This window comes from Antechinus flavipes, chromosome 2, assembly GCF_016432865.1.
Source record: "Antechinus flavipes isolate AdamAnt ecotype Samford, QLD, Australia chromosome 2, AdamAnt_v2, whole genome shotgun sequence".
Lineage (NCBI taxonomy): Eukaryota > Metazoa > Chordata > Mammalia > Dasyuromorphia > Dasyuridae > Antechinus > Antechinus flavipes.
Genome location: NC_067399.1, coordinates 499,673,928 through 499,734,875, shown reverse-complemented (window position 1 = coordinate 499,734,875; position 60,948 = coordinate 499,673,928). Strand labels below are relative to the sequence as shown.

Here is a 60,948-nt window from a genome sequence, read left to right as displayed (position 1 = left end):
ATTATGTAATGATCAGCTGCAATAAACTTGGTTCATGAGCTAACTTGGGGTGGAAAATGCCGTCCACAGACAGAAACTATGGAGAAGCATAGCATTTTCACCCATATGCTTGTTTGTTTTTTCTTTCTTGTGGTTCTTTTTCCTTTTGGTCTGATTTCTTTTGAATAACATAACAAATAAAGAAATAGATTTAAAAGGATTGCACTGATTTAACCTATATCAAATTGCTGTCTTGGGGAAGGCGGAACCAAAGGAAGAAGGGAGAAAAATTTAGAAGTTTTATAAAAATGTATGCTGAAAATGATCTAGGCACTTGAAGAAAGCAAGTCTCAAGGCCAGATTCAAAACCTGCCTCTGACACTTACTGGCTATGTAACCTAGATAAATAATTTAAATTTATCTCCAAGACACAAGAGTCTAAGAGACCAACTCACAACATAGAGTGGGTTTCTTCATGTGAGAGTTTTCTAAAACAATATTACAGATTCTACTCGTCTTCCCTGCTTTATCACTAAACATCTCCTTCACCCTCAAGTAGATTCCTTCTCTTTTAACAAAATGTACAATGAACAAATGAACAAAATATAACAGGATGGCTTTCTCTGAGCCTGGCTGAATTTGTCATTCTGTTCCCTTAGTCCAGAGGTATCAAACATATAACCTACAAAATATCTGCAGCTAATATTTCTAGAGTGCCTACTGTGTACCAGGCACTGTGCTAAGCAAATGTTACTTCACTTGATTCTCACAACAATCCTGGGAAGCCCATGCTATTAATTATCATACCCATTTTGTAGATGTGGAAACCGAGGTTAAATGACTTACTCAGGGTCATACAGCTAGTGCCTGAAACCAAATTTGAAATCAGGCCTTCCTGATTTCAGCCTGGCACTCTATCTACTCAGCCACCTAGCCACCATATGAAGTCCAAAACACTACCAAGTGAGTCCTCCCTACCCCTTGCCAACCAAATTAAAATATAACTGGAAAATATTAACAAATTAAAACACACCAAAACACAGATAATATTAACGTGTGGTTTTCTAATTCAATCTGAGGTCTGCTTATTTCTCCATCTCTTTTGCTGGATCATCCTCCAGGTCACACCCTCTAAGTGTAGTTGTCCCTCAGGGTTCTGTTCTGGGCCCTCTCCTTTTATCCTTCTATACTAGATTACTTCATCAGCTCCCATGCATGTAATGACCATCTCTATGCTGATCATTCTCAGATCTACCCATCCTGCTTCAAACTCAGCTAATCTCTAATTGCCTTTCAGACATCTTGAGCTGGATATCCAGTAGACATCTTAAAACTTGATGTATCCAAAGTAGAACTTATATGATCTTTCCCTCTAAACCCTCCTTCCCCACTACTACCTTCCAGATTACTATAGGGGACAACACCTTCCTCCCAGTCCTTTAGGATCCCAACCAAGGAGCCATCCGGGCTCCTCCCCATCCCATATCCAAGCTATTGCAAAGACCTGTCCACTTGATCTTTGTGACATCTCTCAAACGCGTCCCCTTCTCTCTGACACTGCCAGCCTTCTAGTACAGGACCCAATGGTCCCACAAATGGATAACTGAATTAGCTTATTGGTGGGTCTGCCTGTCTTAAATCTCTCCTCACTCCAATCTATTCTCCATTCAGCCACCAAAAGGAAGATCCAATCATGTCACACCCTCTACTAAATAAACTCAAATGGCTTCCTATCCCCTGCAAAAGCAAATGCAAAATCCTCTGGTGTTCAAAACCCTTCTACCTTCTCAGTCTTAACACCTTCCTTCTCCCTACATTCTCTGATCCATTGTTGCTGGCCTCCTGGCTGTTCCACAGGACTCTATTTGAGCTCAAGGCAATCTCAGAAAAATTTTCAGAAAAAAAATCATCCCTCAGTCCTGGTAAATTTCAACCCCTTCTTCTGTGCCTTAGCAAGTAGTTTGTCCCGCATCTAAAAAGATTTATCACTAATAGAACCACCTCGTAACTATACTGCATATGCTTGAAGGATTTGTGGCTTCATCCCCACTCAGGTAATCTTCTTCCGACTTTAGCAGTCTGCCTTAATAATTGCTGTAGCTGGACGAGTTCCTCTACACCAAACTGAGTTAGCCTGGAAACAGTCACCGTCTGAATCTGACAAAACTTGCTAAAGCCTGATCCCAGATCTCCAAGCTTGCATTCTGCAGGGCAGAGGACATAATGAACTTATGTCACCAGGAAGCGGCTGGGCAGGAAATCTCCAGCAGCAGCAGCAGACGCAGCAGAACACTTTTTTTTAAATAGCTTTTTATTTACAAAACATATGCATGGGCAATTTTTCAGCATTGACAATTGCAAAACCTTCTGCTGCAAATTTTCCCCTCCTTACTTCCACCCCGTCCCCTAGATGGCAGGTAGTCCAATACTTTTACACAGTGCAAAGTCCCGTCATTGCTCGGGAGGCTGGGAGTCCTAAGACCTGGCTTCTGGTCAAGGCTCAACCACTGATTTCTTCCTGTGATCCCCGACAAGTTGTTTCCTTCCTCTGAACCTCGGCTGCCTCACTTGTGAAATGGGATGAGAATCCGGGTCCACCTCCACCGAGCTGGAATGAGGAAGAAATGAGAAAAATCTGGAAAATGGGATTTAATTCCGACCCTGCCCATAAAAACAACAGAGAGTTATTCCTAAAGGCTGATTGAGGGTGGTTTGGGGTGGGGGCACCAGCAAACGCTAGGCCTACAGCTAGACAGCTCAGGACGTGCGGAACAGCAGGGGAGCCGATCGCTCCGAAGCACGTGCTCCTCCGACCCGGGGCCATCCCTCCCTACGCTCCCCGCCCTCCGCACTCATCTCTCTAGCTCCCTGATTGGACGGCTGAAGGAAAGGGGGTGTGGCTTTAACTATACCCCGCTGATTGGCTGGGGGAAGGGCTTCCGAGGTTCCGTCTGGAAGATGGCGGAGTTCCTGGGGAAGCGGCCGCGGGCTCAGGTGTGCTGGTTGAGTTGGCTGGGTACTGGGCTTCGAGGGGCCTGACGGCCTGGGGACGAACTGCCTCTCAGAGGCGGCTCGCACTATAAGGGGTCGTTTAGCGGGCTTGCTCCCTTGAGGGCTGTAGGTCTAGGCACGTGTGGCCTTCCCGCGGTGGCAAGGAACTGTGAGGGAGTCGGGGGCGATTCGGAGTCGGGGGTCGGGGCCGGGGCAGTGCGGGACCGGGCTCAGTCCTGACTGGGTTCAGCTCGTACCGAGATCCGAATTCGCTTATGGCTGGGGTTCGGGCTTGGAACGGCCCGTATTTGCCTGAGTGGATGGATGTGTGGCATGAAAGCTGTTTTTGTTTTGCTTCCTTTCCAGGGAGAAGTACGAAAAATCGAGTGGCGGAAATTAAAGAAAGAGAGTAAGAATTTGAGGGCAGGAGTAATTTAGAGTGATGAGTTTTTAATTGATTTAAATTTGATTAAGTTTATTTAACTAATTAAATTTAGTTAATTAATGCTTTTGATTAGTTCTAGTCATAGTATCTCTCCTCATCTCTCTCTTGGCATCCTGTAGAATGTCAGAACTAAAGAACTCAGAAGAAACCTTAAAGACATCTTAGTCTTAAACTGCATTTTAGAGAAGAGAAAACCGAGATTTAGACAAGGGAAGTTTCCCAGCAGATTACAGTGGTCTTCCCAAACTGTTTCTGTGCAGCAGGCCTTTTCGTGGTCTTTGACATTTATTGTTTTTTAATTTTAATTTTTATTAATATTTATGGGTTTTACTTATGGATTTATTTATAGTAATTTTTATTGCTACCTTTTGGAATCTTCTGTTCCAATATTTCTCTTTTCCCTCCCCTTCCTTCCCTTAAGAACCATCCTTTGTAACAAAGAAAAAAGGCAGTTCAGCAAAACTAACCAACATAATCAAGTCTGATAATGTATTACATCTATAGCCTCCCACTTCTTCAATAGATGAAGAGGAAAAACATTTACTAAGAGCTCAGATTGTGCCAGGCAGTGGGCATAACAAGTAAGAAAAAGGACCCTCAAGAAGCTTCAGTCTAATTGGGAAAAACTGTACTGATACATTGGATAGAAAAGTGAACTGGCAGGAGTACTTAGATAGTTGATTAGATTACTATTTCAGTGTTAAGGAAAGAAGATGGGCAGAGTATGCTTAAAGATGCCCTGGAACCAGGCCATGATTACGTGCTAAGACTGTGTCTAGAGGGCTTATGATAAATGCTCATCAATCAGAAACCCAGGATTCCAGGGCCAGAGTTCAAAGTAGAAGTTGGAATATAGGAGTATGGCCACAGGAAGATGGTCATCTTTTATGGCTCTAGGATAGTAGCCATCTGAAAAATCTATGTAGATATATATCTGTATAGAAATATCTGTTCTTAAAGCCCAGGAAGAAAAAAATGGGAATGGAGTGAAGTTAACTTTATAGAATACCTGATTTTTTTTGTTTTCCATCTACTATAAGATGGATTAAGTAGCTGAATATTTATGAAAATTCACTAATGAGTAAATTGGATTTTTTTAATTTTATAATTTCAAAAAAACCTAAGCATTAGATAACCTGGTATTTGCTTAAGGAATCTCATGCAGGCTCCTGGCTGTTCCACAAGACACTCTATTTGCTCAAGGCTATCTCAGAAAATTTTTCAGAAAAAAAATCATTCCTCAGTCCTGGTAAATTTCAACACCTTCTTCTGTGCAAACCATCTTGGGTTTGTTTTTTTTTTTTTTATATGTGCTAAAGGTTTCAGTGATCAATATTTTTAGGTATCCTTGATTCTTTTACATTTTGCCAGCATTTTGTTTTTAAGCAATTTTGAATCTGATAGTCACTATGTTAGAGTGGGGAAACTGCTGGAGTGGCGAGTCTCCATGTTTGAGTTTGTGTCAAAAATGTCCTAGCCATGTAATAATGGAAAAGTCTATGAGTCTTTCAGAGTTTCAGTTTCCTCATCTGTTAAACAAAGATAATTGTGCTGAAGCCTTCCATCTCAAAACCAAATGATAAAACATTGTATAAAAATGAATTTCTCTATTCTACAGAATTTGCATCATTTGGAACTTGCTGTTCAGTTTTCTACATTTCCCTCAGAATTTTCTCTTAGTCCCCTGCTTTCAAAAATGCTACCCTTAGGCCAGTGCTACACTGTCCCCACTCCAAACCTATCTGATCATCCCCATCCCCCATTTGAAGATCTTCCTTACAGGGAAAGAAGAGAAGAAGAAATGGAGGGAGCTGAAGATGATAAAGAAGTTGGAGAAGCAGCGAGCTCAGGAAGAGGCAGAGAAGCAGAAAGAGGAGGCTGAAGAAACACAACAGCAAGCAAAAGGTATCCCCCAAGAACCTTTCTCCAGGAAGGAGTTGTGCCCCAGGAAGTTAGTCAGGGGCCTGGTCTTTAGCACTGTCGACTTTTTGTTGTCAGTGCTAGGCCTGTGGCCTGTGATATCTTCTTCTTTTTTTTTTTAATTTTTATTTAATAATTACTTTATATTGACAGAATCCATGCCAGGGTAATTTTTTTACAACATTATCCTTGCACTCGTTTCTGTTCCGATTTTTCCCCTCCCTCCCTCCACCCCCTCCCCTAGATGGCAAGCAGTCCTATATATGTTAGATATGTTGCAGATATCCTAGATATAATATATGTGTGCAGAACCGAACAGTTCTCTTGTTGCACAGGGAGAATTGGGTTCAGAAGGTAAAAATAACCCGGGAAGAAAAACAAAAATGCAGATAGTTCACATTCGTTTCCCAGTTTCTTTCTTTGGGTGTAGCTGCTTCTGTCCATCATTTATCAATTGAAACTCAGTTAGGTCTCTTTGTCAAAGAAATCCACTTCCATCAAAATATGTCCTTATACAATATCGTTGTCGAAGTGTATAATGATCTCCTGGTTCTGTTCATTTCACTCAGCATGTGATATCTTCTGGGGATGTGGACAGGGTTGTTCAGTGATCACAAACATGTGATGGGAGGAGCTAAGCATCATCCCCACAGAATGCACCCCATCTCCCCCGCCCTTACATTGAGTAGTCTCCAGGGTTAGATTTCACCATTAGAAAATCATAGAAGGACTACCTGTCAGAATGGCAAAGGGACATGAGCATCTAGGCCAGTACCTGCATTTTACCCTAGAGAAAACCAAGACCAAGAGAGAGAAAAGTGATTCATTGAGGTCACACAGTAAGTGAGTAGAGCCAGGAATAGAACTTGGGTTTTTGGGTTACTACGTTAAGAAATTATCCTTGCCTAAAAGTCCTTGGAGGCATTTTCAGTGATTAACACCTTTCCAGTGGCATAGCAAACTGAACGTGACCCTCAGAAAAGAGGTTTGGAGAAAGGGGCTAGAGTGGGAAGAAGGCAGCCTTGGTGCGTGTGGCCCTAGAGCCTTCATGAGGGGATGGTTCAGGAAATCTAGGTTCTCAGCCCCATTCAGGAACATTCACTGTGTCCCCTCTTTGGCTCCTCCAGGGCGAACGTACACCTTGAGTGTGGCTCTCCCGGGCTCCATTCTCAACAACGCGCAATCTCTGGAGCTTCGGACCTATCTGGCTGGCCAGATCGCCCGGGCCTGTGCCATCTTCTGCGTGGATGAGATCGTGGTGTTTGACGAAGAGGGTGAAGATGTCAAGTAAAGTGCCATCTGGGTCAGGAGGGAGGGGGCAATGTTGAGAGAAGGGTAGGGGGAAGAGAGGCTTTGCCTGCTCAGCACATATAGCTGGGGGACAGGTCCTAGAATCCCAGAATGTTCCATGAAAATGGAAGGGTAATTGAGTGCTGTGTCCTGGGCAGAAAAGGCAAGGGGTCTTCACTCTTTTCCTCCTGCCCATGGAACCAGCTGCTTCAGAAGCATTGAAGGAACTGAATATCTGAGTCAGCTAACCCTTTATTCCCTTCCAGGAGTGTTGAGGGGGAATTTGTTGGCATTGGCAAAAAAGGACAGGCTTCGGTACAGCTTGCTCGAATTCTCCAGTACCTGGAGTGCCCACAGTAAGAAGAAATTTGTGCTGGGAGTGAGGGAGAGGAGGAAATAGGAGTGGAGGGTGGAAAGCCTCTCCCCAGAAATCTCTCTCTTTACCTCCAAATCCTGCCTTTTTTGCTGGATGGAGGAAAGGTCCCAAACTCACAATGAAAGGGGAAAGGAGGATTGGAGAGAAGGCCCAGGAGGAGGGAAGGTGCTTAGGATTGGACTGGACAGGAAATTCTCCCTCTGGGAATTTATTAGAGAACTGTATTCTAGGTATCTGAGAAAAGCCTTCTTCCCCAAACACCAGGATCTGCAATTTGCAGGTAAGAACTCATCTGTGTTCCCTTATCTTCTGTGTCATCACTCCTGCTCTTTAATCTCTCCCTGCCCCTGGATTTCAAAGGACTTTTATCCTGGAGTCATGTTCCTTCCCTTTTAAGAGAAGACTCCAATCCTGCCCAAATTAGGTTCTTAGAACCTTAGTCTCCTCCACTGTAAAGTGAAGTATTTTCACAGGCTTAGGAGTAAAGTGCTTTGTAAACCTTCAAGCTTTATATAAAATGTGAGATTATTATTAGGATCCAAATGGCAGGTATAAGGTGGATTTACTAAAGGAAGATTGGGAGTGTTCACTCTACATGTTTGATCTTGGGTATATCAAAATCATGGGAGCAAATGCCATCTTCATTCATTTTTTTAATGTGAACCTCAGTTTCCACCTTGGTTAAAATGTTCAACTTGGCCTTCAGAGTTTTTTCCAGCTGTGGCAGTCTCTGGCATTTTCCCCAATCACATAACTCAAAAGTGACCAAGCAGGAACTAGAACTCAGGTCTGGTTCTCCCAGTTCCCAGGCCAGGGCCCTTTGCTCCATCCCACATTTCTCTGGGTTCTTTCCTGGTAGCCTGTGGCCACCTTCAGTTCATTTCTCTCCTTTCCTCAGGACTGCTGAATCCCCTAGACAGCCCTCACCATGTGCGGCAGGAGGAAGTTTTGGAGTACAGGGAAGGGATTGTGTTACATCGGCCTACCCGGCCTGGACGGGGTTCCTTCGTCAACTGTGGCATGAAAAAGGTACCTGGGGCTGCCAGGCTTTCACTGGCTTAGCACAATGTCTTGCACATAGTAGGAGTTTAATAAATGTTTCTTGACTCCAGTAGGCAAGACTCTCAGGGTGGGAAAGGGGGAGATTGCTTACTCAGGCCTAACTAAACCCAGCCTCTTCTTCTATAGGAGGTGCAGATAGACAAGAATCTGGAACCTGGTCTGAGAGTCACTGTGCGGCTGGACCAGCAGCAGATCCCAGGTTGACCCCCAGCCCTTCTCAAGGGACAGACAGACCCATAGACCTTGAGGGGGCCTCCTTAGGATGCAGCTGACTCTCAGCTGAAAGCAGAACCTTCCTCCTTAAATTGTTTCTTGCAATTTGTCTGGATTTCCTTTGCTTCTGTTATATTTCACCAACATACTAGACATACTGGGTCCTCCCTGTTAGACTATAAGCTCAATTTGCCGGTGCCTCTTTCATGATGGACATTTAATCATTGATTGTTGCTTTGTGCAATGATGCCTTTTCTATCCTTTTTTTCCTATCTTTTTCTATCTTCTTCAGTGATTAGTCCTCTCTATACAGGAAGCATTTAGCAAATGCTTATTGAAAAAATTGACTTTGACTGGATGCCTTTCTTAGGATTGGGCTTATAGAAGGGGCCTATGGTTCACAGTGGGAGAGGTCCCACAGTCTCCTTTCTTTCTCTCCAGAGAGCAAGAGCCTCAAGGGACGAGTTGTATCAAGCCAGGAGCCCCGCACCCACGCTGGTCTCTACTGGGGCTACAGTGTCCGCCTGGCTTCCTGTCTCAGTGAGTATTTGATCTTCCCACCTCCAGGGGCCATTGGTTAATGTGCCTGATAAGCACTGCCAAGTCTAGTCCTGGTTGTGCCCCTTGTGTTTGTGAGACCCATGACAATTCATACCCCCCACTTTGGGTCTCTATTTCCCCATTCGTAAAATTGGGGGAATGGGGTTGGAGGTGAACTGTTTGTACAGCAGAAGGAACACAGGACTGGAGTCAAGGCCGGATCTGAATCTGAATTTAGTTATTTACAAGCTGTTTGCTAGGCAAGTCAGCCTCCCTCTGTTGACCTGGGTTTCCTCATTTGTAAAATGAGAGGATTTGGCCAAGTCAGGGGTTCTTAATCCAAGTTCATCGGGTCCCTTGGCCATACTGGCAAAGTTTGTGGATTTCTTTTCAAAATAATGTTTGTTACAAAGGAAACCAGCTATATTAAAATAGTCAAAATATATTTTAAAAGTTCACAAACCTTAGATTAAGAACTCCTGGACTTATTCATTTGTTTTAGTCATGTCCAGTTCTTCCTGACTCCAGTTGGAGTTTTCTTGGCAAAGACATTGGAGTGGTTCATCATTTTCTTCAGCTCATTTTACAGATGAGGAAACTAAGGTAACAGGGTAAAGGAACTTGTCCAGGGGTCACACAGCTGGTAAGTGTCTGAGACTCGATTTGAATTCAGGTCTTCTTGACTTTAAGTCCAAAGACCTATCCGTTTTGCAACCTAGCTGCCCTTCCGCTCTAATATTTAGTGGTTGTAAGGTTTTTCTTTTTGGCACAGGATGGGCATCACCTAGGAGTGGGTCTCAGAATTAGCTGTCCTTCTCAGAGTGGGAGGGAGAAGAGGTTGCCTGACTTGAATCCCCACTCTCAGTTAAGCTGCACTTTTCTGCCCAGGTGCGGTATTTGCCGAGGGTCCCTTTAAGGATGGCTATGACCTGACCATTGGAACTTCAGAACGAGGAGAGGATCTGGCCTCGGGCCAGCTTCCCAACTTCAAGTGAGCTACCGTCAAAGACAGAAGCACCCAGGGATGGGCAGGAAACCAGGGGTCAGAGGAAGTGAGATGCTGAGGAGCCAGGAAATTGGCTGATGTCCCAGAACTCGAGTTACTTTTGTCCCCTTTTCTCCTATCCCTTTCCACTTCGTATGCAGAAAGTTTGAGTTATCTCCCTGCCCATTCTAACCATCGTCATATGACCTCCAAAGCATGGACCCAGGAGTAAGACTGACATTAGTTGTTGATTGTCAGTTCCCTGCTGTGTGTCTGGCTCTGAGATAAGCCAGAAAACATTCTCTGATGGGAATGGTGAATAACAGAACAGTTAGGAATTCTCTGAGGCCGGCTGCTCTGATACATCCCGATGTCTGGAGAACCCACAATTTATCTCTTTTGGTTTTTGTTTTTTAAAGACAACTTTGAACAACTTAAGAACTCTGATCAGAGTACCTACTAACTACTTTGCTCTGACAAGTTTTTCCTTAAAAGCCAAAGTCTGGCTTGCTATAGTTTCCATAGGAGCTTCTGGTTCTGTTCTCTAGGTCCAAAGTGAGCAGTCAGCTCTTCTTCCACCCAACAGCCCTTCAGATAGCCAAGGGCTACATTGAACTTGCCTCCAGGATGCTTCTCTTTGCCAGTGTTGAGGCTACACGTGAAGGCGGCTGTGGTCATTTGTGTGCTTTAGAAATGGAGAAGGAATGCTTAAAGGGGCTTCCTGAAGGAGGGTGGCGTGTGAGCTGGGCTGTGAAGGCTGAGTAAGATTTGAATGGACATTGGAAGTGTTGTGAATACCCCACTTCTCCTTACTCTGCTCATCTTCTTTCTCTCTCCTAGCCATGCTATTGTGGTGTTTGGGGGTCTCCAAGGATTGGAGGCCAGTGTTGAGGCTGATCCCAACCTAGAGGTCACAGATCCCAGTGTTCTCTTTGACTTCTATCTCAATACCTGTCCAGGACAAGGCAGCCGCACCATTCGTACTGAGGTAAGTGTCCTAGCGCCCTTTCTCCCAAGGCTGCCACCTTCCCAGGACACCACTTCCTTTCCCACTGGCCAGGGCCAAACCCTGAACCTGTCCTGAAAACTCTTACCCCTGAAGGACTCCTCTTGCCTCCTTTTCTTTTGGACATATGGGCCGCACTATGTCGCTCAGTACTCTTCCAAAATTTTAAGACTTTGACACTTCTAGCAGCTACTTTTGCGGGGAGGGGAGAGGAGGGAAGGGTTTGTTTCTCTTATTACCGTGCCTCTCACCTCCCCAGGTGTGCTTTGCCCATCTGAAGCTGGTGTACTTGGCTGTAGATGGAAAGATGAAGTCATAGAATACTAAATGTTAAGCTAAGGAGATCCTTTAGAAATTAGTCTGACTCCATCATTTTACAAAATTGGAAATGTGACTAAAAAAGTTAGATACAAACTAGATATCTTTCAGAAAATGCTTCCTTCTGTGTGTGGGGGGGTGGGGTGGGGGGGGTATTAGGTCCCAAGAGGATGAGATTGCCATCTCCTGAGTGTACTGTACTTTGAGGGGGGTTGTGGGAATGATGAGGGGATGATTCCTATACCGGAGATCTGGGAACTTGGCTTCTGTCTATCAGTACTGCTGGATGGTTATTTCTACTCTTCTCTTGCAGGAAGCTATCCTCATCTCCCTGGCTACCCTTCGACCTCCCATCATTGCTGCTGGGGCTCCCCGGCCTGACTGAAGGCGCCTCCAGACGCAGCACTGACTCTCCGGGTGTTGGCAGCCAGTCTGCTGGTGGAGACCTCCAGACGCGATTTGCCGTTTGCAAGATGGATGAGGAATGACCCCAAGCTTGGAACGAGTTCTTGGGGACCCAGCCTGACCTAGGGACAAGAGGGATGGAGATCCTCATAGACAATTGACCAATAAAGTGGGGCAGTGACCCTTCCTTTTCATAGCTTGCTTTTACAAACCCTTGATATTCTGGTTTCATGCTGTGACTACCAAGAACAGCCTTTTATAAAACATCTTTGTAGCCACATCTCGACAGCCATGATTAAGTGCCTGCTGTGTGCAGAGCACTGTGCCAGTTAGAACCTTCAGGTGGTCCTCATGCTCCTGCCTGTGAGGCACGGGCAGTAATTATCCCCACCTAGCAGGGGACGAGGCAGCTTTCTGCATCACCGCACTTGCCACTACGTCACACTATCTACAGAGGCGACAGAAATGCAGGAGGAAAATAGCTGCCAAAAGGAACCCCACCAGTCCCTGGTGGAGGAAATAGATGTGATGCCTCCCATGACCAGGGGTGGCAGCACAGCACAGGTGCGCTTGTCCCGACTCTCCAAGCCTGACCATAGGGTGGCAGCACCAGGCCTTTTAGTTAGTTCCACTTGGTTGTCTTTTGGGAGAATTTCACATCTTGTCCCAAGCAAGCTCCCTGCTCCCAGGACCCTAAGGATGTTAGCGCCTGATAGCGGGGAGGTGGGGAAGGGATGAGAAACCTCTGCTCCCGTCCCTGTCAATCATGCCCCCAGCCCCCAGTTTGTCTTCTGCTCGTTTCTCAGATTCCTCTCCAACCAGGGCAAGCTTTCTTCAGTTAAAAGCCCTGGGAGGGGGCCCTAAATGTCCATCATTTGTGGTTTTTGGAGAGGCAAGTTCTGGCAGATGTTGGAGACAGATCCCTTTAATCCCCCTTAAATTAAAGGGGATTAAAGGGAAGGGAGGATGCACTTCAGGAAAGATACAGGATAAGGAAGTGAGGGACAGGAGCCAGAAGAAACCAGGCATACAAGGGACTGGAATTTTCTGTTTTAAGATAAGGAAGCAGGATTTTTTAGACTAAAGGGCATGAATCAGGAAAGAATGATTGATGATGGAAACAAAGGGGCAAGGAATGGAAAGAGATGATTTTTGAGTGGGAGGGGAAAGATTAGCTTTGGGAAGATATATTTCAGTGGATTTGTGATCTCCCCAGGGTCGGTACTCTTCCCTGATGCAAGTTACAACCAAATCTGTGCCTTCCTCTTTGTCTTGGGCAATTCTTATCCATGCCCATGAGAGGTAGCATGATGTGGTAGATACATTACAAAACTTTGTCAGGAAACTCTAGATTCAAATCCCACCTTAGACACTTAAGCGTGTGACCCTGGATAACTAACTGGACAGAAATTCTGTGCCTCAGTTTACTTATGTGAAAAATGAGCGCATGTTGGACTTCCCTCAAAGATTCCTTCCAGCCTCAAATCCATGCTCTTATAAGTAACTCATAAATGACCCCTTTACAAAGTGAAATGCCCCTAAAAATTATTCAAATATTTCTCCACAGGATTTCTGTGGCACTAGGGTATCCAGTAAATCCTGGAGGGATAATTTAATGAATCCCAACCAAAACAAAAGGCAACTAATAAATTCTGGATGAGACCACCATGGTGTTACTTGGAAATGACACTGATTCCCTCAAGAGTCTTTAGGTTCTCTTCCTTTTCCTGGGCTAGGCCCATTTGCTCCAACTGAACTTGGTTCAACAGCTTGAGGCAGTTGTAATCATGGGCAGTGGCTACTTGGATTCTCACAATTCCAAGGACCGGATATGTGTTGGGTAATACACTCCACTGAAGCCCTAGGGCCCTGCACTACTGAGTTTACAATTTACCAAACACTTATGACACCACTGACTCTTAAAAGAACTTTTACTAAGTGACAAGACAAAAGCAAGACAAAGACAAAAGAAGGCAAAAGCATGCACAATCATAACATTTACCTAGTAGAAAGCAAAATAGTGTTTGCTCAATTAAAGCAGAAGCATCAATGATTATAATGTAGCAGCCCAACCATAAACTTGAGCCACACTTTCCACTGATGCATACAAAAACTATCAGGGAGGTAGATGAGTAGAGACCCATGTGTTTAGGGCAGTGCATGACTCCAGAAGGCAAGCACTGATGTCCTTGGGCTCTCTGGGGATGGTGGCATCTGCACTGTGGGGCAAAATTACCTCCTTGCTATTTGCACCCTATCTGGCCCTCACAGCCATTGAAACATTGTGCTTCTCAGCCATTGAAACATTGACGAGCTTTACAAGCTTATATCCTCAATTGTCCAGATACTAAGAAAGTGTTACATTCTTTCAGTTCCCTAATGCCTGAAATCTGCAAAGCTCTAATAGATCTGTTCTACTTTCCTCCCTCCCCTCAAACTGTAACTAGTGAGGGGGTCACAGAGCATTCTCCACCCAGCACTTCCCACAGCAGGGGATCCTGTTTTATCCAATTAATTCTGAATAAAAAGCCACATCTGACAGCAAAAAAGATGCAAAGATTGTCTTTCTTTCTCTATATCATTCCCCCCAAAAAGAGAACCCAAGAAATCTAAAAAGTTTTCCATCTTTCATGACAAAAGGAGTTATATGGCAATTTTCCCTTTCTCTGAGCGATCAGCTTTAACAAAGAATTGCTTCTCTGGCAGTAACACAGCTGCAGACCCTGCCTGCCAGTTTTGATTACTTCCGGTCAGCTATTCTTTCATTCAGTGAGTCTCCTTTCCTGGGCCATGTCCTTCCTTTTTCTTTCTCTGTTCTTATGCTTCTCAATACCTCATGTCAGAGTCTCCTTGCAAGAAACCCAACTCAAATTCCACATTTCTGTCAGGTATGACCAGCAGGCCTTATATGATCTTCCCATGATTCCCACTTATTTTACTTATAATTTATTGGCTATGTTCTTCACAACTCAGAAGTCACACACTTCTGGTAGATCACAATGTCCTGCAGCCATCACTACTTCAGTCAATGCTCTAGTTTTAAATGGTCCTTTCAGTGAATTTATCTTAAGGATCATTTCTCTCAGGTCCTCCTCAGATGGTCGGTCTCCTCAACATTTTATCCAGTCATCTGTTTAATGACTATTTAGAGATGATAAATTGAAAATTCAAGACTAGTAGGCTGGGTTGGCATTTGTTGATTTATTGATCAGGATGGACAGTGTTATTTGATAAGTGCTTCACTTGAGAAAACTTTCAGTGTAAAACTTAGCAAAATCGCTCTTTAATTACAAATACACTGCCCAGAGAAAAAGAGTTTGTGATGTTCTTTGCAACAATAAGTTGGCATCTGGAGCACTATCTTCAGTTTGAGGCAAACGTTTTAGAGCAAGTTTCATGACCCTTATTTTATTCAAATTTTTTTCCCTCAACTTTTTAAGACAATTTCAAAGAAAGACATCATACTCCACCCCAAAGCTCCCACAGAAAATAGACACTGTGGGGTTATTCTTGGATATGTGGTGCATGAAGCCTGCCAATCAGCTTTCCTAACTTTAATCATTTCTGCTAATTAGGAGCCGGACTTCTGAAAAGTCTGTTACTCCATCCTTGGTATTCTAAGTTTCTTATATTTTAAAAGGAATGTTGACATATTGAAATCTGTCTATAAGACCAAGAATAACATGCTGAGAGAACTCATTACCATGACCCCTGTGAGGAAAAGTTAAAGGAATTGGAACGCTTAACCTAGAAAAGATGTAACTATGATCAGTCTTTATCTTAAGAGTCACAAGAACAAAGTTAGCCTGTTCTATATAACTTAAAGCACAGCTAGAACTAGTGGTGGCAAATTAAAGGAAGGCAGGTTTCAGATAAATGTAATATTTCGAGCTATTCAAACACAAAATAGTCATATACAATTTTTTTACATAAGAAAAATAACTTGTCATACTATAACAAACCCCTCATCACTGGAAGTGTTCAAGATTAAAATGCCTCTTATGATTTCACGTGTACCATCCTGGGCCTGATAATTCACTAAGACCAAACACATCTTAATCTGATTCTGGAATCCTTCAAACAAATGGTAGCTGGATCTAAGTATTCAGAGGTCTCTTAGGCTTTGTACAATCAATTTCTGGAGGGGTGGAGTACTTCTATAAAATAATGGGGATAGTATTCTTCAATACTAATTAACGGGGTCTAAAAAGTTCCCCAAAATGATTCTGGAAATGGTTTTAAGAATTCTGGGAATGGTTTAAAAAAGGGAAATTCTTTACCTATTGTAAAATGGCTTTTAATCATACCATGGAAGTTCCTGGTAGATTTTGCATTTCAGACTTATAAACTTCACAACTGCTCAAGTAATCGAAGTTGTCTTTTATTTTTTATATGTGCATCATAGCTGGTTACAAATTCATCCCCTACTAACAGTGGGATGATTTCTTTTTCCCCTTAATTGTTAATACTACAATTTTTTAATTTAACCATTTATCTCCTTAGTATTGTAGCATATGGTGTAACAGGTAGGTCTACAAGTATTTGCTACCAAACTACTAACCAGTTTTCCCAGGAGAATACTGTGTTCTTTGATCATCAAAGACTAAAGGGCAGTATGGTTTTCCTTCCAAATCTTAATGACTACATTCTACTGATAAGGTTTTCTATATTTTACCCATACTAAACAGATTTGTTCATTGCTATTTTAATCATTTAAGATCTGGCAAAATCAAACTAACTTCATTCCTATTTTTTCCTAGTTAATCTGTATGTTTTGTTCCTCAAGATGTAATTCATCTGGCTCAACTATTAAGTTATCCCTTGGTGATATCCTTCACATGCATTTTTATTATTCTAATTACATAAAGTATACTATCCTAGTCTATCACTGGAGCTATAGATGTGAGAAATATGATTTTTAACACAATCAATGCTTGAACACTGTAAAATTTTTCGTATTTTCTTTTTACTGTCTTATCAACTTCCTCATTTCAAATAGGAAAATGAAGTCCAAAAAGACAAAAATAACTTTACCTAAAAACCTAAGGGTAGTGGGCAGCGGGGATGGAAACAAAATAAGTCTTTCATAGGTGATGAAGGTGCCCAATGGAAGTGGCTTGATTCCATCAAGCTGTAGAATCCTGGGAATTTTCTGAACCTCTCCTACCTAAGTACATGCCCATTCTCCACGTCTGGTAGGCCATAAATTACAACTAGCAGCAAACCCTTTCTTTCTTACAAAGCTGAAATTCTACTCCAAGGAGTACAAGGAGCATCCCCTTTAACCTATTAAAGGTGGGTCCAACAAAACACAAACCACAGCTACAGACTCTTCCCCATCATAATATGAGGTGCCTGAGAACCTCCTGAAACAATTTTTAGGGAAGACAAGACATTCCCCAACAGAGATGAAAAAGTTCCAACCTGATCTATCCTCCAGAAGCAGGACTAGGTACTCAAGGGTAAGGCCAGACTTTTAGCCTAACATCCTAAGAGATACCCAGGAATAAATAGGGAAGATTCAGGTATCCACTATCCCCAGAAATTCCGGCATTTTACGTATTGGGAAATGATTTGCTCAGTCATACAGACAGTTAAGTATCAGAGCTATTATCCTGTCCAATATTCTATCCACTGCACTGAGCTGTCCCTTATTCTGTTCTTCTTCAGGTCCCTTTGCCCTGCTTTCACTTAGCTCCAGGGGCAATGGCCTTCAGGTTGCTTGTCCGTGTAAGAATGTTGGGCACAAAGAGCAACCCAGAGGCCCGCTCAATGCTTTCAATGGGAACCAGGAAGCGCTCCAGTGGGATGTTCTCATCCACAGGAGCATTGGGCATCACATATGAACGGAGCTCGATCTGCCCCCCAGGAGCCTCCAGGATCAGCACCTTGAAGAAATGGGTGGGGACCGCTACATTGTTCTTGCCAATAACCTGGTACTTCACATACATCTTCCCATCAGCTTCTCTCCTAGGCAGAACAGAAATGACAGGAAAAAGCAGTGGATCAATAAATATTCATGCGTGTCACAACAGTGTCCCCAGTAGACCCAAGTCCTTGCCCTCAAAACTTACAATCCAGTAAAAGCTGCCAACAAGCACTTATCCGATCCTTACCATGTGCCTGGCACTGTCCCGAGTACTGGGGACACAAAATTGGGCCCCAGGAAGCTCAAGAGTGAGACAGGCAAATTAATGTGCCAGTCACTATGTATAAACAAGATATATCCCTACGGTGAATGGAGAATGATTTCAGAAGGAAAGGCACCAAGATTAAGGAGGACTGGGAAGGATTTCTTGCAGAAAGGGGCTTTAATTTGAAACCTGAAGGAAATCAGAGAAGCCAGGAGGAGGGCACAAGGAGGGCAAGATTCCAACCATGGAGGTCAGTCAGTGAACACTGAATCAGGAGATGGAGCATCGCAGGTGAAGAACAAGAGGGCCAGTGTCACTGAAAGGCAGAGGATGTGATGAGCTGGAGGGTGAGGGGAATACTGGGGATAAAGGAAGGGGACGATCTAAAAAGCCAAACACCTGGAAGAAATGGGGAGGACGAGGACAGGGCATTAATTTGAGAGCTGAGGAAAGAAAGGAAGGGCGGGCATCAGGCTATCACGACAGCTCAGGGAGAGATGTTGTAAACGTACAAGCAGCAGGGCTTGGAGAATGACTAAACATGGTGGGTGAGAGGGAAGGGAGGATGCGGAGTGAGAGGATTCCTGGAGGATGGTAACAAGGAAGAGCCAAGTCCAGAAGAGATGATCAGCAGCAGGTCATGGCAATTAGTTGGCACAGGGGATAAAATACCAGTCCCAAAGTCAGGATGACTTGGGTTCAAATTAAGCCTCAGCTATAACTGGCCTAGGCAAGTCACTTAGCTCCGATTGTCTCAAAAAAAAATAAAAGGATTTGAGATCTCATGGCAGAAGAGGTGAATGATGAGGTTATGGTAAAAATAAAGGAATTCAGAGTTACTGAACAAGGAAATGGTAGAGTTGAGGTGGGATTGAGGAGTAGGAGAATAAGGTGCTTGAGCAAGTTTTGACATATATGTTGAATGAGAGTTAAAGAAAAGAAAGACTGAGCACTAAGAACTGAGGAAATAAAGTACCTTGGAGATTGCAGACAGCCCACAGAATGCTGCTTAGTTGTGATGCAAACTGAACGATCTTCAAAGGAAGGACTACTCAGTGATGGTGGCAGAGTCTGGAAGTAGCAAGGAACATCCAATTTCCCAGCCATGACTAGTAAGTGGTCAGGGAAGTTGGGACACCATGGCTCAGTGAGAGCAAGAAGTGAGAAGGAGAAAGAAAGGAAAAGATGTAAGATGAAAACTGCTCTGTTGCAAGATGCAATGGAATTGGTGGGTAGCTTTAGAGTGGTTCAGGGAAAAAGCAGTCAGCAAAGGACCAAAAATGGGATGTGAGCAATAGCAGCTGGGGGTTCAGAATCAATGGGAGGAGGAAAAGGGATAGGGAATAAGCATTTATATAGCACCTACTACATACTATGCGAAAACGCTGTACAAATACCTCATAGGTATATGTTAATCATCAAAGAATTAACATGATCTGTAAAACTTTGATCTGAAGGTGAAGTTGACCTAAACATCAAGAAGCAAAGGAAGCTAGAAAGCTTTGGGACAGGAGTACGGGACTTAGGTAGAGGCAAGGTAAAAGGTGGTCAGAGTGTGCCTAGAGTGTGCCAGAATGGCTGCTCTGGAAGCCTTCCTGGAGAGGCCCAGGTTTGGAAGGCAGCTGCGCTGTAAGTTGCCAGCCTCAGTGTAGTTAAGGTGATAGGACACAGAATCTTAGATTTAGAAAAGAAATCAGAGATCACTGAGCCCAACCCATCTAAAGCCAATCTTTCACTGTGCGGGTAGTCTTCTCCTTAAGACGCAGATCACAACTCACCTGTTCTGCAACAGACAACAATTATGTAGCATCAGGGACAAAAAAAGGTGATTGCTTACTTTGATGTGCTTTTCTGCACTTAGCTAGTATGGTGAAAAGATAGGCTCTGCACTCAGAGCCTTTCCAGGTGGACAACATCGGTCGCACTTGTACCCCACCCCACCCCCCAAGGTAGATTTTAGAGACAGCAGGTAAAGCACTGAACTTGAAGTCAGGACAGAACTGGGTTTGAATCCATGTGCTGATATTTGTTGGCTATTATGTTAGGCAAATTATGTATCCTTCAGACTTAAATTTCCATATCTGTAAAATGGGAATAATAGTAGCTACCCTGAAAGTAGCTATGAAAGCATTTTGCAAACCTTAAAGTGCTACATAAAAGTTAAGTGTTATTATAGATTTCCATACTCCAGGAGTCTCCTCCATGCCACAATAAGGCACTCAGAAAACTTGGGGAAGAAATAGCTAAAACAAAATACACAACTAGGGAATCAGCAAAGGTTCCAGAGCATGGGTGTGATCTGATTGGCAACAACCCAATAGTAGCTTTAGTTAATAATAATAATTATAAGCTAGTAGAGCTAACAAGGCACATATTTGGCTTTTGAAGAAACCAAAGATCTTTTTATGGGCTTTAAAAAATTATATACATATATTTTTTCAATCAGCAAAAATAACTTTCCTTCCTCTCATGGCAACCCCGAATTAAGAACGAAAAACAAAATTCATTACAAATATGTATGATCAAGAAAAACAAATTTCTGCATTGGCCACATTGAAAAGTGTCTCATTCTGTATTCAATCATATACTTCTGAAAGGAGGTTTCATCATTAGTCTTCTGGGATTATGACTGCTCAGTCCACTGAGCAGAGTCCCTAATCATCCCAAAGTTGTCTTTACCATATCACTATCTATTCTCTTGATTTTGTTCACTCCATTTCACATCGGTTCATCTAAGTTATCCCAGGCAGAATTCTCCAAAACCATCCCTTTCATAATCTCTTACAACCCAATAGTCTTCTATCACATAACTTGTTCAAGCATTCCACAATTTATGGGCATCCTCAGATTTTCTATGTCACTTCAAAAAGAACTATATATACACATTATTAAGAGTTTCTTTTGTTTAAGTATAGTCCCTCCTTTAATCCTGCAAACTTCTTTATTTATGTGCATATATATGTGTGTGTGTATTTTTTGATTACATCAGATAAAAGTTTAGGTCAAATGTCACCTACTCCACCCCACACTTTTTGTATAAATTTCTACTTGTGCATCCGATTATTTGACATCCTTTCCCCTGATACCATACCCACAGTATTTTTCTCTCCCTGCCCTTTACACTTTTTTTCTTAAGATCTAGATATACACAGCCACTTTAATATCTTGTCTAATCAGACTGCCTCCTCCCTCTTTGACTGCTAATGATTATAGGATTCCATAGAAGACATAGGTATCATCTCCCTATATTTGAATGTAAATAGCTCATCCTTATTTAGTGCTGCATTTTAACTGTTTAATCATATTTACTTTTTTACAAACTTTTAATTCTTGTGCTTGAACTTCAAGATTTCTACATAGACCGGGTGTTTTTATCAGAAATGCTTGGAAGGCTATTATTCATTGAGGTTTGATTTTTTCCCTATAGCATTAAACTCCATTATATGGACTAAGTTCTTGGCAAAAAGTTTTTTGCCTTTTGCCTTCTGAAATGGCATAAGCAATACAAACTCTGCTCCTTTGTAGAAGTGGCTGCTAAATCTCAGGACTTTTAACTGTGGCTCTTCAGTATTTGAATTTTCTTTTTTTTCTGGCTGCCTGTAGTATTAGTCATACTGTTGCTGGGAACTGTACTGGGAAATGACTAGTGAATTCTATTTTCACCTTACACTCTGGTTCTAAGAAATCTGGACAGTTTTTTCTTTTGTTTTTGATTTCTTTGGTAAAGCCTTTCAAGTATTCCAATGATTTTTTCTCCCTCTTGGATTTGTTTCCCAAGTTACTTGTTATTGCTAAGAAACACTTTATAATTTCTTCAATTTTCTACCCCCAGCTTTTTGACTTTTGGTATTTGTTTCAACGAGCGATTAGCTTTTATTGTTATTTGGTTCACTCCAATTTTTAGGGAGTTTGGTGCTTGTGTAGTTTTGTACCTCTTATGCCAAGCTGTTGATTTTCTTTCCAACTGTTTCTTCCATAATTTGTAATTTTTTTCCTCTAGAGTTCTCACGTAATTTATAAAAAACATTTTATACTCTTTTAAAAACTTATACTTTGCTTGCAAATGTTTTGTCATTCTCTTTTAGGTTTGTGCCTTGAGCATTCATGTAAACGTAATAGCTTATGATAGGATTCTTTTTCTATTTACTCATTTTTCTTGTCCTACTTTCTGATTTTAGACATTAGAACTGGACTCTACGTATTTCTAGAGGAAAGGTCTAAGGCTGGTCTTATAACTGCTTTTTTAAGGAATTGAGTGTTGTGTCATTTCAGGATCTCAGAGCTCAGAGCTCCCAACATGGTCTGATCCAGAACAAAGTCTGATTGTTTTCCCTATCCTTCATTTACAGAGCTGGGATTTAAGTTCCTGATCTGGATTTGGGTCTGACTAAGAGCAGACTACTGCTATACTCAGTTACTCTCATCCACCTGAGAAGCTGTTGAATTAAGAGGACAGAACTGCAGGCTTCCCTTTGGTCTTGAATTTCTCCCAGTTATTCCTCTGCAGTTTTTAGACAGTGCTAGAAGCCAGAAATGAAACTTTACTCTGCTTCTAGGATCTGAGCTACATCAGGACTTATGACTGTTCAGTTTTCAATATTGGTCTGTCCTAGATCTGTGACTCTTCTGAGCCAGAATTTTCAAAGTTTTTCATTTTGTGAATTTTTAACTTTGCAAGTTCTAAAAGCAATTACATTCAAAATGGCTAATCCTCAAATAGGTCCTCTCAGTTCCATGTCTGGTACTGCTTCACATATGGATTTTAAAAGTTTTTCAAGCATCAAATGTCTTTTTCTGCCTTTTTAAATCAAATTTTTTGTTTTTGTCTCTAAAAGGGTCAATTCTTTATGTCCTTTACATTTGGTATAATAGTTTTTCTACATACCCACTCTTTCTATTAGATAGTATATATGATGATAGGAGAATGTCATCTGGATAAACTGGGATTTATAAAATTACACATCTGCTTCATATTGAGTAACTGTAATGTATTGATTAGTCTTGCATTTGCATCATTATGTAAACAGAGTTAAGGGGTAGAAGTATTGTGAAATATTGACATGTTAGGATCAATAGGAACTCAAGATTTCCTTCATTTACTCCCCATTAAAAATTAAAAATTTAATATTTTGAAGAGAAGGAGAATCACCTGGAAAGTCCTTTATCTTACCCATAAATTCTGCAGAAACTCTGAAATAGACAATGGAGTAGGGGAAAAAGAGAAAAACAGAGAGAAAGACAGATAGTGTGTGTGTGTTTAGTGATTTTTAGTCATGTCTTAACTTTTTGTGACCCCCTCTGGGGTTTTCTTGGCAAAGATACTGAAATAGCTTGTTATTTCCTTCTCCAGCCCATTGTATGGATGAAGAAACTAAGAAAAACAGGATTAAATGACTGCTGCAGACTCCCAGAGACTCTCTTCTGTTTTCTTCAGGCCTGGAAGTTCTATCCACTGAGCCACAAAGCTGCACCTTAGTGGAAAGTGTGGTTCAAAGTAACTTCACAACAAGAGGCTCCAAGCAGAACTCAGCAAGGGAGAGACCTACAGCCCAGAAGTAGGCCTGAGCCAGTGGCAGAAAGAGAACCCTAGCCACAGTACATGTGAGAGAAGCCCTCCACTCTTGGGAGGAGCCCAGCAAAGGAAGAGGGGCTTCTAGCAAAATGTAACTCAGAGGTAGTCCAGACCCCAGTGGCAGAAGTCATGCCCTGAAGCAAGAGAAAATGACAAAAAGGCGCTGCAAAACTCAAAAGTACAAGAGCAAAACTTGACTTAAGCACAGCTCTCTCCCTCATCTAGATACTGAGACTGCAATGAAGAACCAAAAAAAGTGAATTGATGAGAAATTCTGCTCAAGATAGAACCAAATACCCTGGAAATTAGAATGGGTCAAATAAAAACAATGACTCAACAAGACAATAAGAAACATGAAAACAAAATCAAAAGATTGAAGAAAAGAATATATAATATTTTTTAAATTACCTGGAAAAAAAGTCAAGGGAAAAAATCCAAGAATTATCAGACTATCATGATTGCCCAAGGGAAAAAAAAAAGGGGGGGGGGTACCATGCTTGAAGGAATTATAAATGAAAATTCACTGCTTACAACTCTTAGAACACAAGGGGAGAATTTCCAGCTATTTTCTCAAAGAAGCAACAAAATGAAAACTCCCAGGAATATCACAGTCAAAACGCAGAGCTTCCAGGTCAGAGAAAAAACACTTCAATTAGTCAAAAAAGAAAGTATTGAAAACATCAAGGAGATATGGTAGGGCTTACAAAAGGCTTGGTGGCTGTGATTGAAAAGCTAGGACTATTCCAAAAGGCAAAATATGAAGGTTCAAAACCAAGAATAAACTATCCAGAAAAATTAACTATAATACTTTAAGGTAAAATGAATCTTTAATAAAATAGAGGATTTGCAAGTATTATGAATGAAAAAAGTAAAACTGAGCAAACACCCTTAAATATAAACAGAAGACCCAAGAGAAACAGAAAAGTACACATATTTGTTTAAATGGAAAATAGCTGGGAATGAAATTCCCTACTTTCTTTAATTAACCTACTATCTTAAAAGCTATAGAGAAAGATAAATATGATAAAAAAAGACCTTTTTGTATGTAGTTCTTCTCTTCTCCCTTCCGCTCCATCAATGGTTGCAAAAGAAAATAATTGGGAAGGACAGTGAACTATTCTAAGGAAAAAAAGAGGGGTTGTGGTGGAAGAATCACTACCACATAAAATGAAAAGTATTTTAAACATGAAGGAATGAAGAGAAAGGGTACCCCATTTTCATCTAAAAAGAATAAAAAGTTAGTTATACAAAGATTAGGGTATAGAAAGTCCTTAATCTCAAAGGGATAACAGGAGATGATAAGAACAAGGGAGAAGAGAAGTAAGGAAACAGTCATAACAAAAATAAACTCTGATATTAAACAGAGGAGAGGGGAGAAAAGATTACAAAGAAAAGACGATCAAGGGTGCAGCAAAGAAAAGAAATGCTGCAACAGGGTGGGGGGGGAAAAGGCTCTCCCCAACAAATATCAAGCAAACTCAGTTTCTTTTACCACTTTCCTTTTCTTTATAAAAATAGGAGTGGAGACAAAAAGAAGAATAATTACAAAAAACAGAAGAGAGGAAAATATACAATTAAGCATAAACAAGAATGGGGTTAACTCAATCATAAAATGGAAGAGAGCAGAATGGATTAGAAAACAGAATCCAAGAACAGTTGTTTACAGGAAACATACTTAAAATATAAATGTCCACCTAGAGTCAAAATGAGGGATTAGAATGAAAATAATTTTGCTTCAGTCGAACTACAAACAAATCCACCAGTAATAATCATGATTTCAGGTAAAGCTAAAGGAAAGCTAGACGTGAAAAAAAGAAAGATTACGTTTACAAGCACTGTAACAAATCAACAGCAACATTTTAATATATACATATTATATAGTAAAGCATCTAAATACTTCAAAGGACAAGATAACTGAATTAAAAAGAGAAACACATAATAATATTATAATACTAATACAACATACTACTTACAGGCCTAGACAGATTTAACCAAAAGATAAACAAAAAAAGAATTAAGTATCTGAAGAGAACTTTGGAAAAATTAGGAAAAACATCTACTTCCCAGGGTCGTTATGAAGCTTAAGTGAAATAATATTTGCAAAACACTTAGCAGAGTTTACATATTAAATACCATAGAAATGCTACTTATCACTGTAATTATTAATCTCTTACTCAATAAGAATAGAAAGGAATTTATATACTTCATTTGTGCATGTTATCTTTATAAAAGTTGACCAAATATTGGGTCAAAAAGACTTCAATAAAAAATGTAGAAAAGTGCTAAACATCATTTGCTGATCACAACTAAAGTTTATGAAGAAAGGTAAAGAATTGAAGACTAACAAATTATAGAAACCATAAAATTTCACAGAAAATCATAATAAAATACTAACATTCACGAAATGTAGTAAAAACATCTCTTAGAAGAAAATTTGTATCTTCAAATGCAACTGAAAAAAGAGAAAGAATAAATGATTTGGACACAAATCTAAACAACCTGAATAAGATCATATCAACCCCCCTCCAACTCAGCAAAATAATAGAAATTCAAAAAATTAAGGAAATGATTAATAAGTGTAAAGTTAAAAAATATCAAATTAATAAATATTAGCACTTTTTTTTAATAACTCATCTGATGTAAAAAGGAGAAAGGGAAATCAAAACTATTTTTGTTTACTAAAAACGGAACAGGACATTTCACAACTGAATAGAAAATCAAGGTAATTATCAGAAGTTATTCTACCTAACTTCAAGTTATCTTGAACTTATCACTTATCATTTAAAAGGAAGATGAATATTTACCAAAAAAATATAAACTCTAACAAATCAACCTAAAAAGTTTAAATAACTCAAATATAATAAAAAGAAATTATACAAGCTATAAAAGAACTCCAAAAGGAAAAAAAAATCAAGATTGGATGATTTGATGTATAACTTAAATATAAAGGGGTACATCATAAACAAATTAGAGGAGCAAAGAAATTGCCTCTCAAATCTATAGATAAGGGAAGAGTTTATGACCAAACAAGAAACAGTGGTTTGTAAAAGAAAAAATGGACAATTTTTATTACAAAAAATTGAAAATTTTTTGCACAAACAAATCTAAATCAACTAAAATTTGAAGGGTAATACCTAACTGTGAAAAATAAAGATCTCATATCCAAGAAATGTAAGGAATTGGTTCAAATTTATAAGACTCCCAATAGAGAAATGGTTAATAGTCAACCACTTTATGAAAAAATGCTCAAAATCACTATTAGAGAAATGCAAATTAAAGTCTGAAGCTCATCCTCACACCCAGGAGATTCACAAAAAAGAAAAATGAAAACCATTGGCAGGGCTGCAGGAATATATGCATACTAATATACAGTATTATTGATGAAGTTGGGAATTAATGTAGCCATTCTGAAAAGCAATTTATAACTATGTCTCAAAAGTTACTAAACTGTGCTAAACTAAATTATTATAGTACTATTAGACCTATATTACCCTAAAGAAATCAAAGAAAAAGCTAAAAGATTCGTCTATTCTAAAATATTTATAATCAATCTCTTCATAATAACCAAAATTTGAAAATTAAGTGCATGACTACCTACAGGAGGATGGTTAAACAAATTGTGAATTATAAATGTAATAGCATATTACCATATCATAATAATGAAATGGACACTTTTTGAGAAAATTGGAAAGATTGATGTAGACATTGGTATGGAGAACTAATTTATGCAATGACAACAATGTTATGAGGAAAAATAAATTGAATTATTTTAGAACTCTGATCAATGCAAAGATAAATGCTAGGTCCAGAGAATTTAGATGAAACATGCCACGTACTTCTTGTCTCAGAGGCAATGGACTGAAAATGAAGAGTGAAATGTGTATTTTTTGGACATGGCCAACATGGGAATTTATTTAGCTAGACTATGCAAGTCTGTTTACAGGGTTTTTTCTTTCCTTTATTCCCCACCTTGGTTCATTGTTGGGGAGAGAAAAGGGAACAATGAAAGGGAAAGATAACAAATGCTTGTATATTTAAAAAAAAAAAAATTAAGCTATGTACACCTTTTGATCCAGCAGTCTCACTACTGGGTCTGAATCCCCAAAAAATAATAATGAAGAGAAAAGGACCCACATTTGCAATGTTTGTAGCAGCTCTTTTTGTTGTGGCTACAAACTGGAAATTTTGTGGCTGCGTATCAACTGGGTAATAGCTGAGTAAGTTTTGGTATGTGAATGTTATGCAGTATTATTCTTCTCTAAGAAATGATGACCAGGCTGATTTCAGAAAAACTGGGAAAACCTTACATGTACTAATGCTGAGTGACAAGAAGATTATATGATGATCAACTGATGGACGTGGCTCTTTTCAATAATGACATGATTTAGTCCAATTCCAAAAAACTTAGGATGAAGAGAGCCATCTGCATGTAGTGAAAGGATTGTTGACACTGAATGCAAATAAAAATATAGTATTCACCGCAAATAAAAATATAGTATTCACCTTTTTTTTCCCCTTTTGATTTTTTTTGGGGTGAAGCATGATGAATATGGAAATATGTTTAGAAGAATTGCACATATTTAGTTCATATCGGATTGCCTGCTGTCTTGAGAAGGAAGGAAGGAGGAAAAAAGAGAGGGAGAAAAATCTGGAACACGAGATTTTGCAAAGGTGAATGTTGAAATCTGCATATATTTGGAAACGGAATGATCAATTGTGATGGAGCTGGCTCTTCTCAACAATGCAGTAAATTCAAGGCAATTCCAATAGACTTGAAATGGAAAATGGCAATTGCATCTAGACAGAGAACTGAATGTAAATCAAAGCCTAGCATTTTCACGTTTTGTTTATTTTTCCTTCTCATGTTTCTTTTTTCCCCTTTTGGTCTGATTTTTCTTGCACAATATGACAAATATGGAAATATGTTTAAGAGAATTATACACATTTAACCTGTATCAGAAAGGAAGAAAAATATGCAACACAGTCTTACCAAAAAAAGTTGGAAACTGTTTTTACATGTATTTTGGGGGGAAAAAATACTATTTTAAAAAATAAAATATCCTTATTGTGAATACTGATTATGTATCGATGGGAAGCATGCTGCTTAGGATTCAAGAGCTCCAGGGGTAAGAGGAATGTAATCTCCCCCAAATTATCCCTAGCCATATTAAGAATCTGAATTGTAGGAAAATGGTGGTTTTCTTTTCCAGGGAATACTCCAGAAAGGAGTTAAAAAAGACAAAGTAATTCGACGGAGAATCAAGAAAAAAACAGACAAAGAAGATGGTATATGGACTAAGCTTTGAGGGAAACTAAAGAGTCTAAGAGGCAGGAAAGGGGAAGTGAGTTCTAGGTATGTGGCTTTAGCCTGGGAGGACCATGGAAAATCATTCAGTAAGGAGGCCATTTTGGTTGGACCACAGAGAGTATCAGGGGAAACATGGGATAAAGCTGTAAAGGTATGATGGAGCTATAATATAAAGTTTTACATGTCAAATAGAAATGGTTAAATATATTCCTAAAGGCAAGAGAGAATCACTAGGACTTTGGAGAAATGGAGTGGCAAGGTCATACCTGGGCTTTAGGAAAATGATTTTAGAAGTTAAGGGGAGGATGAATTGCAGAGGAGAGAGACTTCAGGCAAAGAGATTATTTAAGAAGATGCTAAAATAATCTAAATAATCTAAATGAGATTTAGATTACCACTATAGTGGTAGCCATGTGAGTGGAGAAAAGCAGGTTTAATGTGAGAATAATAATAGCTGACGTTTATACAGTACTTTAAAAGTTTATAAATATTGTAAATGTCTTATCTTATTATAACCATCCTGGGAGGTAGGTCTTATTACCAACTCCATTTTACAGATGAGGAAACTGAAGCTGAGAGAGGTTAGGTGACTTCCTCAAAGTCAGACAGCTAGTAGACATCTTAGGCAGGATTTTAACTCTGGTCTTTCAGTTCAAATCTAGCAGTCTATTCACTTGGGCACCCAGCTGGCTCAAATTTTGTGGAGGTAAAATCGAGCCATCTTTGAGATTTTGTAGCAGGGTGCCTAGAAGAATGGGGAGCTCTCCACAAGGCTAATGAAGATACACAAGTATCTGGCTTCTCAGGACAGAAGCTGGGTTTACACCCATAGTTTGGGGTTAGGACCTGGATGATGCTCTAGCAAAGGAAAGTGAGAAGCATCCAGACAGGTAGAAAAACCGCAAAAGAGAGTCCCCAAGTCCCAAAGACTCAGAAAAGACAATGATCAACAAGCCAAATGCCATAGAGAACTCAAGGAAAAGCAGAAGCAATTTAGAGACATTAGTAATCAGATGAGAGGGTTTTCTTATGAAAGGTAAGGTTAGTAGCCAGATTACATGGAATTAAAAAGTTAGAAGAAATGGAAAAAGTTGTAGAGCTTTTTCCAGGACATTATTGGCCATGAAAGGGAGGAGTACATCATTTGACAGCTATGGAGAGAATATTTTTAAGGATGGGGAAGATACTGGCATGTTTGTAGATAGAAGAAAAGGAGTCAACAAATGTGATTACAGAACATGAGAGGAGGACAAAACTGTCAGGGAAAGAGAGAGAGAGGAAAAAATGGAATCACAGGTACCAATTTCAGAGTTGGTCTTTTCCAGAAATATCACTTCCTTAACCAGAAGATTCAATCAAGAGCAATGACACAAGAACTGGATATACATAAAGGAGAGAAGACAGAACTGAGAACCAAATGGGTGGGGGAATGGTAGGAAAAGGTTTGGAACAATGCCCAAGAGGGAGAAAATCATCCAAGAGAGAAGAACAAAAAGAGTTGGTAAGTAAGGTCCAAGTGAGACAGAATAACAGATTCATGGTAGACTCAGAATAGCTGTGAATGGAAGAAGTAGATGGGGAAGTAACATCAGGCTGGGACACAGCAAGGCAAAAGCATCACGGGGAGGAGGGATTGAGAGGACAATATCTTGTTTAACCAGTTAAATTTTGTTGCTGTTCAATCATTTCAGATTCTTCAAAACCCTATTTGGGATTTTCTTGGCAAAGATACAGGAGTGGTATGCCATTACAGATGGAAAAACTGAGGTAAATAGGATATGAGTGACTTGCCCCATGGTCACTCAGATAGTAAGTGTTTGAAGCTGGATTCAATCTCACAAAATGGGAATCCTTCCAGACTGGGAGGGGGAGACAGTGGAGATTAAACAGGAGTGGTGGTGACTTGGTGGGACATTGAGGGACTAAAAGTCACAGTAAAGATGAAGATGAGAGAGAGGCAGACAGAGAAAGGGGGGAAACAACAGGTTTTGATTCAGTAGAACAGCTTCTGAATTCTTGATTCTGGATGTGGAATTTATGAGCAATGGTGAGATTGAGGGTTTAACCATCTGTGTGTATGTGGGTGAAGCGGAGTGAAGATGGTTTGACTAAGTCCACACCCACAGTACAATCTGGCATTCTCTATAAGCAGTCCCTACATCTGGGCATTCTACAGGACTGATCAAAAAATATTCCAATGTACCTACCTGTAGACTTAGAGAGGGCAGGGGATAGGCTTTATAACTGTCTTTCCCGCTGTGGACTAGATCACTCAGACCAACAAATGATACCTGGATGTACTAAAGGGTGATGAGTTTAGAGGAAAGGGCAAGACTGGGGGTAGTGGGGAGCCTAAATGAGACTAGATGCAAAGGGTCAGGATCTCTCCCCCTTTCTTGAGACAAAGTTACCTTGGCTTCCTCCTTTATCCAGGGAGCTCACCTGGGAAGGAAGAGAGGACCAGTGCACACATAGACATTGTGATAAGTCTGAGTCAAACTTCTGCAGTACTTTTCCAAATTGTTCCAGGCGTTCTGATTTAGGTGGGGAACCTAAAAGAGAAAAAACACAAAGAGGGAGCCAAGTCAGAATGTCCTATTATTTCAGTCACAACCCCATTTCTTGTCTTGAGCACTGAAACGGGGAAGCACTACTTGGCATTTGGCTGTGGGAAGAAGAAACTCAGGTCTGTGGGTGAAAACGGTAAAATAGTAAAACCAAAGTTTCAAAATAAGACTGGAAAACACCACTGCAAATATTCTTGCAGAAATTCTGTAATTGGAAGTATTATTTCCAATTTATCCCGTGCAAAGCTTGTCTTTAGGCAGCTGCTTGCATGCTGACTTTGAACTCCTACTTGTCTTTCTTTTCCATGAGTTTAGCACAGTGCCTGGCACACACCTAGTTTACAGTAGGTGCTTAATAAATGCTCATTGACCGACCCACACAAACCAACCATAAAACAGAGTGATGACTACAGTCGCTCCACTCTAGAGCAGACCCCAAGTCCTTTCACCTCTATATGCCATCCCCAGGAAATTCTGGATTCGTCTACACTGGGGCACATGGCCTCCTCTCATTCCGCCAATGGACAAACCCTTGGGAAAATGGGCCCATTGTAAGGGTCCGTGGTAAAGGCCGATCCGTATGCCTAGAGTCAGGACTTAGATCCTGGCTGTGCTAACTTAAGTCCCTGAGCAAGCCCCCTTCCCTTCTCCCCAGCCTCGGTTTCCTCCCGTTGTACAAACAGGGCTGGAGGCGCGGAGCCCCGGGCTCTCGTCCCTGACCTGCGGAGCCACGTTGCTCAGGTAGAAGGTGTCGTCCATGGCCTTCTGGCTCCACCGGTGGTTGGCGGCTGCCGCCAAATGGCCGCGGTCGAAGCCGCTGCCCCGGTAGTCGGCGTTGGTGGCCCGATGGTAGACGTGCACCGAGTCGTCCTCCTGGAAGCCGCAGGTCTGGCGGTCGCCGGGGCCCCGCAGCCGCTCGGGCTTCAGTTGCTCGATGACCCATAGGGCGCTCCGGCTGCGCGAGTCGTAGCACAGCACGTAGGACTCGCGGCTCTTGAGTTGCGCCAGCCCCGGCAGCCCGTACTTGGCGAGCTCGCCCGGGGCCCCGGCCGGCACCACGGGCCCCGCTGCCGCCGCCGCCACTGGCAGCACGGGTAGCCGGCTCCAGAGCCCTCCCACTCCTGGGCTAGTTTTCCTGTTCCTCCAGGCCACGGCCCCCGCTCCCAACCCGGCCCCGAGGGCCAGGGACAGCCCCGGGACCAGCCAGCGGCCCGCCTGCATGTCTCCCGCCAGGCGTTCTCAAGCCTCTCCAACAGCAAGAACGCTTCGACCTTCGCGGCTCTGCCGCGCGCCCCGGACGTCGTTCTTAAAGGGGCTACGGCCCCTGGCGTCTAGTTACTGGCTCACACCTGCCGCGTTCAGAATGGGGTCGCTCGGCAACCCGGAAATTCCGGGATCCTCGAGCGGGCGGCTGACCCTAACATTTCTCTTAGTTGGGTGTTGACCTTTTAAGAATCTGGTTTAGGTTCTAGTCACCTGCTACCTAGAGGAATTTGATTGGTAGTTCTAATTTCCTGCCTTGGGGCATGGTTCCAGGCAGCTCTAGATTACGCAGGCGTAAATCTCAGCTATGCAAAGATTCTAGCATTTAGGTCCTTTTGACTGGAGGGTTACAAGTTTACAAGGCTAGATAGATGATTAAAAAGCTTACTGAGCATTGGTTGATGGGTACATAGATAGCCAGGTGACTTTAGTAACTCTACAGAAAAGGATACCCATAAATGTAACACAAGTTCTATTATTTCCAACTCCAGCCTTCACAAGCCTCTACATTTTACCAGTTTACTAAAAGTAACCCTAAGGGAAAGGAGCCAAGCTCAGTATAACTAAAAGTGTACTTTGATCACTGCACTTCCATTAAACCATTGATCTACTAGTTGTGAATCCTAAAAAGAGGTAATACATTTTGAAGCTGTTGCCTTTTAGGCCAACAAAGACCCTTTTAAAATTCCCAAAAGATCATTAATAAGGAAAAAGAACCCACATGTACAAAAGTATTTACAGCAGTTCTTTTTTTGTGGTGGCAGAGAATTGTAAATTGCAGGGATACTCATCGATTAAAGAATGGCTGAACAAATTGTGGTGTATAGATGTAATGGTACACTGTTGTTCTATAACAAATGATGAGGTGGATTTCAGAAAAAACTTAAATGAACTGATATTGAGTAAGCAGAACCAGAACATTGTACATAGTAACAGCAACATTGTGTGATGATCAACTATGATAAACTTAGCTTTTCTCAACATTATAGTGATCCAAGACAATTCTGAGGATATCCTGATGGAAAATGCTGACAACCGGAGAGTGGAATTTGGAGTCTGAACGCAAAATGAAGCATACTAATTTTTTTGTTTTTTTCTTTCTCATAATTCTTCCCTTTTGTTATGGGTCTGCTTTCATAAAAGGATTAATGTGGAAATGTTTAACATGATTATACAAGTATAACCTATATCAGATTGCTTGCTGTCTTGGGGAAGGGGAAAGGGAAGGCAAAATCTGGAGTTCAAAATCTTACAAAGATGAATGTTGAAAACTATCTTTACATGTAACTGGGAGAGGGAGGAAAAATAGTTAAGTGGAAAAAAACAAGTCCCTTCTCTTAAAAATCTGAGGATTTGCAAATTCTGCTGACTAATGCTTATTCTGAGGTAAAAATTAAAGTCTTTAGCCCTTCTTGATTTTCAGTAATTTTTGTTTTAAATATGGGCTCTCAGTAGAGAGAATCAACAGTTATGTTAGACCAGAATTAGCACCAGTGAATATACTAGTTCTGAAGTCTTTGCTTCTCCTCTTTGTACCTTGGGGGAAAAAAGGGGGGGGGGGAAGAATGGGTGAAGTAGATAATCCTGAAGTTTGAGGCATCTCTTAATATTACAAAGAATTTTGATACTACCAGTCTTTTTCACAATAGTTCTCTGACCTCATCACAAGATCTCCCATTACAGAACTGTTTTAGTACAATTCAATCACATCCAATGGGTCTGTTGCAAAGCAAAGACACATGATTTATTAAGACAAGTTGAAATGAACAGCACTGATTAACAAACAAAAAATTTAAAAGAAAAGACATTCTGAGCAATCCAAAGAAAAGTGTACTGGATATCATAAACATAAACACACACACACACACACACACACACACACAAAATTGGAAAAAGTTTTTATGTGTGGGCTGGGGCCTTAGGTCCAGTTCTTGAGGAATTTCTCCAATAGAAAGGCTTGCCTCTAGCCACCCAATGCTATAGGTACCAGCCTTTATAGGAGACCCCTGTCTTAGGACTCAGGTCTGTAGACTTGACCATTTTCATGAGTCTACAATTTGAATCTGAAGGCTTAATCAAAGGGAAGGAAAACGAGGTATGCAACAAATAAGACCAATGGTTTGGACACTTCCCAATTTAAACCTCTGTCAGCTTGACTCATTGCTAACACAACATCTTCTTTATATCCCCAGTCTTACTTTTATGGGCAAGAAAGCTGAGGGCAGTAGAGTGGTGGTAGGCTTCTGGGGTGAACATTTTGTTAGAAGAGTATACATACATACATATACACACACATATATATAGCGCACAGCATAGGCCTGGAGAAGGCAAGAAGGGAATGTGTCTGAGCATATCTGGGCAGTCTTGGCTGGACCCCTGAGCCAAAGTTGTCAGGCCATAAAAATATTGAGGTACAATCCTGATATTGTAAGGTAAAGCAGAATATTTTTCCAGTCTAGGGTCCTTGGAAGAGGAAAAAGAAAAACCAGAGAAGGGACCACCTACTCTAATACTCCATGAGAAAAGCTGGTGGACAATCTTAAGAGGGTCAGACTTAGAAAACATGATTCAGTTTCCTTCCTGCTTTCTTCAGAGTTTTAGAGAGGGTCATCCAGGAGGAAAATTAGTGACAGAATAATGCATTTTCTTCAAACCCAATAAAGGGGAAGAAGTACTTCAAGTGTGTGCCTTTTCCCTTGAAATTCTCTAGGACAGCAGACAGAACTTGATGATAGGGTGGAAAATGAAGAATATCTTCTACAAGCTGTTTATGTTCAACTTGCCTTCTTACTGTCTTAGAGTACCAAAGACTCCAGAGCTCCAATCAGAAGTAATTAAAAGGAATGATCCAGGAAACTACCTGGACAAGTACCATGAGGTGGGGAGTCCAAAAGGAAGGAAATCATCTATATATTTTTTCCCTCTTCTTTCAGAACCAAGACTACAAAAGTGGCAGAGACTGTCAGAAACTGTAATCAGACTGCTACAAAAATAAAACAGGGGAAGCGAAGTACTAGGATCTTCTGGAAACTCTGACAAGTCATAAGGGTCATACATTCAATTCCATCACCAAACCTACTCATTTGCAATAAATAATGGAGTTTTAGTAAAGTCTCCCAGATACCAATAGAGCTAGAAGGGCAAAAAGCAGAAGAAAGAAGCTTATTGAGAAGACCCTGGTAGAAACAGAATGAAGACCCTGGACCAATAATGGGGACCAGCAAAAGTAACTGTCTTCTTATCAGGAATATGGCAGAATTCAAGCTTGAGAAACACCTGTAGAGGCACACAATGGGGAGAAGGCCTGGAGAGTCAGACCCAAGACCCTGGTCCTGCTGGATGGCATGTGATAGAGGAAAGGGTAAAAAAAAAAAAAAAACCCACAAAATTTAGTACCTTCCCCATAATAATACCTTATTCTTTCTATTGTCTCTTAACATCATACATACAAACTCCAAAGAGAAATAACATGCTTTTGCACAAAAGTCACACATTCACCCACTACAAGGGGAGAAGTGGCTTCCAAAGGGGCCAAGCTAGAGCCAGCTGACCAGCAAAGCCTTCTAAGAGTGTCCTGCTTTGGTGTCTATGCCAATAGAGCTGGCTTATTCCCTAAGTAAACAGATTTCCCTGTACTAGCACCTTCAGGCTCCTTAGTCCTTAGCATTAGCATCAGGAAATCACTTTGGAGATAAACTCCAATGTAAATACAATAAGTGCCTATGAACAATTGATTGAAGTCAGCAACTGATCCCAGTGGGAACATTCTACTGATTCCAGTTTCCTCATTATCTTATTCCTATTCCCAATAGTATAAGCTAATAATTCTAAGCCATTTTCCTATTAAGAACTTTTCATTTCCAGTTAAACCCTGGATTTGAACTGAAGAAATGAGATATACTGCTTTCCATGGTCCTTAAGCCCTTTCCTGAGAAGTGGTACCATTTTAGGGTGCTAACGACAAGAACTACTAACGGAAGAGAAGCAACAAAGATTTTCTAGTTGGCATCAGGCTCAAAATAGCCATAGGACAAAACTTAGCTATCTTGAGCTCAAAGACAGAGATCTTTAATTGGACAGTGAGGAATCCTAGGCCTGCCAAATTCAGAAAACACTTTATACCTGCCAAAAAAGGTGGGCAGAGGTTTGAAGGTGAGGAACTTTAGGGTAGAAGGTCCTAAACCTGTGTAGTCATACTGACTGCATACTGACAGAGTACTGACATTGTCCTGGGCTTCCTGGAAATGGGTTTTTAGTGTCATCACATGATTCACTATCTGGTGATTCTATTCATCTAATTCATTTGATCATATTGGTAGGGGAAATAAAATAAAGCAAAACAGAAGAATGAAAGAGAAGGAAGAGAGAAACAACAAGAGCATAAAAAAAGTTCCTCATAATCAGCCTCTTGGTGATTCTCTAGTGTTGCTTTCTCAGAGGAGGTGTTTTCAAAATCCCTGTTAAGAGAAGGAATGAAGGGCCTCTGGACAGTTCTTTACTTCCCCACCCATTCCCAAGATAGAAGGTGATATTGCAGGAAAAGCAATAATTATGATCCCCAGCAGCAGGACCAAGGGAAGAATAGGGAGGTAGAATCATGAAGGGACCCTTGTCAACCTCCACATAGCCCAGTCACCTAACAGAATCCTCCTAAAGAAAGTAAGCCTGGCTGGCTCCAATCCTGAAATAGCAGGGAAGAAATCACTGATAAGACGCGGAGTGTGTTGGGGGTAGGGAAATTGACCAGGAAATAGCAGACAGATAATGAAGAGTCAAACTAAGAAAATAAAAATTATAAAAGAATGGAGCTGCTTCAGAGGTGCTGATTGGGTCATGGGGATGAATGATACTTAGAGCAGGGTATTCAATCAGCTTGAACTGTACTACTGCTCCAATAGCTCCAGGCAAAGCGGAGCCTTCTGGTAGTCTCCAAGGGCTGACACAGACTCAGCCCTGACCATAGGGCCTTTCCTTAAGTAGTTGGAGTCCTGAGCTCTGACCGACCTACTTCGAGTCCTGGAGCTCCTTGGCTTTTTGTAGGATATGATGAACATCTGTGATGGGGTAATCCTGGAGAAGGATGAAAACAAGAGGTTTGTACATGGATGTAATCCTTACCATCAACAAAAAATTCAAGGGCTGGAGGAAACTGCTGCTAAGATGAGGAATACTAATAAAGACTTTTATAAAATGCAGCACACAATTTAGATGAGCACCAGCTTTCTTAGGTAACTCATCCAATTGAATTTCACACTAAATAGACCCTGTTTGCATCTCCATTCAACAGATGGCAAAGCTGATCTCCTGGGACATCAAGACTTTATGTTTCCTCTATAAGGTAAATGAACATGACCATAGCCTCTTTTCCAACAGCCAATCTGGCACTACACTCTGCTCTGATTTCCAGTTTTTCTGTGGTTTCAAATGAGCTCTGTTTGTTTAGTATGCATATACTAATATAGGTGCAGCATGTACAATGCACCAAATAATGAACTATAGTATAAAAAAAAGGCCCCTCCTTCAAAAAGGTTAAGGAAAAAGATCTACTCAAGACCAAAAAATGTTTTTAAAAGTTATGGGGTGAAGAGAGAAATATCTGGCCATATTTTTAAAAAATAGAAAAAAGGATATAACCCAAGTAACTGATTTAACAATGCTTGTCTATGGTGCTGTTTTTGGACATCTGCCAATCTATCATTGGTCGTCCATATTTGAGAATGTATTATCTATCAGTCTGACAAGATAATAAGAGAATTGTAGTTGGAGGCAGAAAATTTGCTTCAGATACTTATCACCGGGAAGGTCACTCACCTAGAAAAGAACAGATACCATCATCATAATTACCACAGAGGGTTCCCACCCTGCCCATCCTTAAACTAATCATAGAATGCATAATGTGATGGGGGAACAGGCCAAAATAGAGAAAACCCACTTCTAATTCTAGAAAACCCTGCCCTACTTCCTTTTCCAGGATACTACATAAGTCAATGAAATTATATTTGTAAAGCACTTAACACAGTATCTGGCATATAATAGGTACTTAATAACACTTTCTCTTTTGATGAAAGAACCAGGCCCATCTACCTTGCTCCTAAAATCTGCAGTTCCTGAATATCTTGGTCTTGCTCATATAACCTAAGGACTTCTGGGCTCTGTCATTCGATCCTTAGACCTTTCAGGTCTTTCTAGTCAACGAGTAGCTGAATTTTCTTTAACATGCTATTTCCCTAAATTATGACTATGAACTCCTTAAAAACAGGGATTCCCTTGCCTTTTCTATTTGTATCCCCAAAGCTTGACACACAGCCTGGTGATTAATGTTTTGTTCATTCACTCTTGAGCAAGTCCCTTAACCTGTCTCAACCTCAGTTTACTTATCTGTAAATTGAGGATAATAATAGCACCCATCTCCTAGGATCATTGTGAAGATCAAGCGAAATAATACACATACAGCACACTTTGCAAAATTTAAAGTGCTTACATGAATGTTAGCCATTACTGCCTTCTTGTCATCTACTCTGTCATTATTTATTTTATACTAAATACAAAAGAAAAAAAAATTGCCATGTACACAGCAGACCATAAGTTTTCAATATAAAACAATAAATTTCCATTTCAAGAAAACCTATAATAATATAACAGATAATGCACATTGTTTGCAAAGCTGTCCTGCTTTTTCCTTTCTTGTTCTCTGCTGTGTACTTTTAATTTTACTTTTTCAGCCTCCTTACCCTTACCACCTTAAAGGCTTTAACTATTCTTGAATATATATACATACACAGTTATCTAAAGACATACATACAGATACTCATACACATATAAAAACATACTACACTTATTTTCTTGTGTCTCTAAAGGTGGATAGATCTTCCTAAGTACAAGTCTTTCCATGTTTTTCTGTATTAACCAGTGCCTTCCCCCTCATCTATTTTTCCTGTATATACTTTGCTTTTATCTATTTGTTTCCATGTTGCCTCCCTTTTTAAATTGTAAGCTCCTTGAGGACAGAGACTGGTTTTGCTTTTTTTTTTTTTTTTAAATAGCATTTAGCACACTACCTGCAAAGTTTGTTGTTCAGTTGCTTCAGTTATGTCTCTCCTCTTCCTAACCCCATTTGCAAAGACAATGGATTGCTATTTTCTTTCCAGCTCATTTTACAGATGAGGAAACTGAGACAAACAGGGTTAAGTGACTTGCCCAGGATCCCACTGCTAGTAAGTGTCTGAGGCCAAATTTGAATTCAGGAAGACAAATGTTCCTGACCTCAGGCTTGGCACACTTATCCACTTCAATACTAGCTGCCCCTATACCTGGCACTTTGTAGTCACTTAATATTTATTGTGACTTGAGATGGAAAGTGCCATTCACATCCAGAGAGAGAACTATGAAGACCACATAGTAGTTTCACATTTTTGTTGTTTTTTTGTTTGCTCTTTTTCCTTTCTCCTGTTTTTTATTTTTACATTCTGAACTGATTTTTATTGTACAGCATGATGAATATGGAAATATTTAGAAGAATGGCATGGGTTTAACCCATATCGGATTGCTTGATGTCTTGGAGAGAGAAGAAAGGGAAAGGGGTAAGGGAGAGAGGAAGAAAAATTTGGAACACAAGATTTTGTAAAGGTAAATGTTGAAAACTATCTTTGTATTTATTTGGGAAAATGAAATACTATAAAAAATGAATGTTTGTTGACTGATTTTAGAAAACAATGGTCTAGAATTTAAGGGATCAGAATGGGGACAAATCCTAGGGAAAAATATGTGTAGTGGCAACAGAATATGAAAGCAGACAGTCTTGTTTTCAGGAGCAAAGTAGATATCACAGCAGCAAGTATGAATCCACGAACCAGGGCACTGTAATTAGTAAAAGACTCCCAAAGAGGAAACACTGTATTAAGGAGCACACATCTAATTTAAAGTCCTATATGTCAGTATTAATTAGCTGTGTAACCTTAGGTAAACCACATGCCATCACATTTATTTTCCTTTTATTCCTTTTGCCTTCAATCAGTAACCTATACTCCTCTGAAATCTACTTAATCAAAATCTTCCACACAATCCATATTAAATGGTACTGTGGCTAGAAACTTGAGTTTGGAGTCTAGACGATCTACCCAAGTTCATATCCTGTCTCAGATGTGTTGTGCTGTGTAATCCTGGCTAAGTAATTTCACCTTTTCAACCTCAGGCTCCTCATCTGTAAAATGGGTATAATAATAGCACTTATCTCTCCTAAGGTTGTTATGAAAATCAAATGAGACAATACATGAAAAGCATTTAGAAAATCTTAAAATGCCACATAAAGGCTAGCTATTATAGAGGCTGTTGCATATCTATCTCCAGGTCAGTCTCTACTTCCCTTATTGGAAATTCTGACATTTCCTTTCTGACCTTAACTTATGATTCTACCTCTCCCTATGCTTTACCCATCTTGATCCTCATTGCTAGGTTACTCCCACCATCCACTTCCTTAAATTAATTTAATTGAATTAAATGAAACTGGAAGAAGTATCACAACTGTTCTATCATACATTAAAAATTCATGTTAGTGTATAAGACTGCCTGCCATCTAGGGGAGGGAGTGGAAGAAAGGAAGGGAAAAGTTGGAACAGAAGTGTTTGCAAAGGTCAATGTTGAAAAACTACCCATGCATATGTTCAATCAATAAAAAGTTATGATAATATATATATATATATATATATATATATAAAAGTTCATGTTAGACAATAAACTAGACCCTCACTGCAGCAGGCAGTCCTTTTCTTCTCTCCAGCTAACTCATTTACCTACAGAAACTACATCAAGCCTCTTTCCTTATCAAGCTCCTAATTCTTCCCTCCCTAGCAGGTGAGGACTTTGCCTCCTATTTAAACTTGAGACCATTCAACATGAGCTCTCTTCTCCCATTCTCTTCATCTCAAAATCTCTTGACATTGCCAACACTCTGCTTATTGCTCTTGATCACATTCCTTCCCATCTTCTCCAACAAGTTACAATTTCTGTCATTCTGGAACTCTTTCTCTTCCTTTCAAATCTTCAACCTTTCAGTTTTCCTTCATTTTGATCTCTTGGCTATATGTAACACCGCTGCCTACCCTCTCCCCTAGAAGACTCCCATCTCCAAGGTTTTTTTTTTTTTTTTTTTAATATTTCTTTCTCTTCTTACCTATCTGGTTTCTCCTCAGTTTTCACATTTGACCCCTTCACTTTGGATGTTCCCTAAGATTCTATCTAAGTCTGCTCGTCTAAACATTTCTCAGGAACTGCATGGTTCACATGGCTTTCACTATCTCTTCTCTCCACTCACAAACCCCTTAGTTTAGGCCTATATCACCACTTGCCTGATTTATTGAAATACCTTCCTACCTTACTGGGTATCTCCAACCTCTGATCCATCCTACACCACTTCCTTAAGTACTGATATGACCATGTACCTCTTTTACTCAGTTCGAGTAGCTCCCTACTGCTTCTGGGCATAAAATATACACTCAGGTCTATCTTTCCCACCCTGTTGGACATCACTTGCTCTCATATACTTTGAAAACTAGACAAACAAGCCTTCACTCTATTCTTGTCATATGACACTCCCCTTTCTCTCTCAAAGCCTGCTGAAATATGCTTTTTCCTTACCTCCATCTCACAGAATCCCTCTTTCTTTAAAATCAAGTGAAATCTTCTACATGTGGCCTCTGTTAATCTGTACCCTCTCTTTCCAAACTACCTTGTATTTAACCTGTTAGTATTTCCATCCCCACCCCAAGCAACTGGGATTAAGTAATTTGCATGATTCTGAGACCACATTTGAACTCAGTTCCTACTGACTCCAGGGATGGTACTCTATCCATTGGACCACAGAGCTCACTCAATTTATTATTATGTTATATGTATTTGCATGTGTACCAGTTGTCTCTCCCATGCAAATGTAAGCTCTTTGTGAGAAGAGAATCTTTAATTCTTAGTACTTGGTAACCTAATGCCTAGCACAGAGTAGGTAGTTAATACATATTTGTTGATTAACCGACTCTTCCTCCCCTGCTCACCTATGGTGGCTCTCACAGAAACTGTTCTTATTAATCTTCAAAGGGCAAAAGTTCTCTGGGTCACCCCAGTCTCCCTATCAGTAGCCTCCTGACAGGTCTCTTTAGAAGGAACAGTTCAACAACAGCTATGGGCCCTATCACATTCTTCCCAGCCTGAATTTCCCCAGATCCTTACCTGAAGCAGCCTCATGTTCAAGGTGAAGTCTCCTCCCAATAACTGCTCCCGGATCAATCTAAAGAAAACAAGTTCCAACACAACTTGAACCTTCAAATTTCAAAAAAGGAATACATGGACTATAGATACCTGTTACTAAGAGCCAAGACCCTGAGAAAGGAACCTGCTTGATCAATAGTTTTTTTCCTTCCACCATCAGTGAGGAGTTTTATGGAATGCTTTCCCCAAACAACACCAATGTCAAATCAGTGCAGTGGTTTCTCTATCCAAAAAAACCCATTCTGGCCAAATAAGAGAGTTCTTTTTTCCTTCTTCTGGCATTCCTCCCAATCCCCATCCCATGGCATCCCAGAGACTGCCCAGCTGAGGGAGGGCATTCCTGATTCACAGGAGACTCACACCAGCATGGCGCAACAGACAAGGAGAAGGAAGTCAAATCGGTTATCATCAGCAAAGAGGGTATCCCAGATGCGGATGACATCAGGAAGCAGGAACTCCTGGGACAGCAGCAGAGTCAGCCATCGGAAAGCAAAGAACTGTGGCTTGATGTTTTGCTCTTGCTGTGGGTTAGGTGAAGGTAGTTTGGGGTTAGGACTGCAATCACTGGGCAAATGGTACTTCCAATATTCTTTTCCAATCAAGGGTTTGTTTAAGCCAATTCTCAACAAAGCATCCATTTGCATGTCATATTTTAAATCAACATTTCTCTGAACATACCTCTTACCAGAACTGCTGCTGGGAAGGAACAAAAAAATCAACCAGTCAACAAATATTTAAGTATGTAGTATATACCACACGTGATACTAAGCACTGGCAACACAAAGAAAGGCAAAAAACCCCAGTCCTCAAGGAGCTCATACTGTATTGGAGAAGATAACAAGCAAAAAAATTATATAAATACAAGATATGTGCAGGGTAGATAGAAAGTAATTCCATGGGAAAGGGAGAGGTAAGAAGAAAGAGAAGGAAGAAGAAAAGGAAGAGAGACAGAGGGATGCAAAAGTCTCTTAAAAATGGGATTTGAGCTCAATTTAAAGGAAGCCATTGGACAGCAATGGCACAAAAAGAGCATTTCATGCCTGATGGCAGTCAATGAAAAAGCCAAGATTTGTGCAATTAAGTGTTATGTGTAAAAATAGCAAGAAAGCCAATGTCACTAGATTATAGAATAATTGGAGAAGAATGAAGTATAAAAAGACTAGTAGGAAGAGAAGGTAGAAGAATAAAAATAGGAAAGACCATTTTGTGATGGGTTGAAAATAGTAGAGAATATCATATTTGTTCCTGGAGGCAACTGGGAACCACTAGAGTTTATGAGTAGAAAATAACTTCAGGAGACTCACTTTGGCAGCTAAAAGAAGGATAAATTCCAGTTAAGACTTGATTTAGGAAAAAACAATAACAACTAGAAGCCCTAAAATTCCAAGCTCTCTCTCAATCACCAGCTAACATGTAGATCAATACTGATAATAGCAGGAACAGGATCAAATAGCCTGAGGACCTTCTTACCAGCTTCAAGTAGAGCTCCACATCCTTTTCCTTCAAGGTGGAGTACACCTTTTCCATCTTGTAGGTGATGCCACACTGGGAGTCATCCAGGCTCTTGATGAAGTTGTCCCGGATCTCAGACATCAGGTTGGTGAAGCAGAAAAATGTGTCTGCCTCAGCGTGTTCTGGAAGAGACCCGAAGGGCTGGGGCTGGGGGCTTCAACCGGCACAGAGAAAGAGCAAGGAAGCAGTTATACTTCTTCCCCACCAAATTCCTCCAGTCGGTCTGGGGCACCCACCTACAATTCTTTTCTCTTCCTCTGCTTTGCCAAGACAAACCTTACCCATCCTTTGGGGCCTCTCGTTAAATCATTCCTCTGTGAAACCTTTCTTGAACATCCCAGACTACAGGGATCCTATACTCCTCTACATGCCTAACCATGTCCTATAATGTTCAAAAGAAATGATTGTGTACCATCTAATGTTTTTAACTGTGTGATTTTTCCTGGTGTGTTTTTAAGACTATTATTCTTATTTAAACTTTTCACATGTAGGTTTTCTCTCCCTTAAACTAAGTTCCTTGAAGGTAAGGGCTTTGTCTCTCTTAGCATCCCTTATTTTACCTAACATCAAACACCCCAAACATACTAATAATAATAGCATATTAGTATAGCAACATTGAGATTTTCAAAGCAATTTTACAAATATTTAGTTCTTTGGGATTAATTGGCACTATATCTATTTGTCAAGTAAGCTACGACTGGGATTATGCCTTATTTATACTTCTATCACCTGGAGAAAACATCTCATAAATATTTGCTAAACGAATATATTTTATTTCCCTTGATCTTCACAATACTTCAATAGAATCAGCAATGATTAGGCATCTGCTATATAAAACAATACTGACAGACAAAATGGGCAGGGACCGCTAATAGTGCAAGAAAATGAACACTAATGAGCTAATAATGCAAGAAAATGAGACCAGGGCTCTTGCTCCAGTTTATTCATCAATAATGAGCCACAGAACTGAAGAAAGTTAATTTCATCTCATTGATCTTTAGGCTCTGATCAACATAATAACAAACCCATTGGTCTAGGATCCCTTCCAACAATGACCTCCTGGTTCTTATGTGACAGAAGAAGAAATTGAGAAAGACAAAGTTATAGGTACTGGCAAAGCAGGATTAGAATCCAAGTCCTCCTGATTCCTAGGTTTAAAGCTCTTTCTACTATGCAATAATGCTTCCCCATGATGTTTCTTGATTTTTCATTTGATTTCCCCATTCTTCTGAAAGGAGATGGAAATTGGGTAATAGGCAAAAGCAGGAACCTGACTGTAATGGGTCAGCATTGAGTCTCTCACCTTTCCATTCACTATTGGGATCAGTGGCAAAAGTGTAGTAGAGAGGGCCCACAATTTCATTCATGCCCTGGACGTAAGCAATGCCCGGGTTCAGCTTGGCATAGATGAACAGAATTCGCTCCACCACTTCCCAGTGAGCTTCACAGCCATTGGGCAGCACTTCATACTCACTTAGTGAATTTGGGGCTGGGCTCTTATGAGGTGAGCTCATCTGTAGAGGAAGACACTCCATATTAAAGAAGACCTTCTAGAACCTCAAGTCCTATTCTCCTACTAAAGGAAGGGCTACTATATATGCTAGAGGAATGCATAGTTTAGAACAGAAATGTCAAAGCAGGCAGCATGTGGATCACATGAAGCTGAAGACAACACTGCCCCAGATAGGTCAAACCAAATTAAAATATAATTGGGAAATATTTGACAAGATTAAAAAAATATACAATAAAGCATATATAAAATTACATTTTAGAACTAAACCAATATACCTCTGCAAAAATCCTCCATATAGTTTGACACCATTGCAAAAAACAATGCATTGCAAAAAGGAAAGCCAAGAAACTTTCACTGCAGAAGACTAAGAGAAAAGTAATGTCTTTACCAAATATTCCACTACTTTCTTCTTTAATGGCTATCTCTTGTAAAACTGAAAGGCCTTGATGGAATAGAAACTGAGTTGATACCAAATGGCAAGAGATACCTCTCAAATAACTATCAAGAGATCTCTGAATGCAAAACCAATGATTTCCTTTCTGCCACCAGAAAACCAGCAGTATTAAGTTTACAGGGTTATTTCCTTCAGCGATATACTTTCCTCGATCAAACAATATTTTGCTAGACATTTACAGCACTCTTATATTAGAATTTTCTAAGATTTGCATAAGCCCATTAAAAATGTCTAAATGTTTCTTTTTCTTACCAAATGCTCTTGTTCACATATGATTATCTGTAACTACCAATGACAAAAACATACACACATACACCAATTGCTGCTCTTTTAGACACATGGTTGTCAGAAAAGTATGGCCGACGATTTGATTTTTTAAGTTCAACTGCAGAAATTAAACACTAACTTAGTGATACTTATAAAGAAAATATTTTCAATCATAAAATCTGGCATAAAAATGTTTGTGGCAGCCCTGTTTGTAGTGGCTAGAAGCTGGAAAATGAATGGATGCCCATCAATTGGAGAATGGTTGAGTAAATTGTGGTATATGAATGTTATGGAATATTATTGTTCTGTAAGGAATGACCATCAGGATGAATACAGAGAGGACTGGCGAGACTTACATGAACTGATGCTAAGTGAAATGAGCAAAACCAGGAGATTATTATATACCTCAACAATGATACTGTTTGAGGATGTATTCTGATGGAAGTGGATCTCTTCGATAAAAAGAGCTAATCCAGTTTCAATTGATCAAAGATGGGCAGAAGCAGCTACACCCAAAGAAAGAATACTGGGAAATGAATATAAACTGCTTGTATTTTGTTTTTCTTCCCGGGTTATTTATACCTTCTGAATTCAATTCTTCCTGTGCAACAAGAAAACTGTTCGGTTCTGCACACATATATTGTATCTAGGATATACTGTAACCTATTCAACATGTAAAGGACTGCTTGCCATCTGGGAGAGGGGGTGGAGGGAGGGAGGGGAAAAATCGGAAGAGAAGTGAATGCAAGGGATAATGCTGTAAAAAATTACCCTGGCATGAGTTCTATCAATAAAAAGTTATTCAAAAAGTAAATAAATAAATAAATGAAATCTGTCATAGAAGGCAGAAGTTCATATATGTCCAGCAAGCCAAACTAAAGAATTCAGTATTTTACCTATTTCATGAAGCTTGCCTCAGGCTACAAAAAATGTTTGAATATGCTGGAGCATCATATGAACAGCTGTATTGTTCTTGAATTACTTAATCCCTTGAAATGCTCATTTGTTTGGTCATAGAAGCAGTTTCTGAAAAAACATATGGGTAATCTACCCATAATCAGAGCTGACTATATATTGTTACCCAGTCCTTTTTTTTCCTAAAGCTTCTGGATGAAATATGTGTAAATATGTGTGCCTGAAAAAGGTAACCAAAATGTAATAAAACTTTCAGTTTACTGGATTAAAAGCAGTATATATTGTTGTCTTGTTAGGCAACAATGTTTATCCTCCATAAGTGACTGTGTTTTATAATTACCTTAACAAAAGTAGTATTGTTTACAAAGGAAAAAATTAAAAACAACTTTAGTATAAAAAATAAATATACTGTAAACTTATTTTGTGACCAGCTCTCATTAATAGTTATGACAGTTCTCTAGGGGAGGGGATGGGGGGAAGGAGGGGAAAAGTTGGAACAGAAGGTTTTGCAAGGGTCAATGTTGAAAAATTACTCATGCAAATGTTTTGTAAATAAAAAGCTATAATAATAATAATGATAATAATAATAATAAAACAGTTATGGCAGCTCAAAACCACTTAAAAACAATCACTAAGAGCAAGAGCAGACTATCCCAAACAGCTTGGAATGGATAATGCCCCAAGGGTAGCAAGAAGAGGGAGGATGTCAGAGAAAAGAATGGTTTTATGAAGGTCCCCTTCCTCCCAACCTGGCTCTCACATTGGTGACTCCACTCCGATTTTTTGCCACTGTCTGTGATTTCAATGTAGTCTGTTCCACTCGCTTCCGGAGGGTTTCAAATTCATTCTGAGGGTCTAGGATAAGGAGGCAGGGATAATCTGTAGGTCTCTGGAAAAAGGATATGTCTGGGCATAGTCTCCTAAAGTAGAGGAGAAGAAGACAGGAACATCAATAAATCTTTGCCAAACGAATGAAATTGAAATAGTGAAAAGGATTTGAATCCAACCTAGGGGTGCCAAGTCCTAACACCACAAGCAAACAGCCTCCAGGATCCCTCTTCTCCAGTTCTATCACCAATATAGGTTGGTTTTCAGCTTTCTGAATAAAACCCCACAAACTGCTATTCAGGCCTCCTTACCACAGGCCTTTTGGGGAAGAGGAGAAAGAAACAGCAATGTGTCAAACAACCACACAGAACTCCAAAGTGGCTTGAGTGCCTCAGCTTGGTACCCTCCCACTTCCCCAGCCTGGCTGGCTCCACACTCACCGGACATCTTTGTCTATCTGCAACAGCACCTCATTGTCCTTGAAGTAGGTGTTCCACCGACTATCAGGGTTCGGATTGAGTGGCTGGGGGTGGAGGGTGGGGGAGGGGAGAGAAAGAGGATCAACAATCTCATCTAGGAATGCAAAGGGATCCTGACACCCAACAAGGCAGGGAGAGACAATAATTACAGCTGAACTTGTCATCTATAATCCTGAATATGGTCAGCCTTGGAAAATCCAATGTTCTTAGCTACAGAGACAGACTGTATTATAACTACTGAAGAGAAGACAGGAAATTAATCCAAACTCCTTAGTCTAGCATTCAAGGACTTCCACAATTTAGCCAAAATCTACCTATCCACTTCCTCCTCCCCTATTTGAACCTTTAATCTCAGCCATACTTTTCTCACTGTCTTCAAATCTATTATAGGCATTCCTACTTGGGATGCTTTCTTTTCTCTAATTAATTCCTTCAAGAACCAGCTCAAAGAGCAAGTTTCTCTAAAGTTTTTTTTTTCCCATGGTGAGCCCTTCATCCTTTGAACTTCCTTAGTATAGAGCTTAAAGCTCCTATATGGGACTTCACTAGCAATGTAAGGAAGGGATTCTCTTCTCTTGTTTGCTTCAGCTAGACTGTAAACTATGGCTGATGTGTCTTTTGCATTCTCTACAGCAATTAGCAATCTCTGGCATACAGAGATGCTCAGCAAACGTGGGTTTGCTTGAAGCCTCACCTAATCTGAAAAAGCAGGTTATATTACTTTCCAGCTCTTGCCTTTCTCTAAATTTGAGCAAAAGTCAAGAGAGAAGTGTCTCCTGATTTAGCAAGGTCCTGGAAGAACAGTGAGACGATGACTGCCTTCAGAAGTCATTCAGTTAAAAGTAATGTTTGACCATAATAGGATAGAAATGAAGAGACAAGCAGAGACTGAGAATGAGGCAAAACAACATTCATCCTTTTCTAAGGTCTGGAAGAGATGGGAAGGAGGAAGTGAGGGAAATAAAGAAGAACATAAGGGATTCTTGAAACCATGGAGGAATCTATCTTGATTGTAAACACCTGCCACCCCAAACGCTTCAATTTCTTTAATTACATCAGCAGTTGGCCCTTGGTACTCACATGATCTTCAAAGGTGACATCCTCTCTAGAGACACCTAGGTTAGCTTTAGCTATGCCAGGCTGAATGATCATTTCTCTCAGGAACTGGGAATACAGCTCCCTGTTAAGAGGAGAAGGAGATAAGTGAGCAGCACAGAGGACAAGGCTAGCTCCCTCTTTACACACACATCTTGCCCAGAGCTCTTGATCAATTCAGCGTAAAGAGACTGTGTCCGGCTTTCTTCAGCTGTGATTAACCTACTTCTCCTGGGGAAAAACTGTAACTGCACTGAGAATAAATCATTCCTCTTGGAAACTCACCTCTGCTTGGCCAGGATGGAGGTCCATAAAGCTCTCTCCAAAGGGAGGTAGTTCAAAAGAATCTGCACAAAGGGAAAAGATTGAGGTTCTGGTATTCTGCCCTGATAGCAGCCCTGGGGAAGAAATGCTCGGAGATTTCTGATAGGAACAAGATCAGAGATTGTATCCTTAGGAACATGGGGATAAGAATGCTCTTTTACTTAGTGGCTTCCCTTCTGCTACTATCCAAAGTCATTCCTTGTCCTTGCTCTTCTCCCACTATAACATCTAAAATATAACATGAGCCCTTGTTTAAAAGATCCTCTGTCGGGCTACAGGAAAACCTGGAGACAGAAAGTCTGGCTTTTCCTCCTAGCTTGGGTCAGAGCCGTTAGGTAAATCCATGACTTTTTCAACCTCATGCACATCACCTCCCCACATCCCAATGATGAGAGCTTTCAAGGCTCAAGGTCACCTGAAACTTCTCAGATTGGAAAGAATTAAATTTGGAATGAAGTTATTTTTTGATTGTCTGAAAGGGATCACCTGATCTAAAAAGAATCAAGGAAATATTTACTTTGTGACCTTTTATGAACAAGTTTAATACAAGAAAGCAGAGAACAGGCCCCCAAAGGGCTCCTGGAGAGAGTATCAAAGAGGTATAGAAAACCAATATCCACCAGCAAAAGCTTCCCGGCCAGTAGTAGAGAGCTAGAGAAGGGCTACCCCGTGCAGAAGCTCATGTACTCACAGCGGGAGCTAAAGCCAAGCCCCCAGGAACACCCACCTTCCAGCAAAGGCAGCGCAGTCCACCCTCACAGGGGATCCCTGTGGAACACATCAGGCAAAGTCACTCACTTGGGATAGAGCCTTGAGGGTACTGATTGCATACAAGGGACTAGATTTAAACTCATATTGGTGGCAGTGATGGCATGAGACATAATGCCAAAAGTTTAATTTATCCTTTAGGGATCTCTAAGACAGGATCCTGAATGCACACCAGAAGCAGCTAGGGTTTCTGCTGAAGGCATTTCCCTATACCCTAGCATCACCAGGCAGTGACCTCATTTACTCCAGTGGTAAAGATTAAAGATATTCTTGGTTCAGCATCACAAACAGCTCAATAAACTTTCTAAAGCTTCGATTTTTTCCTCTAAGGATAGGTCCTGAATTCCAATGGGACATGTCTATCTGTGGACTCTTAAAAGATCTTTTCCCAACAGGATGTTTTATACATTTCAAATGACTATATATCTCAAATGACAACATATCTTCTGACTTTGCATAAAGTTTATCCAAAACATCAGAAGCTATAGCTCAATCAAGAAGCTCTCTCTAAAATCCCTAGAAATTCAATGTCTACATGCTTTAGCTTACACATTTGTAGACAGGAAGACAAACCTCTATCTTGATCCTGAAGGATTTTCATTTTACAGATGCATTAGTATGTAAGGAAACTCAAATTATAAATTAATTCCCCAACATCTCAATTTAATTTGAGGGAAAAAAAGAACCCTTATTCTGCATATGTTAAAAAAGTAAGAGAGGCAGCATAGCTTAGAGCAGAGGTACAAATACATGCAGCCTGCAAAATTCCTGTGTAGTGTAAACCAGATTCAAATGAAATTGAGAAATATTTAACAAAATAAATAAAAATAGTAAAAAAAAATTGCATTAATATGCATCCACAGGGATCTTTACGTATAATCTTGTGTTCCTATGTGACACCACTGGCATAAAGAACACAGCGATGAATTTGGAGAAGATCTGGGCTACCTCAGATAGTTTTTAGTTTTATTGCAACTCACTTTAACTCACTGTGATTTGGATAGCTCATCTGGTAAATGGGAGTACTAAAAATAGCACCTATCTCACAGCACAGTTGTGTTGATCAAAAGAGATGGCATCAGTAAATCAACACATAAACCTTAAAGTACTATGTAAATGAACCATTGTATTATTATTAAGAAAGAAAGCAAACATGTATTAAGCATCTACTATGTGCCAGACACTATGCTAAGTGTTTTATATATATTATGTCATTTGATCTCCATGATTACCTTGGGAGGCATGTGGTACTATGATCACTGTTTCCCAGATGAAGAAAATAAAGCAGACAGAAGTTAGATGACTTGCTCAGGACCACACAATCAGTAAGTATCTCAAGATGTTTGAAGCTAAATTTTAACTAACTCAAAGCCCATAAAGCTTCTTCACCACCTAGTTGTCCATTTTTATTTAAAACAAACAAAATATATTTTGGGGGCTTTAAGACATGATAAAAAAGAACCATTTATGTCACCAATGATATATTTTAAAAGCCAGCCAAAGAACAGCTCTCTCTTCTCGGAGTGTACTGAGTGCCAGTTAAAACCAAGTTAAACATTGATGCAATCAGTGCGTCTTAGAATTTCAATATTAACCAGAATCTTATTCAGGTTTTGTTCAGGGAGTCAATTTTATGATTCTAAAGTATGTGGAAAAAATAGAAGTGATTCTAGGACTAATCAGATTAAGATATTTAAGAAGGTAGGCTTCTTTAACCCAAAAAGTTCCCCAGAACATCAAGACTCCTAGATGGGAGACACTAGGTGGGACAGCTTCCAGCAGAAAATGCAGTGATATCTTCAGCAACTCTAAAGATAAAAATATGTGGGAGGGGACTTAAATTCTGCTGACAATGGTAATTAGTTATTATACTAGTTCTGAGTGTAAAAGCCCAGGTTCATCACAGTCTCTGCCTACTCAGTTGTAAGGACACTAGTAAATAGCTCTGGGGGCTATTTCTAGAATTACCTTAGATCAGGCCAGATATGGGAATTAGATCTCGGTGCCTGCCTTTATTCCTAAGGAATTCCCAAAAACATAAAATTGCCTTACCACTGAAACTGAGTTCCCGAAGCTTCCCCAGGGCAATTTTGGGTTCCCTTAGGACATCCTGGAAATCTGCAATTCTAAAAGAAAGGAACATCCAATTTAAAAGATCCATAAGTACTTCTAGCTCTTGAAGGTAAGTACTTGGATTTTTTATTTTTTTCACTGCAACATACCTCAATCATCTGCTCCAGAGTGGTTTTCTCAAGGAAACTTTTGGAAGCTACTTATTAAATATGCTAACAATTTTAAAAAAAAAACCCACCTTTCTTGCCATTAAATTAACCCAAAAATAAAAGACTCTCAGAGTTAAGGACTTCCTAGTTCAAATCTCTCATTGTACATAGGAGATTGACATCCATAGAGGGGAAATGATCTTGCCCAAAATTATATACTAAACTGGCTTAGGAGAAAGCTGCTGCTGCTTTTTTTTTTTTGCTGAGGCAATTGGGGTTAAGTGACTTGTCCAGGTTCATACAGGAAAAAAGCTTCTTAAACTGGAGGTTGCAACTTCATATAAACTCATGTAACTCAATGTGAGGGTCGAGAAAAATTTGGCAATGATAAAAGTTATTAAATATTTTCTTTCTCAAGATTCAATTCTTTATGTAAAAATAAATGAGCTCAATCATCTCATTAATATGCAAATTTGCTTTTGTCTTTAATAAAAGGTAAAATCATCATACCTATCCAATTTAAAAAAAAATTATCATTTATTATCGGCAAATGTTTGATTTGTATATCTATTTTATATACTCATATAACACGGGTCACTTAAAAATTTCTTGGGTGAAAAGGTGGAAAAAGTTTATTAAAATCTTGAGTTAGAAGAGTCTAGGACTTGAGCATCTTGATTTACAGGCCTGTGTTCTTTCCACTCCATTATGATGCTTCCCCTAAAATATGTCTACTTGTGCCCATAATCTTTTTGAATTATGCTAACTTTTTCACTGACATTTATTTTTGCAATCTAGCTGTGCCATAAGACAAGATGGGAAAAGCCAATGATAAATTTGAAGCATTAATCACTTCTAAAGGTGAGGCTGGAAAACAAGACATATGGCTTCTTTCTTGCATGACCTAGGACCCTGACTTTGACAAATCATAACCTCTGACTTGACCGGAGCTTCCCTCGAATAACAAAGATGTCCCCTCAAAGCTGCTACACTAATGGAAGGTGGCTTCTTCTCAAGGGAGAACTCTAGAAATAACTCTGATCTTCCTTCTGCCCCTCACTCTCTCATGACAAAAGAGGTTACTAAACAGAAAGCAGGGAATTCCCAAAGAACAGGGCTTAGAGAAGTAGAGAAAGAGATGAAGATGATGCAAGGCAAAAACTCCTTAGAAAAGAAATCCCTGGGAAAAGACAATGAAAAGTAATGACAACATACAGAGGGAGCTGGAGGAACGTAGAAGGGGGAAAGGTGTAGCTAAGAGAGTGAGGATTCTCTACAAGAGGAATGGGTGGGGATGAATAAGAGAACATGGGGGATGAGGGAAGGAAAATGGGAGGACGACGCAAGTTAGATGGGGAGAAAGAGAAAAGGAAGGAGTTGGGATGGAAGGGATGGAGAATGAGGAGATAGGAAAGAAGAGGAAGGAAAAAAGGGGGGCAAGAGTATGGCTGGGGCAGAGGGCGGGAATAGGAGAGGAAAGAACAGAGATAGGGAAGGAGGGGGGAGCAACACTAGGATCTGGTGGAAGAGCAAGAATGAGGGAGCAGAGAACAGGGCAGGGAGCGGACAGGGAGCAGACAGGGCACCAAAGGAGGCACGGCGGAGAGAGCTCGGGAACAGACTGCGGGGCAGACGGAGGCGGAGCGGAAGGGGTCCTTGGGAGAGTCCCCTGATTCCAGCGAAGCACAGGAGATGGGGTGTTATGGGATCAAGGAAGGGGCTTCAGTTAGCCCGACCCTCGTTCTGTCTCCGCTGTGACCTGCCCCAGCTCCTCAGGCCCTAGCACTGCTTACCGGTTCTGGTGCCGACTCGACATGTTGTTGACTTCCGGATTCGTTCCCCCCCCCCACTCCAACCCCCGGCGGATATCACTGAGCACAGAAAAAAAAAGCCTCCGGCCGGAAGCGCAAACCCATACGCTGCCGTTCCGACCGGCCGCTCCGCCCCCTGCTGGAGGTGGGACTCTGGACTTCTCAGCATGGACTCCGCCCTCCGGCCCTTACCTTCCCACCCACTTAGCCCAGGGGCGAGGCCAGCTCCCTCTTGGGTCCGCTTCCTTCTCCTGGCGGGCATCCTTTATCCAGCGCCAAGGAGCGCAGCGAGGCCCTGAACCCTTGTCCTGCCCAAGCCTTCGCTTTGCTGTAGCTCCCCTACATTAGTTCCCCGGGGAGCACACGAGATCCCGAAGGTCCGACCTGGCTAGGACCTGAATGATCGGCCAAAGGGTCCTTCTGAAGGCACCTGATATACATTTGTTGAAGGAAGGAATGAAGGCACGGTTATAGGATCTGGGCCAGAATCCGGGGCCAAAGGACTCACTGCAAATCCTTGACAAAGCAAGTCCGTAGAAGCCAGGATCGCACCCTAGCGGGAGGGCTCTTTCCACTATGGCTCACATACGACCGTTTCCACTTACCATTAAGCCATCACCACTGTTAGATGTTGGGTGCGTGTGTGCAGAAGACAAAGGGCAGTAGGCAATGCTGGATTTAGAGTCGGAGGACTCTAGGCCTGCTTCTGGTGTCTTGTTCGAGTCACTTAAACCCCCGGGAGAAAGAAAGGAGCTGATCAGGCAAATCGCTAGGGTTCGTTCCTTCCAGCTTTAAACCTATGGGTTAGAATCCTGCCTCCGCTATGTATAATCTCTCTACCCGCCCTAAATCCAGTTCGGTTTTCCATTACACCACGCTTCCAAGCTCACGGTTTTTCAGACAAGGAAATAGCCACGCAGGGAAGAGAAAGGTCTAGAGATGGCCTGAGGCATTCAAATCCAGTTTAGTGATGCTTAGACTAGGAAACGAAGAGATTTTGGAGCACATTTCCCGCGTTAGACCGCTAGGTGGCGCAATGGTTAGAGCTATGGGACATAGGATCCAGCTAGACTTGAGTTCAAATTCATTTAGGTACTATGTCTGTTTCTTCCATCTGTAAAATGGTAATAATTAAGCACCTATCACCGAGTTGTTATAAGCATAAAATGAGATCACATTTCCAAAGTGGCTTTAAGGGCCATATCAATTATAAATACTATTTTATTTTTGCCCAGAAGGGTGCAGGAGGTTTTGTGTGGGTGGGGGCTCTGAAGCTTTCTTTCACAGTCTTTGTTCCATGCAGAGAGACTTCAGACTGTGCTCTCCTCACTTCCAGCAATTGTACAGAGGGAGGGAACCGTTTGATTTTAGAGAAAGTTCCGGGTTGGTAAAGATGGGGAGTGGGGTCGAATATAAAAACGGCCATTTGCTGGAAAAAAGAGGCTGGGGGTTTGGAGAGGCGGTAATAGGAAGACAGTGACCGAAAGAAATGTGGAGATCACGAGTTAAAAAGCGGGAGAGCCAGAATAAGAAGAGGCTCTGCCTCGACAGCAGAACCTTCCCACGGCTCCCCACCGTTCCCCTCCGGACTTTGGAGCGAGGGAACCAGTTCGTGGTTGCTAAGGGGCGGCCCCGGAAGTGACGGGCTCCGGGTTTGTTGACAGCGGCGGCGGCGGCGGCGGCGGCGGCGGCTGAGCTTGAGACCTAAGGACCGAGAGGCGGACGGAAGAGCTGGGATCGGATTCGGGAGGACGGGCTCGGGGCCCGGAGCCCAGAGCCAGCAGCGGGCGGGCGGGCCGGCTTTCCTCCCGCCCCAGCACCGAGGGAACGGACGTGCCGCCGACAGCCGGGAGAAGAAGGTGAGTGCGGGATTCCCCCCCCCCCCCTCCGTCTGCCTGGACTCTCCAGACTCAGGGATCCATTGGATTCCCCTCTTCCTCCGCCTCTGGTGGATCCTGGAAAACACCCGACGAAACTGGGATAACCTCACTCCCCCTTCCTCTAAATGCCAACCGGATCAAATAAATCCATTGGGATCCTTAGTCTGGGATCCACTAGATTTTTCTCCCCCACCCTGTTGCCTCGTGCGCACACCGGATCTAGTAGATTCCTGATTCCTGGTGCAAGATTCGCTGCCTTCTCCACTGTCTCTGCTGGATCTTAGATCGGCCATCCTCAATTAGTCCCACCACCCCCAGGTCCCATCTCCTATCCCTGTTGCCTCCCTCCTCCTACTACTAAAGGCTGCTAAGGAAACCACTCCAGGGCTACTCCTCCCCACCTCCGCCCCGACTTTCTCCCAGGGTCAGCACCACCCGAGGATGAAATCTCTCCTCACTCTGCTTCCTCGTCCCCCCACCAATATACTCACGTCCCCACCCCCTCGGTGCAAGATTCTGATTTCTTCCCCAAGATTTCCCATCGTCTCTCTATTTTCCCTCAACATTCCCACTTCCCTAGTGGAATGGTTCTGGAAAGCACTGCATTCTTTTGTCCATAAGGCTGGAATAAGTGAAATCCACTTCATTATAGAATTGGCCGTTAAAACTTTCCTCTATCTCTCCCTCCCATTTCCTCCCTCAATGACATGGTTAAATGACTGGGGATATTGCTAGTGTATCTGTTCTTATTTTTCTTTTGTCTTCTCTGTGGACAGAATTGTGGATGATGGAGTTTGAGTGCTTTCCTTTCACTCTGACCCATGTGGTACTAAGTCTCCAAGCTCAAAAGTTATGGGTGTTCTGATAAAGACTGCTTCTAAGTAATGTAATATTTGTAGTAAAGGGAACACAACACTTTTGGGGAGTTAGAAAAACACTGCAGTAACAATCCACTGAGGCTCTGTGGCTGGTGCCTCATTTGAGGATTTTCTGTTTCTTATTCTTTGAGGTTCTGCCTCTGATTCCTTGGAATAGGGGAGTGGAAATTGCCTAAGAATTTCCACTAATCGTACCAGAATCATTTCAATTCAGGTAAATCTGGTAAAAGTAAAACAAAAACAAATATCAAAAATAGCCTTGAAAAAGACATGAGATCACAAAAGTGCAACCTAAATTCTAAGGCATATGTATTAGTGGAGCAATCCTATCTCCTTTTTGTCTTGGTAATGGAAATAGGATGGGGCTGGATAGAGGGAAGAAATATGGACATGGTACCAGACATGTGTCTTTTTTTAGCTATGTTAGAACCACCTCCTTTCCTCACCCTCCCATATTCTTAGATTGTGCTGCTGTGTTGGGTTAAGGGGCTGGAACAGGAAGGGCCAAGATTGTTCGTATCTGGGATAGATTAACGAACCTGGAGCCATAAAGATTTGAGTTTGAATTCTGCCACAAATACTAGCTTGGTAATGCTAGGTAGATCACTTAACTCCATATACTTCAGTTTCCTCATCTGTAAAATAAGGATAATAATAGCACCTACATTAGGGAGTTGTGAGAATCAGTTGAGATAATATTTTGTAAAGGGTTTTTGCAAACCCTAAAGTACCACCCTGGATGTCTGGAACAGATTCATAGAACCCATTAAGTGACTAAATTCTAAGATGAATGACCTTTGAAATAGATTTAAAAGATCATTTGTCTTCCAAATCCAAGTCAACTCCTTCAGGCCATTGACCTTAAGGCATTAGGTTTTCCAAAAGAGATTTTGCTTCTTGGTTTAAATAGTGTGTCTTCCTCCTTGTGCTCCCAATCCCTCAAAACTCCTTTATAATACAGGACCATGAGGAGTTTTCAAAGCATTTTTACATTTCATTAGAAATTAACAATAACCCTTTGAGATAGTCAAGGCATGGATTCTTTATTTATACATAAGGAATCGTAAGTTCACTTTAACTTGTATGTTACTATGCATTTATTTCAGTAATGAACTAGGACTAGAATCCAGCTATCTTTCTTAACAGTGCCAAAGCTCAGAAGTAGTGATATCAGTGTCTTCGCCAGAGATTGTCTTGGCCAAGGCTTCTCATCCACAGTCTTATGTGTGAATAAACAGAATAAAAGACAGTAAGACTAATCTACTCACTCCCGAGTTCAATGCTGGGAAGCAGGGAGCACATAAAACCTTTCTACACCTCTGATTGCTTACTAGTACTAACTTTCTATATTGACTCAACTGTATGCTCTCAATAAAAATATAGATGGATATTGTTCTAAGACTTTATAGCTTTAAGTTTCCTCTAGCCTCAACTAACTAATTGGAATGTATTTATCAGTTATTTTATTCAAGGCATTTAGCAGGGAACTATGGGAGACAAATACTTTTTAGACTTTATAGTCTAACTGAAGAGCTCAGATAAATAATAATGTAAGGCAGTCTATCTTAAGTACCAAAAGAATGAAATGGATAATAAGAGGTATAGGGATTCAAAGGAAGCTAAGAGAAGCCTGTTGTCCATAAAGAAGAAATTGAGACCCACATAGAAGATTCTTTTTCTTATCCATGTTTGATGACAGAAGAGTAATAGAGTCAAGATCGTGCCCAGGCTTTTGGAATCCCATTCTGACCTAGTGCATCCACCCTTTACTTCTTTGGAGTTGTGCCAACAGCCACATGCTTCCCTTCCTTTTCTCCACAATTTCTACCTCAAGATCTTTAAGTCATTCTCATTTCTGAATCTTAATGTCATGGATTTTATCATTCTCTGCTCCTCATTTCTTGTCTGATGCCCAGGCTGAAGTGCTCACTGACTCCCAGGATTCAGTAGTAGCTTCTTTAAGTATCAAGAGAATCACTGCACTATCTGGGAATTTACACTCTGACCTCTTGCTCTTTGATCTAACCAGACTCTCTGGGCTGGCTGCATCTTTTTTCTCCTATGGGTTGGACCAATTTTGCTCTATTATTCTTTTAGTTCTGGAGACCTTCCAGCCTCTATAAATAGGGCATTTGTTTTGATTTTCCCCTGAGTGTCTTGGTTAATATTTCACAGGGCCAAAGCTACTCCAAGGGCCTTGCCTTTCCCTTCTTCATCAAGAAATATTTAACTTCCCTTTGAGGTTGAGTTGAATTGAATCTGGAAGTATCCTTCTTCCACCAACTTTGGGAAAGTTGCTTATTCTCTGTGGACCTCAGTTTCCTTTATATTCATTTCCTCAACCCTCATTAAATAGCCTAATGGCTTTAGTCTCTGGGGACTAGAGGAAGACAAAAGATTATTATTCTTCAGTGATCTGTCATTGTTATCATTGGGGGGGGGGCTTGTCTTCTACTGGTGGGTTTCTGGATTGGCCGTGATATATGATGGGGTCCTGAAGAACCCTGGGATAGGAAAAGGGGGAAAGGGAGCCTTGCAGTTTGCCACACGTTAGCACAAGTGTTGCAACTATTGAGAATATTGATATGTCTTGGTGCCAGATTCTCTAATCCCAGGAGAATCATCTGATGACCTGGGAGCTAGGCATCTAAGGGGGCTGGTGTGCCCAAGCTTCCTCAGGCAGTCAGTTTTCTCGGTCCCTGAAAATATAGAGAATGGGGCATCACTTGGTCTTTGGTCCTTAATCAATAAGCCAAAAGTGTTCACTTTCTCCTCAAATTTTGAAAGAACATTTTGGAATCTCCTTTGTCTCTATTGCTCCTTACTTCCTATAATATTTATCTGTGTTCACATCATATCTGTCCTGTAGTAGAATGGAAGCTTCAGTGTAAGTTTGCTTTTTTATCACCTAGTGACTAGCACAGTGCCATAAGTATAGTGGGTACTTACAAGTTTGGTGAATTCATGAGTTCTGCCTCTATATCTAGCACTGCCTCTGTTTCTAACACTACAGTGTTAAAACAGAAGAAAAAGGTAAGATATGGTCTCTTTTCTTTAGGAGATGATAATCCACTCTAATTAGAGAGATAAGACGTGAAATAGTTATTTGATAATTCAGAGCAGATTGTGTTTTAGTGCTAAATGGTTAATAAAGGCCATAAGTACCATGAGGGTTGTAAAAATCTGTAGATCATTGGTTTTAGAATAGAGTTGGAGAAATTTTAAGAAAAACTATGTGAATTGACCCGGACTAAAGGACTGATAACATATAGGTCCAAATGGGGAATGTGTATGAACCTAGCCATGGGAACACAATTGTACATAATGTTCAATGGATAGTGAGTAGACTGGCATAATTGGAACAAAGGGTC

General features: G+C 40.9%; 4 protein-coding genes across 8 annotated transcripts in view; 2 read left to right on the top strand and 2 right to left on the bottom strand.

The window, feature by feature from the left end:
• Window positions 1-2,876: 2,876 nt before the first annotated feature.
• Window positions 2,877-11,726, top strand: SPOUT1 (SPOUT domain containing methyltransferase 1). 2 transcript variants are annotated; one of them, XM_051980136.1, is made up of 12 exons: window positions 2,877-2,973; window positions 3,337-3,379; window positions 5,198-5,320; window positions 6,463-6,622; window positions 6,892-6,981; window positions 7,232-7,281; window positions 7,900-8,030; window positions 8,190-8,262; window positions 8,718-8,816; window positions 9,705-9,807; window positions 10,642-10,789; window positions 11,439-11,726. In XM_051980136.1, exons 1-12 carry the CDS (start codon window positions 2,938-2,940, stop codon window positions 11,508-11,510), a joined length of 1,128 nt encoding a protein of 375 aa, XP_051836096.1. In that variant the 5' UTR covers window positions 2,877-2,937; the 3' UTR covers window positions 11,511-11,726. The 2 variants fall into 2 exon arrangements, with proteins under 2 accessions (XP_051836096.1, XP_051836097.1); XM_051980137.1 differs by having other exon boundaries at window positions 2,919-2,973; window positions 5,185-5,320.
• Window positions 11,727-14,712: 2,986 nt separating this feature from the next.
• ENDOG (endonuclease G) lies at window positions 14,713-32,870 on the bottom strand. Its single transcript, XM_051980139.1, has 3 exons — window positions 31,832-32,870; window positions 30,987-31,096; window positions 14,713-17,500 (listed from the first exon to the last, which is right to left on the bottom strand). Exons 1-3 carry the CDS (start codon window positions 32,330-32,332, stop codon window positions 17,218-17,220), a joined length of 894 nt encoding a protein of 297 aa, XP_051836099.1. The 5' UTR covers window positions 32,333-32,870; the 3' UTR covers window positions 14,713-17,217.
• Window positions 32,871-34,092: 1,222 nt separating this feature from the next.
• On the bottom strand, window positions 34,093-54,840 carry TBC1D13 (TBC1 domain family member 13). Of its 4 annotated transcripts, none has more exons than XM_051980126.1 (12): window positions 54,802-54,840; window positions 52,839-52,912; window positions 50,746-50,786; window positions 49,980-50,041; window positions 49,680-49,779; window positions 48,561-48,643; window positions 48,053-48,212; window positions 45,447-45,657; window positions 44,102-44,265; window positions 42,992-43,152; window positions 42,593-42,650; window positions 34,093-38,185 (listed from the first exon to the last, which is right to left on the bottom strand). In XM_051980126.1, the coding sequence occupies exons 1-12, from the start codon at window positions 54,822-54,824 to the stop codon at window positions 38,069-38,071; spliced, it is 1,254 nt and encodes a 417-aa protein (XP_051836086.1). In that variant the 5' UTR covers window positions 54,825-54,840; the 3' UTR covers window positions 34,093-38,068. The 4 variants fall into 4 exon arrangements, with proteins under 4 accessions (XP_051836086.1, XP_051836088.1, XP_051836085.1 ...); XM_051980128.1 differs by having other exon boundaries at window positions 34,093-37,444; XM_051980125.1 differs by lacking the exon at window positions 54,802-54,840 and having other exon boundaries at window positions 52,839-52,999.
• Window positions 54,841-56,473: 1,633 nt separating this feature from the next.
• Window positions 56,474-60,948, top strand: part of ZER1 (zyg-11 related cell cycle regulator) — a 21,872-nt gene continuing 17,397 nt past the window's right edge. Inside the window, exon 1 of the mRNA XM_051980123.1 lies at window positions 56,474-56,678. The gene's annotated coding sequence lies outside the window, so the exon portion shown is untranslated. The remainder of the gene's footprint in view (window positions 56,679-60,948) is intronic.

Excerpts from the sequence above, each read along its gene's own strand:
- ENDOG (XM_051980139.1), bottom strand. The coding sequence starts at position 32,332 with ATGCAGGCGGGCCGCTGGCTGGTCCCGGGGCTGTCCCTGGCCCTCGGG. Across the intron at positions 31,097-31,831 it reads TGAGCAACGTGGCTCCGCAG|GTTCCCCACCTAAATCAGAA; the intron begins GTCAGGGACGAG and ends TTTCTCTTTTAG. Across the intron at positions 17,501-30,986 it reads GGTCCTCTCTTCCTTCCCAG|GAGAGAAGCTGATGGGAAGA; the intron begins GTGAGCTCCCTG and ends TGTTCTGCCTAG.
- SPOUT1 (XM_051980136.1), top strand. The coding sequence starts at position 2,938 with ATGGCGGAGTTCCTGGGGAAGCGGCCGCGGGCTCAG. Across the intron at positions 7,282-7,899 it reads CCAGGATCTGCAATTTGCAG|GACTGCTGAATCCCCTAGAC; the intron begins GTAAGAACTCAT and ends TCCTTTCCTCAG. Across the intron at positions 9,808-10,641 it reads GGCCAGCTTCCCAACTTCAA|CCATGCTATTGTGGTGTTTG; the intron begins GTGAGCTACCGT and ends TCTCTCTCCTAG.
- TBC1D13 (XM_051980125.1), bottom strand. The coding sequence starts at position 52,947 with ATGGATCTTTTAAATTGGATGTTCCTTTCTTTTAGAATTGCAGATTTC. Across the intron at positions 50,042-50,745 it reads TGCGCTGCCTTTGCTGGAAG|ATTCTTTTGAACTACCTCCC; the intron begins GTGGGTGTTCCT and ends CCCTTTGTGCAG. Across the intron at positions 38,186-42,592 it reads TGAACATGAGGCTGCTTCAG|GTGAGTGACCTTCCCGGTGA; the intron begins GTAAGGATCTGG and ends GTTCTTTTCTAG.